The 67,729-nt window shown below is 39.0% G+C and overlaps 3 protein-coding genes and 2 long non-coding RNA genes across 6 annotated transcripts; 2 read left to right on the top strand and 3 right to left on the bottom strand.

Annotated features, from left to right (window-relative positions):
• The first annotated feature begins 2,566 nt into the window (after positions 1–2,566).
• LOC131014278 (uncharacterized) lies at positions 2,567–3,631 on the top strand. The gene is made up of 2 exons (XM_057942232.1): positions 2,567–2,944; positions 3,035–3,631. Exons 1-2 carry the CDS (start codon positions 2,567–2,569, stop codon positions 3,629–3,631), a joined length of 975 nt encoding a protein of 324 aa, XP_057798215.1.
• An 8,857-nt stretch (positions 3,632–12,488) lies between these two features.
• Positions 12,489–15,347, bottom strand: LOC131006498 (uncharacterized). Its single transcript, XR_009095554.1, has 3 exons — positions 15,117–15,347; positions 13,304–13,379; positions 12,489–12,791 (listed from the first exon to the last, which is right to left on the bottom strand). It is a non-coding gene; the product is annotated as an uncharacterized LOC131006498 (long non-coding RNA).
• A 32,522-nt stretch (positions 15,348–47,869) lies between these two features.
• LOC131006497 (adenine DNA glycosylase-like) lies at positions 47,870–51,201 on the bottom strand. Of its 2 annotated transcripts, XR_009095553.1 has the most exons (8): positions 50,730–51,201; positions 50,567–50,626; positions 49,825–49,944; positions 49,652–49,749; positions 48,906–49,432; positions 48,720–48,829; positions 48,165–48,423; positions 47,870–48,096 (listed from the first exon to the last, which is right to left on the bottom strand). XR_009095553.1 is itself a non-coding variant. In XM_057933645.1 (7 exons), exons 1-7 carry the CDS (start codon positions 51,180–51,182, stop codon positions 48,307–48,309), a joined length of 1,485 nt encoding a protein of 494 aa, XP_057789628.1. In that variant the 5' UTR covers positions 51,183–51,201; the 3' UTR covers positions 47,870–48,306. The 2 variants fall into 2 exon arrangements, 1 of the variants encoding a protein (XP_057789628.1); XM_057933645.1 differs by having other exon boundaries at positions 47,870–48,423.
• Positions 51,202–51,641: 440 nt separating this feature from the next.
• Positions 51,642–53,948, top strand: LOC131006496 (uncharacterized). Its single transcript, XM_057933644.1, has 3 exons — positions 51,642–51,912; positions 51,992–52,271; positions 52,343–53,948. The coding sequence occupies exons 1-3, from the start codon at positions 51,763–51,765 to the stop codon at positions 52,510–52,512; spliced, it is 600 nt and encodes a 199-aa protein (XP_057789627.1). The 5' UTR covers positions 51,642–51,762; the 3' UTR covers positions 52,513–53,948.
• A 4,041-nt stretch (positions 53,949–57,989) lies between these two features.
• On the bottom strand, positions 57,990–61,337 carry LOC131006495 (uncharacterized). Its single transcript, XR_009095552.1, has 3 exons — positions 59,722–61,337; positions 58,724–58,807; positions 57,990–58,210 (listed from the first exon to the last, which is right to left on the bottom strand). It is a non-coding gene; the product is annotated as an uncharacterized LOC131006495 (long non-coding RNA).
• Between the last annotated feature and the right edge of the window lie 6,392 nt (positions 61,338–67,729).

The following is a 67,729-nucleotide window of genomic DNA, read 5'->3' as shown; positions in this document are numbered from 1 at the left end:
TTTGCAATATGCGCTATAATGACTCAAGCATGGACCTTTCGGACGCCAGTATTTACCATGTCCCCAATTCATGAGCCCAGGTTTGTGCTCTGTTTTTGTGTTTGTTTTAAGTCTAGATCGAGTCTTTTTCCTTGTGTTTGTGTCGTTTGGTCGCCTGGGAGGGCGTAATTCAATGGCAGGACCAGCTTATGGGGAAGAGGCCAAAATGCCAGAGAAGCGGAGTGCCAGAGGATTCAAAAGGGCCAGAGGAATCAAAGCCGCCACCGGATTCAAAAGGGCCAGAGGAATCAAAGCCGCCAGCGGATTCAAAATGCCAGAGGAATCAAAGCCGCCAGCGGATTCAAAGGGCCAGAGAAATCAAGCTGCCAGCGGAATCAAAGTGCCAGAGCAGCGAAGTCGGATTTGCCAGAGGAATCATCCGAGCAGCGGATTCAAAGTGCCAGAGCAGCGAAGTCGACTTTGCCAGAGAAATCCTCCGAGCAGCGGAATCAGCCGAGCAGAAGAATCCTCCGAGCACTCCAGGGGTCGAAAGTGCTGTCACCTCTCGTGAAAGAGGTATGTGCCAGAAGCAAAGGGATTTTGGAGCAAAACCACCCCTTATGCCCATAAGTACCGCACGAGAGCTGGCAGGCAAGAGAAGGAAGGAAGGCAAGAGAAGACGGAGGCACAACAGACGGGCGAGAAAGGAATGCAAGTGGGAGTCCGAGAAAGGCGGAAGGCGACAGCTATCCAAAAGAGACCGATAAGGCCAAACCAACGCCTTATCCAAAAGGAAGCATATCTTCACGAAGATTAGGTCTGAAAAAGGATAAGCATCTCCATGCTTGCATGGATCCGGCCGCACCTAATGGGCTGGACCTTCGTACCCTAATGACTCCTATAAATACCCGACGAGCTTCACAAGCCAAGGGTGCTGAAATTCCGTTCTATTGTGCATTGTTTGAGAGTTGAAGCTAGCCCAGGTTGTGGGCGTAACCTCGTACTTTTCTGTTTATGTTTTGCACGGCACTTTCGGCCGTAGGTACTTTGATTTTTATTTAAGTAATTTCAATTCCATTTATGTTTTTCTTTACATCTTTTGCTTGTGTTATTTACGTTATGGTTGGCTAAGTTTATATTCTGATTTGAGAAAGATGATCTAAGCATGAATAAATAAACTTGAGAGGTCTAATTTGAGCATAACAACTATATGAGTATATTCCCGATACACTAGGTTTGATTCCAAAAAGGTTGTAACAACTTGGTTAATTAATTGATCACTAGTTAACTAGGAAGTTCTGACCACAAGTAATAATTTGGGCATAAGGCGAGTTGCCATCGACCTCCAAAATAGTACAACTGGTGTTGGAGCCGTGACTGCTGTGAAATATCGGCGTAAGAGTCAAGTGGGTCTATTTAATTCTTAAAGCATTCTGGGCAAAGCACAACTAGCGATAGGCCATCGCAGAGAGCGTGGATGTTGTCTGGGGTAGTTGATTTCCATTAGCTGACCCTTCTAAGGGATCATAAACTGAAAGGATAGATTGGACAAGAGGTTTGTTGTGTGCGTGACGAGTGACAATAGGGGCACAACAATTCTTATGCCTATAACCACTGGTATGCGAATATAGTGATTAATTTTTGCACCAATGATCGAGTGTCAATTCATGTTTAGTGATTCGAACCCAAGTCAGAATTATTTTGTTATTTGATTTATCTACTTTGTTATTTCAGTTTAGGTTGGATACCCGTTCTGCCCACAACCACGTTTTGGTTAGAACACTACAGAAAACAAAACATTTTTAGTGACACCCTTGCAGGAGAAGTTACTGCTCAGTTCCTTGTGGATTCGACTCTGGACTTACCACTAGCTAGTCTAGTTGTGGGCACAAGATTATTTATTTGCACGAAGCTCAAACGACAGCTCCGTCAAATTGGCGCCGTTGCCGGGGAACTGAGAGCGCTAGTAATTTCTTTTGTAATTTTTGTGTGAGTTTTGCCTTCACGTTTGTGTATGAGTCGTACTAGGAGTGCAGGGAACGAAGACCTTTTGTTCAACGAGGAGATTGAGCGACTTGTCCGACTGAACAACGCTAACAGACGCAGGGCAGAACAAGAGGCACAGGCAAGGGAGAGACAGTTAGAAGCAGAGAGAGAGATGGCAGAAAATCCGGAAGGACAGAATGACAACAACAACTGGACCCTTCGTGATATGATGTTCCCAAGCAATCTGAATCTCAGACCGTCAGCAATAGTGTTACCCGAGATCACTGGAAATTGGGAATTGAAGCATATACTAATCCAAATTTTGCCCAAGTACAGTGATATGCCCGGAGAAGACCCTCAAAGGCATTTACAAGACTTTGAGATGGCGTGTGGAATAGTGCGCACCGCAAGTCCAGCCCTTGGCTAGTACATCCGACTCCTCACTTTTCCGTTCTCTCTATTAGAAGGAGCGAGGGAGTGGTTGTACGATTTGCCCGAAGGAAGCATTCGGACCTGGCAAGAGCTGCAGAGCAAGTTTTTAGAGCGATACTTCCCAGCCGCCCAAATCCAGAATTTGAGGACTCGAATAAGTAACATCAAAATGGGGACGGGAGAAATCCTCTATGAATACTGGGGAAGGTTCAAACAGATGTTGGCCAAATGCCCACAACACCAAATACCGGATCATGATCTTATTCGGTATTTCGTGGGAGGACTCCGAAGACAAGATAGACAATGGTTACACGTTGCGTGTGGAGGATCGATCTTAAACAAATCTACAGTGGAAGCTTTCAAGCTCATAGCCGACATGGCAGAGGAATCGAGAGATGAGAAAGGGACTATAGTCAGAACTACTCCGGTGCTGGCTCCTTCTGCCCAAGACAAAAAGTTGGACAAGCTTTGCAACATGTTCAAGAAATTTATGACGAACCAAGGAACACCCAATCAAGGGATTCCCAACATTCGGAAGCCTGTGAAGGCATGCCAGCTTTGCATGGCAAATTCACATGCAACCGATGAATGTCCACAACTTTTCGAAGATGAAGAGCTTAATGCTATTGGGCAACAGCCAGGAGGAAACAACGGAGGGCAGAACCAGAAACCTTTTGAGCCCTACAGGCAGCAGTACAACAATCAAGGATGGAGGCAACATGAGAATCTTAGGTACGGCAACAACAACTTTTTGGGGCAAAACCAAGGGCAGACGAGTATTCCACCACAATACTCACAACAACCTCAACAGGGAAGAGGATCCTCCCTATCAGAGTTCGTGCATCAAATGGCCCAACAACAAATGAAATTCCAGCAAGAGACCGAAAAGTTCATAATGGAGACGAGAGGAGGAATGCAGAATGTGAACTCCCAACTATCACATCTTGCCCAAGCAGTCGCCAGACTTGAAAGAAAACAAGGGACACTCTCATCCCAAGTGGAGGTGAAGAAGGTGAATGCCATGACACTCAGAGGAGGAAAGGAGTTACCCGAGGTTGATAAGGAGAAAAATAAAGAAAAGCCGGAGATCAACGAGCAAGTCGGAATGGGATCAGCAGATGAGGAAGAATTTGCCCAAGAGAGAGAGGCAAAGCGAAAGGCGACAGGGAAGGGTAAAGAGAAATCAAGCCAGACTGAGCCCAGACTCCCCTTCCCAGACAAAATGGCCAAGTAACAAGAGAAGGGAGAATTAACCGAGCTGGTTAAAATCTTCAAGAAGGTAGAGGTCAATATACCCCTTTTGGTCGCGCTACGCTCTATGCCCAGATGTGCAAAATTTCTCAAAGAACTCTGCACTCGGAAGGTCAAATACACGGATGATGCGAAATTTCAAGTGGGCGAATCCGTGTCCGCAATCTTACAACGAGATATGCCCATAAAATGTGGAGATCCCGGCATGTTCTACATTCCATGTGTAATAGGAACCATGAAGGTGGAAAAGGCAATGCTCGACTTAAGGGCATCCATCAATGTTATGCCCTTATCCATGTACCAGGACCTGGAGATAGGACCGCTAAAGCCTACCCGAGTGGTGATCCAACTGGCAGATCGATCAAATGTCTACCCAGAGGGGATATTGGAAGACGTTTTGGTCAAAGTAGAGGAACTCATATTTCCAGCGGATTTTTACATTCTCGACATGGGGAAGTCAAAAGCACAAGATCCGGTAATACTTTTGGGCAGACCGTTTCTAAAGACTGCCAGGACTCGCATTGATTGTGATACGGGCAAGCTAACATGTCAGTTTGATGGAGAAACGGTGACCTTCGACATATACAATGCCATGAAACATCCAGCCGATACAGAGATGGTGAAAAGTGTCGACATGATCGAGAAGGTTGTTGAGGAGGTTTTGCCCAGAACAGCATTCAAGGAGCCATATGACATTATAATCCAGAATGGCATAACCGAGGAGGACTTGCAATAGGAACATTTGCAAGAGGCGGTGAAAGTACTTAATGCGTGGAGCGAAGAGGTCAACCACACGGAGGCACTGAAAATCCCCACCCTGAAGGAAGAAGACCGACTTGTTCCATCAATCCAAAAGGCACCCAAGCTCGAGCTGAAGTCTTTGCCCAAACACCTCAAGTATATCTTCTTGGGCGAGGACGACACTTTGCCCATAATCATCAATTCAGAGTTGACACTCGAAGACGAGAACAAAGTCAAGATGACTTTGGGGAAGTACAAGAAAGCAATTGGATGGACCCTAGCCGACATTAAGGGCATAAGCCCTACTGTATGCATGCACCGCATATTACTAGAGGAAGATGCAGTCCCAGTCCGGGACCCCCAGAGAAAACTCAATCCAGCCATGAAGGAGGTCGTGATGAAAGAGATACTCAAACTGTTGGATTTGGGCATAATATACCCAGTATCCGATAGTAGGTGGGTAAGCCCAGTACACGTTGTGCCCAAGAAGTCGGGCATACAAATGGTGGAGAATGAATTCCGAGAATTGATTGCTACAAGGTTGCAAACTGGTTGGAGGGTGTGTATTGATTACCGCAAGCTCAACCAGAAAACACGGAAGGATCACTTCCCTTTGCCTTTCATCGATGAGATGCTGGAAAGACTCGCTGGGAATCAATATGTTTGCTTTCTGGATGGATACTCAGGCTACATGCAGATTTGGGTCGCGGAGGAGGACCAGGGCCAAACGACATTCACTTGCCCTTTTGGGACGTTTGCCTACCGGAGGATGCCATTTGGGCTATGCAACGCCCCGGGCACATTCCAGAGATGCATGATGAGCATATTCTCGGATCTCCTTGAGAATTGCATCGAAGTCTTCATGGATGATTTCACGGTGTATGGGCAAACCTTCGATTCATGCCTAGCCAATCTGGAAAAGGTGCTGAAAAGGTGCGTTGACAAGAGTTTGGTGTTGAACTATGAGAAGTGCCACTTTATGGTCAAAGAAGGTATCGTGCTCGGACATGTGATATCAGGCAGAGGAATAGAGGTGGACAAAGCAAAAATTGAAATCATCGCCAAGCTACCATATCCAACGAACATCAAGCAATTACGAGGATTCCTTGGGCATGCTGGATTCTACAGGAGGTTCGTGAAGGATTTTGCAAAGATTGCCCAACCTATGACAAGGTTGCTACAAAACGAAGTGGAGTGGAATTTTGATGAGGATTGTAATGAGGCTTTCTAGATCTTGAAGAACAATCTGATCTCCGCACCCATAATACAACCCCCTGACTGGGGTATGCCCTTTGAGGTGATGTGCGACGCCAGTGGATATGCCATAGGGGCAGTTCTTGGGCAAAAGCGGGGGAAGGAGAGTCACGTCATCTATTATGCCTCGAAGACACTGAACGGAGCCCAAGTCAATTATTCAACGACTGAGAAGGAGATGTTGGCAGTGGTGTTCGCCTTTAAAAAATTCAGGTCTTACCTGCTTGGAGGAAAGACCACAGTCTACACCGATCATGCGGCCCTGAAGTACCTTCTGGCCAAAAAGGAGTCTAAGCCCAGGCTGATCTGATGGGTTCTACTTCTACAAGAAATCGACGTGGAAATAAAGGACAAGGCTGGAGCACAAAACCAAGTGGCCGATCATCTAAGCAGGATCGTGAGGAAGGAAGAAGGGGAACCAATCAAGGAGATGTTCCCGGATGAACAACTGTTCTATGCCCAAGGAAGGAGGGAAGATCCATGGTACGCAGATTTGAGCAATTACCTATGCTCTGGATATGTACCCCCTGGATACACTTATGCCCAGAAGAAGAAATTGGCCAAAGACAGCAGAGAATATATTTGGGACAAACCGTATATGTGGAAGCAATGCGGGGACCAAGTACTTCGGAGATGTATCCCACAAGATGAGCAAAGAAGCATTCTAGAATTTTGTCATTCAAAGGAGTGTGGGGGACACTCTGGGCATAAGAGGACTGCAGCCAAGGTTTTGGAGTGTGGTTTTTATTGGCCAACAATCTTTAAGGACAGCTACACCATCTGCAAGAGTTGCCCACAATGCCAGCGAGAAGGAAACATAACCAGGAGGAATGAAATGCCCATGATGCCCATTATGTCCGTAGAGATTTTTGACATTTGGGGAATGGACTTCATGGGACCCCTTCCCAGCTCAAGAGGGAACTTGTACATCCTACTTTTGGTGGATTATGTCTTCAAGTGGGTGGAGGCAAAAGCATCCCCGACGAATGACTCAAAGGTAGTGGTGAATTTCTTGAAGACTAATATTTTCTGTAGGTTTGGTGTGCCCAGAGCAATCATCAGCGACCAAGGATCCCACTTCTGCAATTTCTCGGTTGAAAACTTGTTCAAAAAGTATGGAGTCCAACATCGGGTCTCGACAGCCTATCACCCACAAGCCAATGGACAGGCCGAACTCTCAAATTGCATAATCAAAACGATTTTGCGAAAGACCGTTGGCCCCACAGGGAAGGACTGGAGTCTTAAGCTGGAAGATGCCTTATGGGCATATCGAACTGCGTACAAAACTCCATTCGGGATGTCACCATATCGAATGGTGTATGGCAAGAGGTGTCATCTACCGGTGGAATTGGAGCACAAGGCTTTCTGGGCAGTGAATAAAGTGAACTATGATTGGGACAAGGCAGGGCAAGCAAGAAAGCTAGAGATCCAAGAGCTCGAAGAAATCAGGAGAGAGGCATACGACAATGCTGTTCTCTACAAGGAAAGAATGAAAAAGAGCCACGATGCCTTGATCACAAACAAAAAATTCAGCTTTGGGCAAGAGGTTCTCCTGTACCAAACACGGTTCAAATTTGCACAAGGCAAGCTGAGTACCAAGTGGACCGGCCCATTTGTGGTGAAGACCCAATTCCCAAATGGAGCTGTTGAGATCGGAAATCCAAAATCTGGGAAAGTGTTCAAGGTGAATGGACAAAGGCTGAAAGCCTATTATGGGCATAAGCCCGACGCTGGGGAGGAACTGGATCTCGACCCAGCCACAAGCACATCGTATTAATTGGAAGGTATCACGTCATGCCCATGACGATAAATAGGGCACTGGCCAGGAGGTAATCTGGTATTTTCGTTTAGTTTATTTTCTTTTAGTTTTGTTTCGCTTTCGTTTTTGTTTGCCTAGGAACCCGGTTATGCCCACAGCTGTGGGCGAGTTTGAGTTTCCCGCATTCACGGAAGTTTGAATGTGTTTTGTAGAAACAGGGGGAGCAGTTATGGGCAAAGAGCAGTCGATTGGAGAAGCATTGATTCCAGGGCAAAAGGGGGCTCTCGGGCAAAACGCGGCTGAAACCGCCTGACGCACGTCACATCAAGTGACAGTTGTCAGCCCCTACACCCCCAAAACCCTAAAACCCCTACCACGACGTCACCACCCTAACTATCCAACTTTCCATAATCACCACCCCCTTTCTCGGTCTTTCGAATACAAAACCACCACCAGCCACCATGGTCTCCACCAGACCCAAAAACAAATTCCGAGGAATACCCCAAGGAACAGAAATCGATCTCACCGGAGAAAGCCCCCCACCCTCAAAACCAAAAGCTTCGAAAAAGAACCCACGCCAAAAACCAATTCCGATGGACACTACACCTACCCTCTCATCCAGAACCCTACCGCAAATCGAGAGCCCCTCGCCGGTGGACGAACATGCCATTGAGCAACTCACGGCGGAGATAGACGTCCCTACTCTCGGCGCCAGAGACCAGCATGCAGCTGAAGAAGAAGGCAAGGCAACACCAGAAAAGACGAAGGAAGGCGGGGAAGAGCCATCCAAAAAGAAGCGCACCCCCACTGCTCCGAAGAGGAAAAAACCGGCGGCCGAGAAATCGGCCACGCCGGCCGAAGGATCATCCAACGAAAGAAACGAACCCTCTGGTTCGGAGATCCAGAGCGAGCAAGGGGAGTCCGGCGAAGAGCAAGAGGAAACTCCGGCGAAGAAGAGATAGAAAGTGATCAACCCGACCCCGATCCGAATGATAAAGGGAGAGCCGGCATCAACACCGAGGAGCAAGAAGAAGACAGCGAAGAGAGGGATCGCTGTACCCAAGGTCCCAGACATGGACGCATTGGAACCCTTGGGCATAATAGACAAGGTGAAAGAGTACTTCAAGAACATTGGCTGGAAGGCGTTTCTGGAGTGGCCAGGGCACGCATACGAGGAGGTGGTTAGGGAGGTGTTTGAATCGGTACAGGTGGACATCAACCAAGCCTGCGGACCTTTGGGCATGAGCTTTTCCATGAAGGGAGAAGTCAGAGATATGTCCGTAAATGAACTCAACCTCAACTTGGGAATGGCGGAACTGAAGGACCTGTAGAAGAAGGGCTACAAGGAAGCGAAGAGAGGAATCCCCACCTTCACTACACAAGAGTGGGATGTCATGTGGGCAGAGATCGGCGATGGAGGCCAGTTCAGAACCCAGAAGGTAAAAGGGCATAGGATTCGCGACTCAGCCCTGAGGGTTTGCCATCGCATTCTCTCGTACTCCTTCTTCGGCAAAATTGACAGCGGAAATGCTATGTCCAAAAAGGATCTCTACATCCTTTGGGCAATGCACAGCGGGGTGAGGCTCAACTTTGGAGCCTTTCTAATTGAGCACATCGATTCCATCATCAGCAAGCCTAATCAGAGGCTTTCCTGCATTCAGTTCACCACCGCTTTTGCCAAGGCGAACGAGATTGAGATCGAGGAGGATAACACCAAGATTGAGGCAGAGAAGCTGAACATCGAAGCCCTGATCCGAATGAAGGATGTCAGAATGGATCGGGGTGTGCCCAAATTTATCAATCCAGACGAGAGGGAATTTTCAGCAGCTGAAGGCCAAAGCCCCGCTGTGGGAAAAGGAAAGGAAAAGGTGGAGGAGTCAGAGTCAGAGGAGGAAGAGGAGATTCAGCTGGACAGAATCGAGTCCCTGATTGTGGAGACCCAGAAAGCACTGGCAGCGACCCAGAAGGCCCTTCTGGCCTTCTTCAAGCATCAAGGGTTCAGGTACCCACATGCACCTGCCCCTTGAATTCTACCCTCCCTAGGATGTTAGTTTTTAGTTTGTTTTGTTGCGTCTTTTTGTTTTTGTTCTGTTCGTTTTGTTGCGTCTTTGTGTTTTTGTTCTGTTTGTTTTGTTTGCATTTTCTTGACCCCCTCTACACACCCACTTTGCCCAAACCAAAGTGTGTGTGTGTGGGAGGCCAGGGCGTCTGTTGTTGCTTTACAGGGTAATCCTTGTTCTCGCACCCTTTGCTTTAAGGCAAAGTGTGTGAGTGGGAGGGAAGACCCGGTATCTTTTTATGTTTTTAATAGTTTTTGTGTCAAGCATGCTGTACAATCGATGTTACTCAGTTGTGATGATTTGAAAGTGCAATTTTATGAGTGAGATTATGCAAACTTTGTGCCATATGTAGTTGAGGACGATGGATAGGGAATTGGGCATACCTTGTGAGGATTTGAGCTTTTAAAATTGCTTTATGCCCAAAACAATTCTTTCTTTCATTGTGTGAATTTTGACATCTTGATTTAGGGTGATGCTAGAACTTGCCTTGATTCTTAGTCGAACCCTGTGTACATAGTCTAGGTGTGTTGAATGATTTAGGCAAATTCTTTCTTTAGCCCACTGAGCCAAACTGAGCAACCCTACATCTATCACTTGCAACCCCTTTTGAGCTTAATAATTCTTTTGAATTCACTTATAAATTTGCCTAGATTTGAGCCGTCCCGGTCAAAACTGAACTTAAGGGCAAAAGAAAGGGAGATAGTGTAGTGGATCCTATGGGGCAGAACTAGTGCAAATAAATTGTAAAATGGGAAATCTAATCCCAAAATAGAAAAAGTCCATAAAAATAAAAAAAAGAGAGGAAGAAACAGAAAAAAAAAAAGAGGAAGAATGAAGGGAAAATGTGCTTAAGCCCGAAAGAATAGGCAAGGATCAAAAGAATCTGGGAAGTATGTTGCCCAGAGTGAAGTTCAGAATGACCTTAGCCTCGTACCAAAAATTCTCACCTTATGCCTTAAGCCACATTACAACCCATGAAAGACCTAATGAGATGCACCTAGGGCTTTGACTAAAGGGGAAGACAATAGAAGATAGGCAAGCTTATGGTCAGAACCCAATCAAGATGTCCGGAGTGTAAATACGAGCCTAAACATTTGAGAGAAAGAGTGAAAGGGGAGGAACATCCTTATACCCAGAACCCGATCTTGACTCAACTGATGGCAATTTTGATTGTTTGATCAAGCTACTTGTTGTTTCTTTTTATTTTCATTTTACTGTTGGACTGAGAGAGTATAGCATGCTGTGTGTTTTCGTTTTACGTGTCTGTTTCGTCCGCGTCTGTACTTGGGCAAAAATCATGCATGCACGCTTGAGGACAATCGTGTATAAAGTGTGTGCGTGTGATGAGCCCAGGTTTATGCTCTGTTTTTGTGTTTGTTTTAAGTCTAGATCGAGTCTTTTTCCTTGTGTTTATGTCGTTTGGTCGCCTGGGAGGGCGTAATTCAATGGCAGGACCAGCTTATGGGGAAGAGGCCAAAATTCCAGAGAAGCGGAGTGCCAGAGGATTCAAAAGGGCCAGAGGAATCAAAGCCGCCAGCGGATTCAAAAGGGCCAGATGAATCAAAACCGCCAGCGGATTCAAAATGCCAGAGGAATCAAAGTCGCCAGCGGATTCAAAGGGCCAGAGAAATCAAGCTGCCAGCGGAATCAAAGTGCCAGAGCAGCGAAGTCGGCTTTGCCAGAGGAATCATCCGAGCAGTGGATTCAAAGTGCCAGAGCAGCGAAGTCGACTTTGCCAGAGGAATCCTCCGAGCAGCGGAATCAGCCGAGCAGAAGAATCCTCCGAGCACTCCAGGGGTCGAAAGTGCTGTCACCTCTCGTGAAAGAGGTATGTGCCAGAAGCAAAGGGATTTTGGAGCAAAACCACCCCTTTTGCCCATAAGTACCGCACGAGAGCTGGCAGGCAAGAGAAGGAAGGAAGGCAAGAGAAGACGGAGGCACAACAGACGGGCGAGGAAGGAATGCAAGTGGGAGTCCGAGAAAGGCGGAAGGCGGCAGCTATCCAAAAGAGACCGATAAGGCCAAACCAACGCCTTATCCAAAAGGAAACATATCTTCACGAAGATTAGGTCTGAAAAAGGATAAGCATCTCTATGCTTGCATGGATCCGGCCGCACCTAATGGGCTGGGCCTTCGTACCCTAATGACTCCTATAAATACCCGACGAGCTTCACAAGCCAAGGGTGCTGAAATTCCGTTCTGTTGTGCATTGTTTGAGAGTTGAAGCTAGCCCAGGCTGTGGGCGTAACCTCGTACTTTTCTGTTTATGTTTTGCACGGCACTTTCGGCCGTAGGTACTTCGATTTTCATTTAAGTAATTTCAATTCCATTTATGTTTTCCTTTACATCTTTTGCTTGTGTTATTTACGTTATGGTTGGCTAAGTTTATATTCTGATTTGGGAAAGATGATCTAAGCATGAATAAATAAACTTGAGAGTTCTAATTTGAGCATAACAACTATATGAGTATATTCCCGATACACTAGGTTTGATTCCAAAAAGGTTGTAACAACTTGGTTAATTAATTGATCACTAGTTAACTAGGAAGTTAAGTAATAATTTGGGCATAAGGCGAGTTGCCATCGACCTCCAAAATAGTACAACTGGTGTTGGAGCCGTGACTACTGTGAAATATCGGCGTAAGTGTCAAGTAGGTCTATTTAATTCTTAAAGCATTTTGGGCAAAGCACAACTAGCGATAGGCCATCGCAGAGAGCGTGGATGTTGTCCGGGGTAGTTGATTTCCATTAGCTGACCCTTCTAAGGGATCATAAACTGAAAGGATAGATTGGGCAAGGGGTTTGTTGTGTGCGTGAAGAGTGACAATAGGGGCACAACAATTCTTATGCCTATAACCACTGGTATGCGAATATAGTGATTAATTTTTGCACCAATGATCGAGTGTCAATTCATGTTTAGTGATTCAAACTCAAGTCAGAATTATTTTGTTATTTGATTTATCTACTTTGTTATTTCAGTTTAGGTGTCACGACCGGCCCTAATTAAGGATAATTAAGCCGGGGAAACCGTGACTAATGGAGGGAGATTAGAAGCGGGGTAGAAAGGGTATAATCAAACAAGGAAGGATCACATTTCATCATTTAACAAAAGAAATATTTATAATATAACAGAGGTTTAGTCGTATAAACTCAAATAACTAGTAAGTTCAGATATCTCTGACTCAGCCAAAACAACATAAAACTTCTGAGTACGCAGCGGAATAAGGTTCTGATTACATGTATGAAGACACGTAACCCTAGAGTTCATTAATACATAATAAAGCAAAAGAATCTCGCTCGTCACTTCATCACCATCGGTAGCTACTCAACCTGCACATTTAGAAATATATGCAGGGCTTGAGTACAAAAGTACTCAGTGGGCACGTATGCCTAAGTATAAAAATACATGCTTCAAAACTGTAAATTGTCATGCCATAATAAACAGTACAGCAAGGGAGTTTTTCGCTAAAAGGCCCAAGCTTACTAAATTCATTTGTGATTCTTAAAGTTCGACTGCAGTCTAAGTTCTCTTGTAATCTATCATATCTGGAACTTTGTGCCGGAGAGGTGGCCACCTCTCACGGTCACTTGACCGGCCAACCCGCTAGATGACTCACGGTCACTGGTGTACACTAGCCTTGGCAGGATAGCTATCAACTGCTCAGGACCCGAGTTCGATTGCATCATTGGCAAAGCCAAAGCAGATAGATATCATACTAAAATTTAAACATTTTATGGCAAGACAATACTTGAAATAACTTTAACTCAAAGATTTTATCATGAAATAACTTGCTTGAACGTAACATTTAAACTCATTTGATATATATGAAAGTAATGCCCACCTGAATAGGCAAAGCCTGTCGTTTAACCTTATCTCTGAATCGGAATAGCAGTGCTAATCTTTCTGATGCTCAAAGCCTACAAGAAATCTATTCTCAATAGGTCTCCTTGAATCTAATCTTAAGTCACGGTGAGTTGCTTAATATTCTATGATTCACTTAGCCGGGTTTTCAAAATTTAATGAATAAATAATTGAAAACATTTCTCTTGAGTTAAGAACACCAACAATATTCTTACTCATATTTCTTTAATAATTGGAATTATAATTAAAACCAATTAAATACTTTTATTGCAAGTAAAAATGCAATTTCATGTCATGCTTAGCATATAATAAGTAATTTACTTAAAATATGCACATAATAATAATTTAATATTATTATGAAAACTAGTCTTTGAAATAAATTAATTAAACTAATTAATAGTTCAATTAATTAAAATAGGAAACCATTTAAATAGATGAAATAGGGCCCATGCTTAAATAAATAATAGCCCATATAAATTTAAAAGATGAGGCCCAACTCAATAAAATAGGAATGGCCCAAACTGAATAAAATAAATCGAGCCCAGCTAAATAAAATTAAAATCGGCCCAGGCTTTTAAAAATCGTAGCCCAAATCTATTTAAAAATCGGCCCATCACTCATAAAAATCGGCCCAAATACTCGGCCCAAATCATTGAAATAAATCGGCCCAAATGAGAGCCCATCACCCAAACCCAACTTTCAAGCCCAACAACCCAAACCTACATCTCTTCTTCCTCAAACTCACGCCGCTCCATCACTACGCACACACTCACACAAAAGCTGAACCTCTCTCTCTCTCTCTCTCTCTCACGGTTCACGCCAACCCGCCGCTGCAGCCTTCCTCCGGCGAAGAGCCGGCGACTGGACCTCTCCCTCTCCCCCATCTTCTTCTCCCTCGTTTTCCCTCTACCTGCACAACCCGACAGCCGCAGCATCTGGAACCAACCACCGTCTCTGTCTCCCTCTCGGATTCAGGCTCGCCGAGCCCTTGCTCAACTCTGGCCGACGGCAGCAGCTTCATGCCGCCACCATCGCCGCCGAAGCTTGCCGAAGCAACAGCGGCAGCCGCTGACGACGCTCGGCTCTCCCCTCTCTCATCTCCCTCATCGCACCAACACCCACAGACGCCATCCCTCATACTCTCTCTATTCTCCGGCGACGCAACAACAAAAGCTGCCGCCGACCGGTGACTCCGACTCTCTCTGAATCGACGAGCAGCAGGAGCATCAAGCCACCGCCGCCGTCGCCAATCCTCCCTCTTCCGTCCTCCCTCGATTCTCAACCCCAGCTCTCTCAACTCCCCATGTTCTAGGTTCGGCAGCCGCGGTCATTGGCTCCACGCCACCACCGTCAGCACACCTCTCTTCCATCGCCCTCTCTGCCTTTCTCTCTTCGGCTGGTAACAGCCGCCCTCCGTGGTGCTCGCCGGAGGAGCAGCAGCGACAAGCCGCGCCACCCTCGGCGTCGCAGCCACCACGCCACCGTCGACAGTAGCAGCAGATGAGGCGGGCTGCCATCGGCACCCTTCCCATTCGCTCAAGACCGAAGATTTAAAACAGGGCTTCAAGACTAAATCCTTTCTTTTCATTTTATTAAAGAAAAACATGTTTCATATGTAGTATGTAAACACAGATGGTATGCACATGTATATGAATGCTTTGTTCAAAAGTCTTCATTCAATTTATAAGTGAGAGTAAGTGACGTGCATACACAAAAACATGAATTGTTGTCTGCTGTACATTAGAGTTTTGAGTACTGGAGGAAATCACTGAAACTGAATTTGGGATGCTAACCGTGAATGGAGGTAAAATGGGCAGAGTGATTTGTAGATGAAGTCTTTAGAGCTTTCAGCTGAGTTTGTGGAGTCCGTGTGGTATAGCTGAACTTCTGTGGGTGTAGCTCCGCACTTAGTTCCTTGGTATGTAGGAGAAATGGTGAGTGGAAGGGAATGGGGGGCAAGGTATCGTGTGAGTGGGGAGAGTGGAAAGGGTGAGTGGAAGTGAAAAGTGTGAGTGGGTGGGAGTGAAAAGTGTGAGTGGGGAGAGTGGAAAGTGTGAGTGAAAGTGAAATAAAAATATAATAAAAAGTCTTTCGGTTGTACTATGAAAACTGTAATAATCGTTCAGTGTTCGCTTAAACAAATAGCTCGTGTAGATGCTAAATGTTAAATTAAATAAATATGCAATGCATATTAATTCAATAACTAAATTTACAAATGTTTTTGTAAATTATTTTTGTTGGAATTAAAAAAATAAATTCATTTTCTTTATATCCGGCGTGAATCATCTTACTTCTAAATTCGAAAATAAATTCTAAATTTAGCTCGAGGAAACGGGGTATTACATTAGGTTGGATACCCGTTCTGCCCACAACCATGTTTTGGTCAGAACACTACATAAAACAAAACCTTTTTAGTGACACCCTTGCAGGAGAAGTTACTGCTCAGTTCCCTGTGGATTCGACTCTGGACTTACCACTAGCTAGTCTAGTTGTGGGCACATGATTATTTATTTGCACGAAGCTCAAACGACAGCTCCGTCACCAATGCAAGTGTGCGCAGGACCAAACTTGCGAATAAACCAAAAAGATCCATGTTGAGTGGCTCGTAACTGAAATGGACACTGATTTCGATATTTACATTTGAACGTAATCCTATCCATGTCAGAACGAGGAATTTTGAATTATGTTCGACGTTCCAAATGCCACAACCCAACAGCTATCTTAAGCAGTTCTTTGCTTTCGAAGATCGAACCTTCGCTTAGTTCATCGGGATTTGGTATTTCATCAAGTCTACCTGCAAAGAGATTCACTGTAAAATCTTCTTGAATGACAGGAACTAACCAATTCCTCATCTTCTGCGATGCTTCTGGGCCTAAATCTTCAGATAAACCTCATGGATTTGTTTGCATAATCATAGCCATAAGCTCGCCAATCCCACCCTCTCGTCGTATCCACGCAATATGCTCTGCAAATGTTCCATAATCCACTTGAACTGACTCCTGCTCATCTGCTTCTGCCTCCTTCTCATCATCCCCATCAGACTCTGTTGATAGGACATACTCCTCATCAACAATGTCATCGTCCCCAATAGATCCTGTAGTGTGATAATTCATGGTGGAATTAGGATTTGTATCCAAAAACCAATTAAATCCTCTCATCTGGTCTGAGATTGAATCACCGAATGAAGTGGGCAATGGAATATGCTCATATGTGGACGAAGAAGGTATATCCACTGAAGGTCGATACACTTCTTGTTGCGGTGGACAACTACTCCCTTTCTGAGTCACATAAACATGTGGCTCGACCTCAGTAGTGCATAATCGGACAAGTTGTTCATTAGTACTTAACAAAGAGCGGATCAGCCTACCACTTCGAGTTCTTGATAAATAATATAGATCATAGCTTGGATTGAAAGAGTTTGCAACCAAATAATAATCAATATTTTGTCTTAACTCCAAAATACTTATATTATCGGCTCGAACATAACAAAATGTTGCACTCCCACCATTGCAAAGAATATCATTCCAACATCCTCCATAATTCACAATAATATTCTTCCACTCCGTCATCTAAAACAACAAAATGAACACAAGAATCGTATTACAATTTTGTAATTATTAAATTGAAGTGAAATTCTCAATGATGTAAATTCAATATAGCAATTGCTACAAAATTGAAACTACCTAATTTAACAAACATTTATGCCCATTAACATGATAAAATAAAAAAAAATCAAATTATAAGAAATTGTCATAAGTGGCGCTTGCAAAATCATAAATTAGAGTTGAGCAGTCCCACGAAACATAATTAAATCATAAATCATAAATCATAAAGTTTAAGAGACAATAAAACCAACATGCTGAATACAAATAGCATAAAATAAAAATTAATTAAATATACCTGGTTCCGGACAAACTTTCCTTCGTAGAACAAACAAACTTCAAATTTCTAGTGTTTCTTAAGCCCCAACAATTTTTTTGTAAGCTCGTAAGTTTGAGATAAAATTTGTTCTGTTCTTTGCTCATCACAATTTTTTTGTGAGCTCGTATATGGACAAATTAACTTAGTTTACCCGTGAACTAGTTGTACCTTTTTTTTAACATATCAATCACAACAATTTTAGTATAGATGTTGTGGCTATAAATCTTCACGTGAAAGTGAATGAATTGTGTAACCATAGTACATCAAATATAACTTTTTTGCGCATGAGATTCTTCACGTGAAACTGCATTGTTTAATGCGCATTGTATTTTTAGAGAAATTAGATAATAACAAAAAATAATACAAAATTAATTTTATGATTAGAATTGCACAAGAAAGGAATACAATTGCGCAAAGATCAATTTAGAAATACAATATAAATTGAGCAAGAATAGAATACAATTAAGTTAGGAATTCAACATTAGAAATACAATTGCGCATTGTTATTAATTTAGGAATACAATATTATTAAGAATAAAATATTAATATAGGAATAAAAAGCGTAATATTAGGAATACAATTGCGCAATATCATTAATTTAGGAAGACAATTGCGCAATATGATTAATTTTGGAAGACAATTGCGCAATATTATTAATTTAGGAATACAATTAATTTAGGAATATAAGATTAATTTAGGAATACAATTTCACAATTTCGCAATAAATAAAATCACAACTTCTCAAGATTAATGTGGAAAAAGAAATACAATATTAAATTAGATTAATTTATTTCTGGACCCAAAAACAAAAATACAAAATTAATGAAAAACAAATATACACATTAACTACATCAAATAGTACTATGCGCAAAATTAGTAATATACACATTTGCCTACAAAATTAATGGGAAACAAATATACACATTAACCTATTCTGCGCAAAAATTATTAAATTTCAACATATTTTTTGCGCATAAAATACAACAAATGCGCAAATCTAACCACTCATCAATTATGCGCACAAATGCTAATTTTGCGCATACTTATTGCGCAAATTTTACATCTATGCGGCAAAAATTGGTTCCGTCAGTTAAGGGAACATTGAGAAGTACACAAAATTCTAAATTATATTTCAACAGTCAATCATTGGTGTCCCTGAATGACACGAACCACAGCTTTTCCTGCCAACAAAATATTAAAAAAATTGGATGGATATGGGGTGTAGCTACTAAAAAAAGTGGGTATTTCAAAAATATACTTTTCGGAATGTGGGTAGTATAGAATTCCCCCCTATTATTATTCTCTAAAGGAATTACCTGTGAATTTTATATTCTTTTTTTTTCTTGTTTTAAAAAGTCAGCCTTTCTGGATTTCCTTAACACCTTTTCATTAAGTTACCAAACCTATTCATTTCAAATGTAGGGTTAAACTGAAGCTGGTGATGGAATCTGAATATCATGCTTACGCTAGCTATATGAATAGTTTGGATCAACCTGTTCCCCTTCCTATTCTATTGCTCACAGTTAAAAGAGTGATTTGTGTTGCTGCGATTTCTAGGAACATGCATCTGATTGTGAAAACCACTTTTCTGGTTCATGTGTCCTTGCCTATGCCATTTTGGGTCCTCTTCCCGCGGTTATGATTGTGTTCCTAACTCTAATACTATTTATTGATCTGAGCATCACCTCATAATTAGCACATAGTATCAGTGACGCAGCTTCACTGTGGATTGTAAATAATGGATGAGAATATCTTTATGCATAAGAAGCTTTGCCAATAATTTAACGCCACTGTTGTCCTATACAAGAGATCTAAGATGAGTCAAATCTCTTCGATGGTATTTTTTCCTTAGATGCTAACATCCGAAATCAAAAGGAACTACTATCTTTTCTTGCATGGGTAATCTTTTTGGTTATATAAGGTCATGTGGTAGATAGAAATAACAAGGTAGATCAGACATGGTATGCATTTCAGGCTAGAGGCCCCTGCTGGATGTGTGGGTTGGGGTGGGGGTTGATCTTCATATTTTCAGAACAACAAGTGATAAAAGCCAAATTGTATATATGTGTATATATACAATTCGGAATTTACTACTATTAATTTTCATGCAGTTCTACTTGATCCTATGGATTTTGACTGCTGGCTGCGTCATGGGGAGAGATATATCTTGCTTGCTAATTCAGATAGTGGGGTTTGTAGCCGCCACTGGGGTAATCATAGCTCAGTGGGGAATGCAGTATAAAGGTTAGTATATATGCCCTGTTTGATATAAATTTTATTTATAAAGTGAAAAGTTACACCACAACAAAATATGGTTTTCTGGACACCAAAAAGAGCCCCAATATGTTGTCTATATTATGCCCGAGATTAATTTCTAGAGACACATAAAAGTGCCCTTTAAAGTATTTCGAAATATATTGATAAATTTATAGAGATATTTATTTGTGCCTTCAAATGAAATATCGAGACACTTATGTGTGTCCTTTGCTTAAGTATTGGGACAAAAAATGTGTATCCTTAAAATTTGTTTTATGCCCAAATTAATGTTATTGGGCACTTATTTGTGTCTTTTGCTTAAGTATTGAAACACAAAATATGTCCCCTCAAAATTCATTTTATGTCTCGAGATTAATATTACGGGACACTTATGTGTGTCTTAAGATGAACATAGAAGGTACTTATTTTAACATTCATTTATCCCTCCGCAACGCGGCTGATTTGTCACTTAAGGCTAATTTATCCATAAAAACTTATGAAATTATTAACTATATGTCTCTATATTTAATTAGTATTTAATAATTGTCCCAAAATTATGTTTAGAGGCACTTGATAAAAAGTGTTTCCGCCTAAGTGTCTCAATACATACTTTTTGTTGTAGTGAATTAAGACCAATTCTCTTACTCCCTCCGTCTCACCACTACCAAAAAAACGCTCATACATAACGCATCACATGACCGTTCAAGAGTACCGCCCCCACTTTCTCTAGCGGGACGAGTTCAGCCTCCACCTCGGTTCCCACTTTCTCCAGTGGGACAAGCTCAGCCCCAGGCCCACCCACAGTTCCCGTTTCTACCGGTTGGACCTTTGCAGCCTCATCCACGTCCGCTCCACCCTCTCGTGGGACCACCTCCTGTGCAGGGTGGACCACCTCCACTAGTTCAGGGTATATTTTACAATATATATATATATATATATATATATATATTTAAACATAATTACTCATAAGTTTTGATTTAGTGCATGGCTGGGACATGATATTGTGTCTACAATGGAACAAGAAGAGACAACTTTATACCATACATGACTTATGGCCTCAGATTCATCCGTCAATCCAACGTCAGATGCAGCTGAATGGATTGCCTACATATCAAACGGTAATAATTCCAACTTTTAATTTTATGATATAAATTATAATTAAATTTTTCTAATGGATTTTATTTAATTTATTAGAGTCAACTCACTGGCCAACTACGTCAACAAATGTCACACCCCAATTCTTGAATGAATTCATAGAAATAAACAAGGAACAACCTTGTTAAAACCAAAATAATAAGATAACGAGTCGGGCTAGGCCCCTTTGGATCACAAGTTTTGTTTCATGTTTCTGACAACCGGCGTTCATTAACATAAAACTAGAAATTTCAAATTGAAACTCGACATGAAGTCATCTTAAGTTGAGAAAATAAAAGGTGTATAAGAGTTATTACTACAGCGGAAGTCTATATAGAAATTGAACCCTAGCATCAGCTCAGTCCCGTCAGCACCGGCCAGCCAACCTGAAAACATTTGAAAGTATTTTTGGGCTAAGTACTAATGTACTCAGTGAGCATGCATTTTCATAAACATTTCATATTTTTGTAAAGACAGTTTATCCAATCATACTTGACATAACTTAGAAGGTTTTAAAGTGAAATAACTTCTAAGCATGTTAAAATAATTTCTTTCATTTGTGCGCACATGTCACACGCCCTTTCCGTTACTCGCTGTGATCCCGGACCTTTTAGCCACCGACGGATCCATTACTCCCGCTTGCTTGAACTAAGGGCGTAACCCAGCCAAGTTCCCATTTGGGACCCAATGCTCCGGAACACATCCCGTCGAGCACCCTTATAACGCCTCATACATGATTAGTGCCCGATGGAGATCAACCCACCAGGTCAGCTAATAGGTGTACACAATTCTCAAATAACGTGTTAGGTCAAGAGAGAACCTCGATCAATTCATTGTTGCGAGCCTTAAACGGAGCAGAGTGCACAAAATAATTTATTGGATAAACAGTTTGCATTTTATTGAATAAACAATTTGCATTTCATTGAAACATTTTGAGCTTAATAACTCAATCATACTTTATACATTTGGAAAGTAAGCCCACCTGGTTAGGCAAAGCCTGAAGATCATAATCACATAAACTCATCTTGGGAAAGCAGTGCTAATCCCCTTGGTCCACAAAGCCTACAAGAAATTCTATCCTTAATAGGTCTCATGAAACTAATCTTAATTCTTAGTGAGTGTGCTAATCTTTCTATGATTCACTTAGCCGGGTTTTCAAAATTAAATAAATAAATAATTGAAAACAAAAGTTCTTGAGTCAAAGACACCAACAATATCTTTACTCGATTTTTCTTTAATAATTGGATTTAATGAAAACCAATTTAAACCATAGGTACTTTTATTTGCAAAAATGCATATGCAAATTCATGTCATGCTTAGCATATAATAAGTAATCTCTTAAAATATGCACATAATAATAATATAATATTATTATGCAAATCATCTTTAAAATAATTAATCAAACTAATTATAGTCAAATTAATTAATTTATGGACTACCCAAAATAATTAAATGTAAGGCTAGTTCTTAAAATTTCGCAGCCCAAGCAATTAAAATAAAGGCCCAAACTATTAAAATAAAGTCAGCCCACGTAAAATTAACAATAAAATGGGGCCCAGCCTAAAATTAAAAATCGACCCAAGATGACATAGCCCAACTCCCTCAAGCCCAAACCTATTTCTCCCTTCCTTCTTCACATAATGCGCCTCCCTCCCCTCAATTATCGTCTCTCTCTCTCTGCCTCACAATGCACACACACACATAGCAGCACCGATCTCTCTCTCTCTCTCTCTCTTCCGGCCGCCGCGACTCATCTCCGGCGAAGAGCCATCGACTGTCATTGTTCTCCCTCATCTCTCTCTCAATCGTGGCCCTTGCCTCGATTCCCAGCGAGCGCACGGCTGGAGGGCCGCCGCCGTCGATTTCGACCCTAAGCCCCTCTCTAAACTCCAGCGCCGCAGCTCCTCCTCCGACGAAGGGCCACCGTCGGCCATCTCCCTCATTTTTTCGGCGACAGCAGCTAAGCCACCATCACCGGCACCTTCCCCCAGGTCCAAGCCCCAGGAGCCCTAACCCTTTTTCTTTCCCTCTCTCCGTCCGTGGCCGAGCGACAGCGGTAGGGCCGCTGCAACCCTGGCCTCCCTCTGCAAAATCCATCCTAGTCCAGCCACCGCCCCAACCCGATTCACCTCTCCTTGCTCCGATTCCCGACGATAGCAGCTGAAAACCAGCCACCACCGCCTGAACTTCCTCGTTTTCACTCAAACAGGCCGACAATAGCAGCAAATGAAGCAGACTGCCGCCGGCGCCCTCTATCTCCCTCGGCTCTCTCTCAAGGTTGAAGATTAAAAACAGAGCTTCAAAATTAAATCTTTTCTCTTTTCTTCTTTTCTATACATTCACCGAATATGTAAAATCATTTGACACTTTGATATAAACACATGCGTGTATGCACAGAATATGTATGCATATATATACTATGAATGTCATTTTTTTTAAAAGTTTGAAATGTGTTGCTGTGTATATATCGAATTTGTACATGATTTGGACAAGTTTGAAGCTTGAAGCCCGATGTATGAACAGAGGTAAGCAGAGAAGAGTAGGTGATTACCTTCTGAGGAATTTCAGTGAGTATTTGATCCTACTTGCTTGCTGGAAATGAAAGGTTCATAGATACAAAAATTATTGAATTGAAGGCTCTTAGTCATAAGAGAAGAAGGTAAATGAACTGATTTGAATTTCTTACTTGTATGCTTGGATTCTGGCAAAATAAGCTTGTGGAGTAGATGACAGTTGAAGAATTTCAAAATAGTTGAATTACTCTTCTATGGATAGAAGAGTGCAGATTGAAGACTATAATTGTGGAGGTTGCAGGGAGAGGTGGTAGGAGTAGGCTGTAGAAGTAGGTGATGGGGAGTAGGCTGTAGAAGTAGGTGATGGGGAGAGCATGGCAATAGGGGTGGCTGATGGGATGCATGAGTGAGGTGGTAGGAGTAGGCTGTAGAAGTAGGTGATGGGGAGAGCATGGCAATAGGGTGGCTGATGGGATGCATGAGTGGAGTGAGTTGAGGGAGAGTTGCTGGCTAAAAGTTGATGAAGCTAAAGGGAAGAGTATGGGCTAGGCCTATTGTTGAGTGCAAGTTAGGTGAGGTGAGATTTGATAAATAAAATGGATAGAATTACTGGAACTTTAAAAATTTCTCAGGGTTCGCTAAATAAATAGCTCGTGTAAATACTTAATTGCTCAATTTAAATAAATATGCAATGTATAAGAATTTAAATAACTAATTTTCTTACAAAAAAATTTATAAATCATTTTTGTTGGAATTAAAGTAAATTCATTTTTATTCTCCAGCGTGAATCGTCTCATACTTCTAAGTTCAAAATTTACTCTAAATTTAGCTAGAGAAAAGCGGGGCGTTACAACAAATGCACACTTTTTGGCCGAATTTGAACCGCCATAAGAACAATGTGAGCCGCGCTAGACACGACGAGTCTTTTTGGCAGATAGACGACGCCTTATCTGTAGGCCCGCCCTCATGAGGGCGGGCGGGCATGGGAGATGGCCCAGGGCCCCAAAAAATTAAGGGCCCAGTTTTTTAATAGTATATCCCATTAATTATAGGGTTTATGTATACTAAAAAATTTAGATAACCTAATTTATTGTCAAAAATTCAAAGTTCAATTTCAAATTAATTTGATGATAATTTTGTAACATAATTTTGAGGGCCCAAAATTTTAAATATATCTCATTAATTATAGACTTTATATATACTAAAAAATATTGGGCAATATAACTTATTGTCAAATTTATATTATATTAAAACTTCAAAGTTCAAATCGAAATATAAAATTATGCTGACAATGCCAGTTATTGACATACTGTTATACTAAAAGGAGCTTCTCAATTTTAAAATCATTGAAAACGCATTTGAGATCGTCAATGTCCCTAGAGAGATTGAATGATTTGACAATATTTATATATATAAGCTCAACCACTTTCAAAAATAGTAAGTTTTGTTTTCCTGTCAAAAATCACCTTACTATTTTTGGAAATAATTTTTTGTTTCTATTTTTTTTATCAATTTCGTCTACACTAGATAATAATAATAATAATAATAATAATAATAATAATAATAATAATAATAATAATAATAATAATAATAATAATAATAATAATAATAATAATAATAATAATAATAATAATAAATTCATACAAAAACGTACTAAAAATTTAATAAATGTAAACCATATTAGAAATTCTATTTTTAAGATATATATATATATATATAATTATTTATCTACAAATTTATTTTTTAATTAAATGACGATTTTATATAATAAAAGAAAAGAAAAAACCTAAAAAAACCCTTGAGAGCACAGAAAGAGCAGACTAAGGGCCGAGCCTCATTAAAACCTTTTCACGGAAAACCCAGTGGGAAAAACCGTGAAAAGGAAAAAGATTACTCGTCTAAACACAAGACGAAAGTAGGGAAGAGCGGAAGGAGATACAACTCCGAGATTCAGAAAATCAAAATCAACTGAATCCCCTAAAGAAAACGTCCCCAATAAACAGAGACAAAAACCAACGGAGTCCGACCAGTAGCGTCCTCTAGCCGAGCGTACACAAACCCGGAAGCACTCTACCGACACTCCATCCCTCACCAAACCAGGGCAGCACAAGCTCAACTTCATCCATCGCCTCAAAACCCACGCCTCCATCAGCGCAAGAACCAACGTTTCTGACGCAGATGGCTATGCGAAGCCATGTCAAGTCGAACCGTAGCCCTAATCTCATCAATCTCGTGCGGCCACCACCCTTCCGAACGTTGTTGGTTAGCCATTATATCTGCCGCCTTGTTTCCTTCTCTAAAGATGTGAGAAACCTGCAGCGAGAAAGCATCTAACATCTTTAAAATCCTATTCCATGCCGCCTTAAAACGCCAAGGCACATTCAAAGAACGAGAATTAAGAATGGATATCACGTAGGTGGAATCGGCTTCAATCCAAAGCTTGTGCCAACCACGATTGTGAGCAATTTGAATCGCCGAGATAACAGCCAGGAGTTCCGCTTCAAAGGCAAAACCCGAGCCACCTTTGAAGTGAAAACAACCACGCACCACATTCCAGTTATCTCTAAACACCCCACCTGCAGCAATAATGCCCGGAGCTCCCGTCGCCGAGCCATCAGTATTCACTTTGATCCACGGCGCCACCGGTGGCCACCAATGCACCTCCACAAACTCCGGAGGAGGAGCACTCCTGGTAGTAACACCCACTGCCCGGAGAATCAGATAATCCGACCAAGAATTCCACATGTATCCTAATTTAGCAAAGTTATCATCAATCTCTTTGAAAGCAACTTTCACAGTGTGGATGACACGACTTGCTTCGAACTTTTGATTATCAAAGATACAATTGTTTCTCTGCATCCAGATGGCCCAGATGACCGTGATGATACCCGCTTTCCAGAAATTACCGGTGAGGGGACTAAGTTTATACTGCCAAGCTGCCACCAAAAAACTATGAATATCATTCTCTTGCAACCCTTGCGTGAAATTAAACCACCCAAGAAACGTAGCCCAAATATTCTTCACGCATTCACAATTCCAGAAAAAGTGATTCTGAGACTCACTTCCTTTTAAGCAAAGCAAACAGACGTTAGGCGTGATCATACCGTAGCGGATAAGGCGATCATAAGTCGGCACTCTATTATGAAGAAGACGCCAACAGATCAAAGAACGTCGAATCGGAATAAAAGATTCCCAAAGCCAAGAACCCCAAGACACCTTCGGAAAATGATGACAATGCTTGTTGAAGGCCAGCGCAGTAGTGACATTTCCGTGCAACGATGGTTTCCAGAAACGCACATCTCCCTCAGTACCAAGAGGAGTGAGTAAAATATCACACACTATCTCAGGAAAAGCATTAATAAAGGCTTGCGTGAAATGCCAGACCCCATTGTAGAAATAATCAGCCACCGATTGAGTAAGAAACGGAAGCATGAAATGCGGAATACCGCATTTATTCATAAGATTATACCCAAGCCAGTCGTCATACCAGAACGAAGTAGAAGCCCCGTCACCAATATACGAGTATGAATCCGCCACCAAACCATCAATTTCCTCGCGTAAGCTCATCCAGATAGAAGAAGCAGCCACCATAGATTTACTACGCCCAAAACGATCGAGATATCTATCTCTAATCAAATCATATCCGAACTCACGCCCACCAATCACCTTCCACGCCATTTTCATGAGATAGCTCTTATTCATGAGCTCGAACGACCTTACCCCGAGACCGCCCTCCTCCTTAATCGAGCAGACCCTCTTCCAACTCACAGAACAAGATGGCGTCTGCTTGATGTTGCCAGTCCAAAGGAAATTACGGCAGCACGCATCGAGCTCCTTAATAAGAGCAGTCGGCCATCTATAAACCATCATGGAGTGCGTCAGGGAGCTTTGGATAACCGACCTGATCAGGCAAATCCTCCCAGCCATCGACAAGTGTAATCCCTTCCATCTCGCGAACTTGTTGATCACACGATCATGTATCGGTCGAAGATATGAGGCATGCACACGACCCTTAAAGATAGGAACCCCAAGGTAAGTAATCGGAAAGTTGCCCTGAGAAAATCTCAATATGCTCCGAATAGCCCTGCAGGTTTGAGAAGGAACTTTGCTAGTAAAAAAAATTTGCGACTTATCCGGGCTCACAATTTGATCAGAAATTTGACCATAATATTCCATAATTTTCTGAATGGTATGAGCATTCATGACCGTGGCGTGACAGAAAACCAGAATATCATCCGCATATAACAGATGAGTGGGAAAATTAATTCCCTGTCTCATTTGCATCGGGGTAAGGGTGCCCGCGCTAACAGAATTTGCAAAGAGCCTACCAAGAACATCCTCGGCGATTCCAAAAAGAATCGGAGAAAGAGGATCGCCCTGACGAACACCCCTTGAACACGCAAAATAACCTTTAAGCTGACCATTGTACAGAATAGAAATCCTAGCCGAGTGAAGCAGAATCTCAATCCAACTAATGAACTTTGAATCATAGCCAGCAACACGAAGAACGTTAAGCAGGAAATCCCAGCTAAGAGTATCAAAAGCTTTTTTGATGTCAATCTTGCAAGCCATGTTTTGACCACGGCTCGTACGATGCATACAGTTCACGCCTTCCGACCCAATCAGAATAGAATCGTGAATGGAACGGCCGCTAATAAAACCAAACTGATGACGGGAAACATAAACAGCAGCAACCTGGCTCAGTCTAGACGCCAACACCTTAGTAATAATCTTGTAAAGAAAGTTGGACAAAACAATCGGTCTCAGATCCGAGACCGAATTGACAACATCTTTCTTAGGTATCAACACCAAGGTATTAGAATTGCAGCCTTGAGGAAGATAAGAATTCCTGAAAAAGGCTTGAACAGCACACCAAATATCCACTTTAATAATCGACCAACAATGATGAAAGAACTTACCCGAGAAACCATCAGGCCCAGGCGAGCTGTTCGGCTCCATCTGAAAAACCGCAGCAGAAATTTCCTCTTCATCCGGCAAACGAATGAGCAAATTATTATAACGATCTTCGACCATCTCCTCAATAACCGCCTCTACCGCCGTAATATCAGTATTAGTATGACTGCTAGTCGAAAACAAAGAAGAGAAGAAATCCACGATATGATCCCCAATAACCTTCTGATCGTAATTCATATCTCCATTGATCTCCATGTGAGAAACGATGTGAGGTTTACGACGAAACCTAAGCATCGCATGAAAGAACTTCGTGTTCCTGTCTCCATCTTGAAGCCAAGACACCCTGCTTTTTTGTTGTAAAAGCGAGCTCTGCCTGGAAAGCACAACGTTGATCTTAGCTTGGGCTTCCACTTCTTTATCAAAGAGATCCTCCGTGTAACCATCCCGGGCAATCTGATCTTGAATCTCCAAAAGCTCTTGTTGAGTATTCATGATACAAGAATCAACATTTCCAAAAACATTCCGATTCCACGCGCGAAGAACCTGCCGAAGACGCTTTAATTTATGCATAACTTTAAAAATCGGGCAGCTAATCTCGGTATCCATCTGCCAGGACCCTTCCACCGTATGGAGAAAATCCGGATGTAAGGTCCACATGTTAAGGAACTTAAAGAAACGATGGCGAGGAGGAGCATCCACCATGCAATGAAGAACAAGCGGAGAATGATCCGAGGTAATACGTGGAAGAGCTTTAACAAAAACCGAACTCCAGAGATTTGCAAAAGAGTCAGCATAAATCGCTCTATCCAGACGAGACTCCACATGGGTAGGCATAAATCTACGACCAGACCACGTGTAATGCAGACCAACCGTAGGCGCCTCAATGAAACCGGTGGCTTCAATGAAATCACAGAACTCCGCACAAGCAGTAGAGTTAGGCATACAGTCACTACTTCTTTCATGGGCGCCTTTCACCGCATTAAAATCGCCAATAAAGACAACATTACCATCAATATGATCCAGAAGATCCAACCACAAACGCCGTCTGCCAGCATACGTGTTAACGCCATGCACCACCGCGATTTTAAAATTCCACGTCAACCATCTGCAGTTCATGATAACCACCTGCTCCGAGGAGAAAATCACATCATGAGTAACAGAAGGATGAGAAAAAACCCAAATATTCGAACTCATGTTGTCTCTTGAATTTTGAAAACAAGGAATAAGATTCAGAGAACGCCAAAATCTAGAATAAGTCTTCTTGAGATTCGTCTTAGGCTCAATAATCCCAACAATAACAGGGGAGAAGGAGTCGCAATGCTCCTTTAAAACTCGTTTGGACTCGTCCGTAAGGCCCCGGACATTCCATACGAGGACATTCATCATAAAGACTGAGAATTCGTGTTCGGGTTTTCACCCGATTCCACTTCGGCTGCCCAACTCTTGGTCGCCACATTATTCAGGGCTCTATCATTCTTCGAGCTCCCAGACGTAATAATGAAATCTCTAGGTTTATCTCCTGCTTCCCAAGCTTTGTAAAGTTTATTTTTGATGAAATCTTCAGCCTGTTGATTAGGTTGCTGGTTAGGTTGCTGCTCCACCGACTTCCGGAGACGACTCTTGATACTATCTTCCCCACGAATCATCGGTTTTTTTTGTCGCCAAATCTTTCGGCGGTCTCCCCCTTTTTTTCACCTGCGCCTCCGCCTCACAATTGCTGAAAGTTTCCACTATCCGCTGAGCTTTGATAGCGCTTTCCATCATCCTTTCCTGTTTCTCACAATTTTTATCCCGATTTACCGAACTTTCAAAAATGACGATCTGTAGTGAATCTTCTTCAGCCCGTGTCTTGCCACCATCCGACTGCCCATCAGACTCCTCTCCCAAATCTATCTCTTCCGAAACCGGCACTGTGATCGCCTGTAAGATATCCGGACCCGACGTCAATCTGTCTCCATTGACATCCTCAAAATCAACATTTCTATCAGTTAAAGCCAACGACTGATTGTGGTTATTAGTTCCCCGCGGTGTCTGAATCTGCTCTTCTTCAACAGCAACCTGTTCCCAAACCCCCAACTGATTTAGAGTCTGCTCTTCTTCGACAGCCACCTGTTCCAAAACCCCAAACTGATTTTCAGTGATAATCTGCGGTCTGTGAGCTTGGGCAGTCCTATTCTGGTCCCAAGATTTTGGTTTCCAGTTAGGTGCCCTAACCTCCTTGGCAGCTCCCTTATTAATTATTTCCTTGTCTTTACCCAGCGACATATCTTTGGCCTTCCCATTCCTGCTGTCCTCCTTGTATTTGTTCTTCATTCTATTGCAGTTATCAATAGAATGTCCAGTGATCTTACACTTAGAGCAGAAGGCCGGTAGTTGTTCGAATTCAAATTCGACGTGAAAGGAACGTTCTTCCCCGTCAACCAGTAAAGCCTCCGGAAGAGGACGCGAGAGATCAATTTCCAACAAAATTCGAGCATAATGTCCAGCAGCACCACGTGCAGAAGCCCCATCAACTTTAATAGGCGATCCCATCGCCCTTCCAATACCCGTAATGACATCCAGAGTCCAAAATTCTAAGGGCAAATAATAAATGCGCAGCCAAACTTCACAAAGTGAGGAAATTTCTTTATAGGGGTCGAAGAATCTCACCCATTCGCGTAACCGCATGGTTCCGAAAGGTAACTCCCAAGAAGTGCTTTTCTGAACTAACGCCTTGTCTTCAGCGGTATTAAATTTAATAGTGTAGAAGCTCTTTCCCATGGGGATGATTTGCCAATCATTGTCAATATTCCAAGCCACCTGAAGATCACGTTTAAGATCCGTGAGAAGACGCGGCTTCTCTCCTTTCCTAAGAAGAAGACGACCAATTAAAGCATGCTCAAATTGGTTTATTTTGGGCAGCAGATGCTCTTTTGGCACCCTAAGCATGGGTATTTCACCCGAGAAATCCGGTTGCAGCGAAGTGAATCGATGAACAAGCACATCCGGCGTACGTTCAATTTGTCTGGGTCTCCTCAGAAGCGAAGCAAAAGAAGTGGTGCTCGGCCGGTGAAGCTCCGTCGCCGAGGCCTTCTTAGTATTGTCTTCCTTGATCAAATCCGGAACCTTAGTATTGGATGTAGTGAATTTTTGATCCTGTGAATTTCCAGAAGCTGTACCAGCAAAAGACGTTGGCGTAGATTCCTCAGCCACACCCTTTAAAGATTCAGCATCAATTTTCTCTTTGTCGTGACATTGTCCATGGCTATGACGTTGAGTAGAGAAATTATTGGAAACTTGCGGCAGATTCAGCCCTGCCTTATCAACCATAATCGGCAACTGTTGTTGGTTGATTTGCATCGTTGGCGTCGGAGGCTTGCTCGGCGACGGTGGCGGCATCGGTTGGTTGACGTTCGACGGCGTGCCGGCGATCTCAGCAAAGAACTGCATTTTCCTGAAGCATTGGGAGATCCCTTAAAGATGAAAGCAGAACCTGAATATGCGAAGTGGTTGTTGGCCAGTCTGCAGCAGCTGCGGAGTCGGCAGATCGCCTTAGGTACAGCAAAGATCTCTTCTTCAGCGGCAGTCGGCAGCAGCTGCGGAGCTTCTTCAGCGGCAGCGGCGGGAGCGGACCAAGCGACGGCGACGGTAGAAGATGATCCCCTTCCTCTCTCAGATCACCAGATCGCCTTAGGTACAGCGGGAGCGGATCTGTATAGGCGACGGGAGACTGGAGCGGCGACGGGCTGGGTGTTTGCCGGAGGGGAATCGCGTTCAGCCGGAGCGAGATTCGTGACTGCGCTTGCTGCGGAAAGGCGCGAGCGGCGGAGGTGCGGGCCTGCTAGGTGCGCCTTGTGGGGTGGCGGGCCGCCTAGCGGCGTTCGTCTCCGCTGACCGGAGCCGGGGTCCAGCGGGCTGCCGGCAGCAGCGAGCGGACTGATGCGGCGCAAGATTTGGGAGAGAAGTCAAACACGCGTGCTTCTGGACGCTAGAGTCTTGAATATGATTTATCTATCTATCTACAAATTTATATTTTAAGCTAAAGAGTTCTAAAATGAACAAATATAAGTTTAATCTTTGTAATTGCATTAAATTGTTATAATAAAAAATATAAATATAAAAATATTAATATATAGTAAAAATATGATAAAACAAAATAAAATAAATAAATTTTAAAATGTTATGATCCTTGATCATGACAAATTTTAAATTTCATCTTTGCTAGGTTGTATTTGTTAATTTTATCAAAATACAAATTTTAAAATTAAGCTATATATTCATTAAATATATATATATATATATATAATAGATATAGATATAATATATTAACACTCACACACACACACACACACACAGATATATATATATATATATATATATATATATATATATATATATATATATATTAGTACTGTGTATATTTCAGTAGAGAGAGAAAGTTGTTAAAGTAGGTGTAAGTGGTGAGAGAAATAAATTTATAGGGGTAGTGTTAATATGACTTTTAAAGTCCCTAATTCTCAATTACTTTTGATGACAATTCATAATTTAAAACCAACATTCCAGAACCAAATTCAACGAAAATTACAGAACCACAATTCAACAAAAATCAACAAATTTCATAACAAAATTCAAGAACAAATTCATTAAAATCAACAAATTCAAGAACCAAATTCAGATATCCAAGAACAAAATTCAAGACCAAAATCAACAAATTCAAGAACTAAATTCACTAAATAAGATTCCACAACCAAATTCCAAGCAAGATCGAAATTCAAAATTTCTAAAATCAAATTAACAAAACAAAAATTAAAATTTCTCACAAACCCAAAATTAATCAGATCCCAAACCCAGAGAGAATCCGGAACTCGAGGGGGTGGTCGATGGCGCTATGGTGGAGGTGGAGGGGACGACGACGCTGAACTCAGAGGCAGTGGAGGCAGGGAATCGCGTCGGGGGAGAGAGAGAGATGAAGCCAGGGGAGCGGCGCTCAGGCGCGGCTTCACCGGAGAGGGAACCGCGGCGGCCGCAGCCCTCGTTGCTGTCACCTTCGTCGGCATGTGGCTCCTCACCTTGAAGAAGGAGGCGCCGATTTAAGGCAAGCGGCGATTTTGGGTTTCAGGCTCAGAGGGAAGCAACGATTTGGGGTTTCGGGCTCAGAGGGATGCGGGAGGCTGTGATTTGAGGGAGGTTTGCTTTGAGGGAGGCGACGCTTTAGGGTGAAGAAGAAGGGGCGAGACGACGCTTTCAGACGAAGAATCACCGGATTTACAGAGATTCATCGGAGATGGCAACAGATCCGGTGATTCTTCGGTAGAAGCACCGGATTTACAGAGAGAACTGAGAAATGGCACATCATCCATCGTGTAGGAGTGAGCGACGGTGAGTAATCGAAGGCAGGAGTGGTAATCGCCGGAGAAAAGTGGGCCGAGATAGGAGACGCAAAGAGCGGCGCAACCTTAGGAAATTTCTAGGGTTTTGATGAAATGGAAGATAAAGTTCAACAAATATAATTAGGTAGGTGGCAGGATTAATTAATCTGAAAAATGGTTTAATTAAGGAATAATTGTCTCCATAATTGAGGTGTTTAAAAATATTAATGGTGGGGCCATCTATGGCAACTAAAGTAAATAGTGAAGTAAAATAAGGGTAATTTTGTCAAAAAAGTGAAACATGACTCTTTTTTGTGGACAAAAAAAAGAGGGGAAACAGGACTCTTTTTCGTGGACGGAGGGAGTATAAGTTATTTTAATATAATGTGTATATATTATATCATCTTTAATTTTGTCATGTATGAACGAAATTAAAATTCAGGGAAAATTCCGGAATGAGCTAAAGTTTATGTATTTATATTGCAACTTTATATAGTTGAAAAAATAGTAAAATTCACTAATAGTTTGTGGATTTACAGTCAATTAGCGTCTCAAAAAAATATATTATGAAATGCAAATCAGTAAAAAGTAATTAAAAGTTCCAAAAATCCTTTCAAAACTACTAGAAAATTTGAAAGAAAAATATCTAGATATTTTGGTGGAAATTTTTTAAATAGATAATAATAATCGTTAGTTAAAAAGGTTTTGTCAAGATCTTGGTCATTCATTTTATATGCCTCCAATTATAAGATGATTTTATCTTCATTTTAATGCTATTATCTTTATTAGAGTTATTTTAGATAATAATATAAGTAACTTATAGAATTTTATTTTCTAAATATAATATTCTAAAAAATATAATTTTGTTTGCCGTGCATTGCACGCGAGTAATACTAGTTATGTATAGAAAAAGAGATTAAGAGATTTTAGATAACATGTCGATGATTTTGCAAGTAAAATTTTTTACTAGATAAAGTCATTTTTTATAAGTAATGGAAAATTTTATTTTTTAATATATTGATGCGCTAATATATTGAGGGCTCATTTTTATAATTTCGCCTAGGGCCTCATTATTCTCAGGACCGGCCCTGCAGTTATCTGGATACACCCCCGAGGATTACTTCCGTTTAGCTATCAGGCACTATACCGCATTGGGGTTACATGCCTGTGGTTTTACATCTGGTTCACATGATGATGTAGGTATCGTAGCGACGAGCCTGCAGCAGACCGTCGGCATGCAGGTTGGCATTAGGACCAGGCCTGGTGGCATTATGACCAGCAAGTCGGATGATATATCCTTTCTGCATGCATGAGCTCTGGATCGTGATTGACCGTTTTGATAGAGTGATGCATCATCACCCTATGTATGGAGGCTCACTTCAAGCATATCATCATGGCACCTGGAATTTCACGCCTCGCATTTATTTTTTGTGATGTATTTGATATACATTTATTTTTGACGTATAGATTTTTACAATCACCTCCCACATTTATTTCACAGCAAAACTTAAATTTACTATTACCGAGAAATAATTAGTTTGCAATGATGTCCCATCTTTTAAATTTACTATTCAAAAGTGACTATTTTCAAAATACACTCTTTTTTAAATTTCAATTTTTTAAATTTCAATTTTTTAATTTAAATTGTTCATAATTAATACATTAATATTTTTAATTAACCTTTATTGATGAGGAGCAAAATACTCAGCAGCGCTGGACATCATTTTATTTATACTTATCCATTATGGTTATTATCCAATTAAGGCTTATAAATGCACGAATATTAGCTTGGACCCACCGTGGACGTAGATCTTATGATCGAACCACGTAAAATCCGAGTGTGATTTGCTAAATCACATTTTTCCTACACATTTTACTACACAAATTTTACCATTTACTAATTATTACCTTTTAACCTTTGGTAATTAGTGCAAGTGGGCAAGTTGATTATCTATTTAGCTCTAATACAATATTTAATTATTTTACTTGGAGATATTTTATCCACTTGCAATTGAGCATGTGAGGGATCAAGTTGCAGCACTTAAACAAAACAACTTTCTCTCTCTTTCTACCCCCCCCCCCCTCCCCATTTTCGCCCAACACCTTCTCTCTCTCTCTCCATCCCTTCTTTCTCTTTCTACCACCATCAATAATCAATCTCTAAGCTTCCAATATCCATTATATACTTAGATTTCCATTAAAATCAAGTTTCAAGCCTTATATCATTGAATCAAGGGCACCTTTGAAGGATTTTGAAGCTTGAGTCAAGAAGAGGAGATTTTCTTTTCTACTCAAAAATCCTTGAGTAAGTGTTAGATCTACCTAGATCTAATCATATTTGAGTTAGATATGTGTATATATGGATGAAAATAGCATGAAAAACCCCACCTTTTATTTCTTTCAATTTTTTGAAAATTAGGGTTAAATCCCCTTCAAATAAAATTCATCTTCTATTCTTAAATTGATATCATATTTATGCTATTGGGATCCTATTTAGTCCTTTTCTAAATGCAAAGAATGGATTTACATTGGATTATGGATTTTGAGTTAGTGTAGTTTACCTATTTTTGGGTATTCTTGAATTTGAGGATTTATTGATGAAGTGATGATTGATATGTGTTATTGATGAGGCTAATATGATGTTTGATGGATTAAATTGACGATTGAGGTGGATTGGTGAAAGTCGATATGAGTTAGTTTGATGAGATTTAAGTAAAATTATTTTCATGCTATAAATTGTTAATTGATGAGTTAGTTATGCAATTGAGTGAGTTAATTTGATAGTTTTAAAGTTTGATTAATGATTCATGCATGTTTGTAGATTTTCAAAAAGTTTAGTTTACCAAAATTATGACTTTTTGATCTATGTGTTAATTGTCTAATTTGGCTATGCATAATTGATATTGAGCATGTTAAAAATGATTATTTATGATCAATTTGATTAATCATTAAGAATGCCTAAAATTGATTAAATTTAGCTTACTAATATTTAGGGATTTTTTTATTAATGGTATCAATACTTGAATTGATCATATTTATATGCTAATTGGACTTAATAATGGATAATAGAATGATTGAATTGATTATTGATGATGAGATATGAAAATTTCCCGAGTTTAGTTTGCGTGCTTATGAGAGATCTGTTGGATTTGTATACTGAAAGTAAGAACGTTTTATGCTTGTATACAATGATTCCTATGTTCACAGCAAAAATTGGAAGAGAAAAATGAATATTATATATATATATATATAGTAGTATATCTCATACTTCCACCGTCCACAATTTAAAGCCTCACTTTGGTGTGGGCACGGAGACTAAGAAAACTGAAAAAGGTGATGTGGATGAAATATAAAGGTAGTTGACTAAAGTGATAAAGGTGTTGTGAGTGGGTCCACTAGTGATAAAGTGTAGTAAATATAGAATATTAAAATGATAAAGGTATTTTAAGGTGGGTCCATTAGTGGCAAAGGGTAGTAAATATATCAAAAGAAGAAGAGTAAAAAAAGTACAAAAAACAAAGTAGAGCTTTAAATTGTGGACAAAAATTTAAGAGCAAATAGGGCTTTAAATTGTAGACGGGGAGAGTATAATTTAGTAATAATTCGTAATTGTTGATCAACCAAAATTAATATCATTGATATACAACTTATGAAATTTCTTTGGAAAAACATAATTTATTTAATACTGGGTGTGTATCAATAATATTGATAAGTTTAAAAATCAACGACACAATAATTTACGTGGTTCGATCATTAAGACCTACACCCACGGATTTACGCGGTTCGATCATTAAGACCTACACCCACAAGCATTAACGAGTATTTTCACTATGATTTGAGAATGTTTACATATTACAAGTGAACTAAGAATCCATCCCCTAACTCTAATGATAAACCTTCTATTTATAGGTATGAGAGTAAGCCCTAAGGCCCTTAGGCCCATTCTTTAGATAATTGGGCCTAAGCCCCTTATTAAATTAACTTTGGTTTTGAGTCGCCTGTGTTGGCTTGACTGCGCCGGAAGCTCCGTTATTTCTCGACTGCGCAGGTGCTTCGAGTTTTCTTTACTGTGCAGGTGCTCCGGGTTCCTTTTATGATCTCAAGTCTTCAATTAAACCTGGGCTGGTTAGCTTTATTTAATAATAATAATAATAATAATAATAATAATTGAGAGAGATATTTCGATATTGTTAAGTACAACGCTGATGGAGGATTTAGTCCTCATCAGCTACTTTCCCCATAGTCTGGTTGAACTGTGTCTTTGTTCGTGTTCAACCAGTGGTGCATTATGGTGTAGAGTCAGCGCTGTGCTGCTTCCCCGAGCCAACTAAACATAGATGATTCCCTGCAACTTATTAGATAAGAACTGTCAATTTTTGCAAAATAATAGTGACAAAGTATTTTAGCAATGCAAATGAACTAAGATAAAGAAGATAGTAATTTTTTCTTTTGGTCCTTTGAGCATCATCAAAGATGACAGGAGCTTGGACAACATGTACTGAGAATAATTTAGATAACCTGCGTCAGGGATAACTCAGATGACATGTGCTGAAAATAACTTAGATGACCTATGCTGAGGATGACCCAAACAATCTGCGCCGACTAAGATAACTGCCCGGACTGCGCTGAGATAATTGAGATAGCTGCGCTAAGATAGCTGCCATAACTGCGCTAAGATAACTGAGATAGCTGCCCTGACTGCGCTGAGATAACTGCACTGATAATACCTCAAATAATCTGTGTTGAGAAGACCCAGATGACCTGCACTGAGAAGACCCAGATTCCACATAATTTACTTGTAGAACTTGTCAAATGCTTTACAGCCTCTGTGCCGATGTTATGGCCCCTTAAAATGCTTTACAGCCCCTGTGCCTATGTTATGGCCCTTTAAAATGCTTTACAGCCCCTGTGCCGATGTTATGGCCCCTTAAAATGCTTTACAGCCCATGTGCCGATGTTATGGCCCCTTAAAATGCTTTACAGCCCCTATGCCTATGTTATGGCCCCTTAAAATGCTTTACAGCCCCTATGCCGATGTTATGACCCCTTTCAATGCTTTACAGCCCCTGTGTCGATGTTATGGCCCCTTTCAATGCTTTACAGCCCCTGTGCCGATGTTATGGCCTCTTAAAATTCTTTACAACCCCTGTGCCGATGTTATGGCCCCTTTCATTGGTACATCCGCATCTGCGGCTGAGTTGCCACTTAAAGCTCAATCTCTGCCGAAGCAGGTTTTCCAGCGCTGTCAACTATTATTCCTACGCCGTAAATTTTTCAAGAAGAATACAAATAGTGACATATACCCTACTCCCTCCCCCCCCTTAATAGCATGTGCATGATTCAAATAAACATGTTATGTGTATGCTTGTGATGGGTGTTCCTACTTATGACGCTAGTGACAGCGCTGACATGACTATAATCATGAAGTAAGATATTCAAATTATGTTTCAAGCTGTAGCACATATGCAAAAGATGTGCAGCTTCGTATGCTAGTTAATTCATATTTCACATATCTAGGCACATATGCAGAAGGAGTGCAACTTCTAAGATAATATCAAATTCTCAAATCCCATCAGAAGATAATATAAGTCATGATTTTTCTCAAGTGATAAAATATAACATTTCCTAAATCCCTATCATGCTTACATGCTTCGATGAGATAATCATAAGATAATGTAGTGAGAAATTATAGTTCTGCGAAGTACCTGAGTCACCACTTGTTAGTGGATTGCCTTTTCGCATTATAACATGTATCATACTTGTTCAAGTGTTTTTCCCAAAATATGTTTATCCTATGCTGTAAGAACTTTTAAGCAAAAATATTAGTAAAATATGAGAGCCCCTTTTAAGAGAGTTGTAAACCAATTATTGAGAAAATCCAAAACCTTTATCATATAAAATATTGCTACACATTGATTTCACTATGCTTATCATAACAAAATATTCCCTATTCTTAGAATTAATCAAGTCATAGTGTAATTACACTTCTGAAAATAGATCCGTAGATCAAGATAAAAGCAAACCCCAAATCATCAAATAATGAGATATTTTGCTATCATATTTATTTATTAAAGATTATGCTAATGTATTTAAACCACCACCACCCTTAAAATCATTTATCCCACACGCTGAGTGATAGACCGTGACATCTGTTTTTTTTTCTTTCTAATTGAGTCAGTTATTTATTCTTAGTTCTTCTTGTCAAATAGTTTGGGCTAAAGGCCTATAACGTGTGCATGGGCTTTTAGGGTTAGGGTTTCCTTTTTACCTATTTAATAGGCTTATCATAGTTAGAGTTGTTTATGTGGAATTATAGTATTGTTTAGGACAGTTATTGCTGTAGGCCTCGGTGAGGAGTTTCTTTTAATTTATATCATTTATAATATTATCGTTCAGTTCTCGTTCTCCACCTTTACTCTATCAATTGGTCCGACCTGCCATGGTTGCTACGACACGCAGCACCGAGTCTCGACTGGATTATTTAGAGAAGGTGGTGTTAGAGTTGCAGACATCGCTGGCCTCCCTCACCAAAGCAGTCGACGCTAACCGTTCTGCCATGGAAACTCAACTTGCAGCCATCTTGGCCGCCGTCTCTTCCACTGGAAAACAACCCTTCGTTCCAGATGATCCCAACGACTCTTCCACTGGGAAACAGCCGTTCGTTCCCGACAACACCAACCCCACCACTATTCCGATTCAAAAATCTGACTTACCCGGGTTCAATGGATCTGATCCCGTGGGCTGGATTGCTCGAGCCAACCAATATTTTCTCGTCCATCGCATTCCCCCGGCCATGAAGCTGCAGCTTGCTATTATCGGCATATCTGGCGCAGCTATTTCCTGGTTACAACTACTCCTGCGTCGTAACCCCAACCCGGCATGGCCATAATTTACCCAAGCCTTATTGGCGCGTTTCGGCGATGCCTCCACGCTCAACACCTACGAGGCCTTGTTTCTATTACATCAAACAGGATCTCTGGAGGATTACATTGTTGCTTTCGAAAGCCGCGTGGCCCAGCTGCCTCCCTTTTCCTCGGTGGTCTCAAGCGTTCGGTGCAAGAGCAGATACAGGACAACGCTCTCACTGACTACACCTCTACGGTCAGCGCAGCGCGCCGTGCTGCCCGTCCTAGTACCCCTACCGTGTTTTCCCACCGTGTTACCCCTCTCACAGCCGACCAACCAACAGCCATAGCTACCTACTCTTCCGACTCCACGGTTTCTGCCGCCTCACTACCTTTAAGCAAGGCCAAAAACTTTCGCCAACTGCCGCAATCAGAGATTCAAAAACATCTGGCCGCTGGTACCTGCTTCCGTTGCGGTCTGACTTTCGGACCCCTTTACCGCTGCCCGCCTAAGACGTTGAACGTCCTTGTGTGTGATGAATTGGGGGAGCCCGAGTTCGACGCACTACACCAGCATGCGCCTGTTAACCAAGATGAAGCCCCATGAAAATTCTATTTTCCATTGGTTCATACTTGAAATCATGGCATAATATCCCAACTATTAAATAATTCACCATCATGAACACAACCAAAGTGGAAATTAAGCATCAACATCGAGATAAAATGAGGATGACCATTTATTAACCTTTTGGAATTGTGAGATACTAATATTTACTATTGTGTCAGCAAAATAATAATCCACCTCATAAATTTAGTATCAAAATCAAGCTAAGTGTTTGCGTTTCCCCAAAATCTTATTCGAAGTGTTAGCTAAATTGATTTCACAAAATCACGATAACAAATTTGCAAATCTCAATTTAATAAACGAGTATAATCTCAACACGAACACCCAGTGTATACCTTCCCTTCCATGTTTGGCATGCACAGACAAAATATTTTCTCTTCCCACTAGAGTCGTTTGAGCAAAGCAGGCGGCTATAAAGAGCAGTAAACCCAGCCCTTGTCTTATCAATGGCACCAGTATGTTTCATTTTGAGAAGGACTTCCAAGAAAATGGCTCTTTCATTGCAAGCCTCGAACGTCGCCGAGGCGAGCGATGATCAAGTAAAAATGAATATGGGACATGGAGAGCTATCTGTTAGTTACGATGTCTCAAGTTGCAAGAAAATAAGAAATACAGAAAAAATTGTTGAGAGAAAGTTGAAGGCTCGGCCGTGAATTTGGGAGATCCAGTGAGTCACGCCCCTAATCCACGAAGGTTGCACAGCGCGAGGCAGTGTGTCGGTGAAATCGCCGTAACTTCGACGTGGCGCTAGTGCAGCACTCTTATTCGAAATTTAGTTGAACTTCTTCTCCTTTCACCGATCAAAAACCCTAAACAGACTTATTTTCACATGAGATCTCTCGAAATTTGGGATGATGGAGATTGTGGATCTGATTTTGGTCGATTATTGGGGATTTGATTTTCTTGCTCTTTGATATTCGATTGGAGGTTAGAACTGGGGACCCTTAGGGCACGACGGTGGATGGTGATTCTCCGCGGCACCGATTTTCGCCGGATAAGGCGGCGGCGTGGTTCGAATCTGTGTGGGAGCTTGTTCTGTGGTGTATGAGAGAGAGAGAGAGATAGAAGTGGTGAGTCATGCGAAGGCATCGCCGACCGGACGAGGCGCTGGCCTCGCCGGAGTTCAGATAAGGAGGTGGCGGCGGGTGTTGCCGAATTTTTGGACAGAACAGAGTGTTTTGCTGGGAATTGAGTTTCAATTTTTCACCAGAGATTGTCGGCGAGAATTTTAGATTTGTGAGAATAATGATAGATCGATGGATGTAGGAGAGAGAGATGGCCATTTTGGGAAAGAAAACTGAAATTGAGATGCATCGGCCATTGTCGCCGGAAACTGGGAAAGTAACAGCCGAAAAAAGGATTTCTGATTTTTTTTTATGAACAGTAACCGGGAAATAATAAAATACTCAGGCCTTAGCTCAATTTCCCATAGACGGCGCCAGTTGATAAGTTTAAAAATCAACACCTAACTATAAAACGATAAACGACACAATAATTTACGTGGTTCGGTCATTAAGACCTACATCCATGGTTGATAAGTTTAAAAATCAACACCTAACTATAAAACGATAAACGACACAATAATTTACGTGGTTCGGTCATTAAGACCTACATCCACGGGAGATCTACGAGTATTTTCACTATGATTTGAGAGTGTTTACATATTAAAAGTGAACTAAGAATGCATCCTCTAACTCTGATGATAAACCTTCTATTTATAGGTATAAGAGTAAGCCCTAAGGCCCTTAGGCCCATTCTTTAGATAATTGGGCCTAAGCCCCTTATTACATTAACTTTGGTTTTGAGTTGCCTGTGCTGGCTTGACTGCGCCGGAAGCTTCGTTATTTCTCGACTGCGCAAGTGCTTCGGGTTCTCTTTACTGTGCAGGTGCTTCGAGTTCCTTTTATGATCCCATGTCTTCAATTAAATCTGCGCTGTTTAGCTTTATTTAATAATAATAATAATAATAATAATAATAATAATAATAATAATAATAATAATAATAATAATAATAATAATAATAATAATAATAATAATAATAATAATAATAATAATAATAATAATAATAATAATAATAATAATAATAATAATAATAATAATAATAATAATAATAATAATAATAATAATAATAATAATAATAATAATAATAATAATAATAATAATAATTGAGAGAGATATTTCGATATTGTTAAGTACAACGCTGATGGAGGATTTAGTCCTCATCAAATATACTAATTAAAGGTCTTCTATTTCTCTTATGGAAATATTGGGATATCATAGGTAGTGCTATCGGTGTTTCCCATTCTTCCCCAAAGGTAAAACGACAATGTCTCGTTGGATGTAGCACCACAATCCGATGAGCTCCGACGAACTGAGCAATGATCGAGAATTTGAGCTAGTATGTAATGTATGAAAGTGCAGATTTTCTGTGTGTCCAACAATGCCATGCTCTAGACCTATTTATAGGCTGGTCTCATCATGGGGAAATAACACACAATTAAGTGTAATAATCATCCATATGGTTGTTACAACGGTTATAGCATGAATAGCCATAAACCACATATTCAAAATTGGGAGTTACACCTTGAATACCATCAAGGTTCGTAGGCAAAAAACCTCTTGTGTGCTGGACCAAATCGCCTGCGGTTTGGGCTACGTTTTGAAACATAAATGTATACCTCCTTGGACCTTCTTAGGTTCTGAATCAAACTGTCTACGGTTTAGACTACGGTTTGAAATAGAATCAGAGAAGTCCATCAACACACGATTTTATCATTTCTCACTCATATTGAGAAAATGAACATACTACAATCTACTCAACGAGACGAGTAAAACAAATTAATAAATACTTAATCAAATAAATAATATTTAATTAAACATTTACACTCCCATTTTTCCAACAAATTTAATGTTCCTTTTATGCTCTGGCAACATTGTTGAAATCACTTTTTGGATCAATTTGTGTTGTTTGTTCTATTTTTCTAAGATTTTTGAGGCTGCTTGTGAGATTGAATTTTGATGTGGTCATTTGCTTCTTACTCTAAGTAGTTACAAACTACAGCTAAGAGCTTTTAAAAAAAATAAAAAATAAGAAAAATAGATTTCTCTTTATTAAAAAGTGGCAAAATTAAATATGAAACGACTCCATTAATGTTACTCCATTACATTGCAAGATAACTCTGCTAAATCACAAATGTATTTGAAGCAAAATCCTATTTCCTGCTGCCGATTAAATTACACACCGGGAAGTCATTGTCACAATTAGTTTAACTAAATTAATTTCCGATCGTCACAACCAGTTTAACTAAATTAATTTCCGATCGTTTACTGAAATTTTTGAGAGTTTCTTTTCATTTCCTATTGGAACAATGAATTGTTTCCAACTTCCAGCACTGGAGTGGTGCACTTTGGAGAGAAATCTGCATCATAGTGTGCAAAGTTTATGAGCATATATTGATCTAACACATTGTTTTTCCAGGTATGCTTATAGTTGAATCATTTGTTTCAATCTCTTTGTATTTTGATAGGAATTTATGGCAAAATTTGCAAATAATCACAAATGATTCAATTTTTTTTATTTTTTTTTTCTAAATTATTTTTTTTTCTTACACATGACAAATTAATTGTGAAAGTTGGCCACTAATACCCATTCTCCGGACATCAAGATAAGAAAGTTGGTGCTTATTACTGTTGGAATATAAGCTTGCGGGCGTAGTACAATGAAACCAGAAATGTAGGAGATGAGATTACAAAGGAGAAACTGAATTGAAATTACAATATAAACGAAACCAGGAAAACAGCCGAGTCGAGGAGGATCCTCTTTCCGCAAGACGAGATACGCCCCGGTAGTGCTCTCGGTTTGGCGTGTCGTCCCCAAAGATGAAACGGCTTCGTCTCGTAGGTAGCAGCACCGCACACCAACGAGCTCCGGCGAACTGGAACGAGGCGAGAACAGAACTTTACGATGCAGAGTGCAGCAGAGTAAGAGTGTAATGCTTGTTTTTCAGGTGTTGTATGATGCATGGAGGCTGTCCTATTTATAGGGCACAGTCCACATCAATAGGGGGAGTTAATACCATTGATGGTATTCAAGTGTGTCGGGAGTTACAGACAGAAACGGACGTAACAGCCCTGCTGTTTGAATTTGCCATGAATTCTCCGACAGCGGTTACAGAAGTAACGGCTCTACAGTTACGTGGGAAGCTTCCTGGGAGACCAAGGGTCCTCCCGGGCCAAGCCCTAACGGGCTTCGTGTGCGTGCGCGTAGGCCCAACCGGGTTGGGCCTCGTTTCCTTCGAACCAAGTTTTCGTTGGTCCAAAAAGATAAGGGTCGATGTGGGCCTAGGGTAGGCCCAAAGACCAGCCCAAAGACCACCCAAAGACCAATTGCCAAGATCCAAGTCCACGGCCGCGCGTCGGGTGACGGGGACGGGGACGTGACGGGGACGGACCGGGACCGGGACCGGGCGCCGGGGGCCGGGGCCGGGCGTCGGGCGACGGGGCCGGGGCCGGCGCCGGGCGCCGGGCGTCGGGCGACGGAAATCGGTTTTGAGTAAATAAATATACTACGATCATCTACTCGGAACGTAGATCGATCATGTCCCATTTAATTCTGCTAAATTAAATGTTTTCGGTACTCGAAAAATTATTAAACATTGGTTACTCACAACCAATTTCCAACAATTACAAACTTATAAAGCACTTAGTTTTACAATTTTCAGGCACATTATCTAAGTCTTATGTGTCAATTTGTGTCTATCACTACTTGTGATAATTTATTTTTTTGTTATGCTTTCAACATCAATTTGTTCCTCCATAGATAATGTATGGTGCTTTTAATATATTTTTGGCTTTTTACATTTGAGATCTTTTCATTTAATATATGCAGCTATGACATTGTTCTAACTTCCCAAATCTACGCCATGAATATGTGATTTATTGGGCTTTTTTGTAAAGTTCAATTAACATTGATAGTCATAATCATACTACTGAAAAATAGAAATTTGTAAGTTTTATGCTGGACGAGAAAGACATATACAATGTAAAACTTTTGTTTCAAGCTACTTGAACATCCTTTGGTGAAAGTGGTAGTTTAGGACGTTGTCAAAAAAAGACTGATATTGAAAATATTTTTTTATTAAATCTAAATTTTTTTAGAGTAGCTTAATAGTGGTGGCATGTATCTAGATTAGATTGTTTTATTTTCGTATTCATGTTTGTAATTTGAGAAAATCTTCATGATATCATTTTCGTAAGAACAAATAGATGTTATGATTTTTACATTTTCATATAGATTATAGTAATCTAATTGATTTGAGAAATGAAAGTTTTCTTGCTTGATTAATATCTGCATGAAAATATTTAATGTGAAAATTGACTTAATAAATGATAGATACGTGAAAATGTATGAAATAACTAATACTCCCTTCGTCCGCCAAAAGTGGACCACTTTGGCTAGGCACGGGATTTAATAAAATTGGTGATAATTTTGATGTAGTGGAGAAATGGTCCCACCACTTTATGAGATGTGTGGTTGAGATTGAATTTGAGATGATTTTTTTGTAAATAAAGAGTGTTTGTAAGGATAAAAGTTTAAAGTGGATGGTGGGACCATTTCTATAAAAGGAAAGTGGTATACTCTTTGCGGACGCCCGATCTAGTAAAATTGGTCCACTTTTGGTGGACGGAGGGAATTTTTTTTTAAAAAAGTAAACATTATTTGTGTAAATAATGATGTTATGACAGTTTTACATTAGAAACAATATACTCGCATGACTATTTTAAAAAGGGAAATACAATATTTGGTCACTAATTGAAAAAAACACAAAATCTGGCCATTTTTTTACGTTTTAGGACTGTTTTACCCTTAATTAGGACGGACCAGATTCGGGTCGGATTCAAGCTTGCGCACGGGTTAGGCACACATGGAACTATTAGTGCCATATACTCAGTGCTGCACAAATGGTACTTATATATGGCCATATTAGTGCCATTAGTGCATATACGTGTGCGTTGATATTATTTAGATGAGTACAGTTATATGACCATTTTGAACACTTTCCCGTAGGATTTAGATTATCTATTTAGGTTTAGATTATCCATTTAGGGTTTAGATTCTCCATTTAGTGTGCTTCACGAATGTTACTTATGGTCATATTAGTGTCATTAGTGCCATATACTCTCTTATGTAGCGTTGCACGAATGGTACTTATGGCACTAACAGTGCCATATGTGCCTTACCCGCGCGCAAACTCAAATTCGACCCGAATTCGGTCCGTCCTAATTAAGGGCAAAACAGTCTTTACACGTAATAAATGGTCAGATTTTGTGCTTTTTTAATTAGTAGCCAAAAATTGTGTTTCCTTCTTCAAAATGGCTATTTCAAAAGCGCTCTCTTTACCTAATCTGAGAATAAAAAAATTATAAAACATATCATGGGGTGCACGGGAGGGAGTATTGGTGACATGTGAAGGCACAGAAATGATGAGCAATTAGGTTGGTCATGCAAAACTTGAGCAACAAAGGCTAGCTTATCTCTCCCTATAAAATATGCATATATTTGAAGGTAATACAAGTGCATTGCATATATAAGATGAGGTAGCAATGAAGACTTTTTTTGGTGCAATTTTGATGATTGTGGTGATTGTGGCGGTGGCTGGGATGGGTGGAAGCTCGCCGCAACTGCTTTTTATTTAACTATTATTACTTGGAATTTATTTCTCATGTCGTTTTGTTATTAAGTGTGTGACAGTGAGTATCTGCTCTATGTAGTGTTAGCTCAACTAAGAGCAAACTCTCATCAAATAACCAACAAAGAGGGTTTCCATTTCATTGGAATGAAACTATATTTAACGTCTGAAATTTTTGTTATTTTCAATAATTGTCGCATGAGATTTTTTAGTTGAAGTTGGTTGTTTATCTAGAATAAATTCGTTGCATTCTCAGGGAAGAACAAACTGGAAAATCGTTGCTAACAAGCAATGGAATCAGTTGATGAAATAAAATAATAATTTGAACTAAATATTGTTCCGAGTACATTTGATAACAATGTTTACAGATCCAATATACATGAAACAATGATAAACAGTGATATGAGTGACCTAAACAATTCATCACAATGCTAGCATACAACTCATGAATTGATAGCAAAAACTTCAAAATCTGATGAATTTCTTCAGGCTGGATACGAACTAGCTATGAGGCACACAATGCTAACTCTGTCAAGAAACTAAACTCAATTAGTTCAGAATGAACATTTGTATTTGACCTCTGCGACTGATGTTACCTTGCAAAAATGTGGTGGAAGCAACGAAAGGAACCACGAAGCAGAGAAACAACACATCCTTCAATTCTACATCTTTCTGTGGTAGGTTTCTCCAAAAGCGATGGTAACTGCTTTGGGACAAAAGGTTGAACTGATAGGAGTTTCATTTGTAATTTAGATGGGTACCACTTGATGATTTTTTGTCTCTTATCTTTCTTGCAGTTGCAGGGACAGATTTGGACTTATTATCCTGTTTGAATTTCTGGATCATGGTGTAAGCCTGCATCACAAAAGATAAGCAGATGGGTAGCGACTGTATAAATTTCAACCAAAATTTATGAAATCTATCTCATGATTTAGGGACCATTGGCTGGAAAGAAATTTTTGCCTTCAAACAGATAATAAACTACAAAGCAGGTTTGACTACAAATAGAAAACATATTTTCATCTTTTCATCTATGTTCTAAGGTAGCTACTAGCAGTATGAGTTTTCAAGAACCTATATCAATAAAAAATTGATTGAACACAAGATCCATAATGTAGACTCAAAAAATTTGAGAAGTACTATAAGATTACCTTTCTTACACCAGATGTCAACCCTAAAGTTGAAAGTGCCTTTTCATCAACGTATTTCCATTTAATAGTTGTATTTTCTTCTTGCTTTTCCTGTATAGAATCTGTCCCACCTTCGAACCAAATAAAGTATTGTGCATCAGTTGCTGGGGGGGGGGGGGAGGGGGAAGCAGAGAGCAGAGGATAGACCTGTCATGCGCAAAGTTAGCAACTCTATGTACATCTTGAGACGAATGTGTGAGAATACATGCACATATACACCGACTTCTTCCCTTAAAACTACTTTGCAGGACTTTCTCATGTCTAAACCAAATGATTGTTTCAAAAAACTATTGATCGCTTTTCTTCGTGAGGTTAAATCAGCTTCTCCCTCTAATAGAACTGATGGGAATTCCCACAGTCCAGCCAGCAACCCCTCCTCTGGTCTCTTAACTAGAAGATATTTATTGTCAGATTGAGATCCCTCCTCAACTATCTCCACAACACTGACAGCAGAGAAATCATGTCTTTGTTTGGCCTTTGCAACCTTCATTGGATAGTCTGTCACTTTAACTGATTCTTGCTTCATGGCGAGAGATAGTGCTTGGCACTGAGGGGATATAGGACATCGGGAGCAGCCTGGAGCTGTTGGACTGCATATTGTTGCACCAAGTTCCATGACAGCCTGGTTGAAATCCCCAGGCCTCAAAGGATCAACTAACTTCCTTGCCAGTTCCCTGAGCAGTTTAAAATACAGAAGAAGAAAATTATTGAAAACAATGTATATAGTCTATAGATACAAACACACATGAGACATGTAAAGCTACTAATTTCATCAAGTTAGTCATTCGGTATTTTTCTCCAACAATCATTCTCGTTGGCAATGTGTTTTGTGTGTCTGTGTAGAGAGAGGGAGGGAGGAGAACAATTCTAATGATTACAATCTTTAATCTTACCATATATCCTTGACTGTTTTTGAGTCTTTTGGATTGGCCGATATGGACTTCAACCTGGTAACTACTCTGACTACATTTCCATCGACCACTGGTACTGCCTGAATAGAACTATCACGTCATTTAACTACCAAACTAGGTCATCATAGGATAAAAGGAGAATGTATATCGCTAACCTCATCAAAGGCAATAGATGCAATTGCTCCTGCAGTGTAGTTTCCGATCCCTTTGACCATCTGAAGAGAAGATGCTGTATTTGGGAACTCACCTCCACTTTCAACAATCATTTGAGCTCCCTACAACATATTCTGAACAGTAAGGCCATTGCAAATAAGAATCCTACTACATCAGCATGATAATAGACAAGCAAAACATATATGTCTAAATAAAGTGAAACTTCAATTCAGTCTACAAAGTAAGGTGAAAACATGATTGATTTAAATTTGAGAAAGAAACTAATCTCCATTTCTTGCTCATTTAATCATGAGTACTCCATATTGATGGGAGAATATATAGATCTATAAACCCCCACCTTCCCCCTTCAAGTATATAGATCCTATCTCAACAGCAGTGAAGAAAGACCTAGGCTAGGAATCTCCTTGATGGAATTAACAAAAGCAGCTAAGAAACTACTTATCACCAAAAATTATACCGTATTATTTCTTAATGCAAAATCTTCCAGTTAAATAAAAAAATAAAGACTTATTAACTTCCATTTTTTCTTTTTCCTACTTTTCTAGACTGCAACCAAGAGACAAAAATTTTGCATGACAAAACAAATTAGTTATTGCTATAAGGAGCATTCTACTCGTGAAACCTGCAAATCAAGACTTCACAGAGCAATTGAGCATTAGCTTATGGAACTTCGATGACAGACTTTGTACGTAAATTAAGGTGAAAACCCATACAAACACTGACCTCAAGCAAAAACCTGGCCCGTCTGTAGTAGCCCAAACCCGCCCACATCTCATTCACCTCCTGCTCACACATAGCACAGCAGAAACATCACACCTTTTTTTATTGGAAAAACAAATAAAAAATCATAACTGTTCAAACAAAAATGCAGGTGGGGAAACCACACCTCAATAGTTGCCTGAGCAAGATGATGGATTGTAGGCCATTTCTCCATCCATCGATTGAAGTAGTCAATGACAGTCTGAACCCTAGTTTGCTGAAGCATCACCTCAGACACCCACACAGCGTACGCCTTCCGTTCTCTCTGTTCAACACCACCTTTACTTTCTTTGCTGCTTATTCTTCTCCATGGTAAATCCCTTCGATTCTCGTCGTACCATTGTAGCAGAGAAGCCCTGATTTCTTCAATATCGTTTCTGCTGAAGCCGATATCTTCTAAGTCAACAACATCGAATGCCTCTTTTGCTACGGATTTTGATTGCCGGCATCTCTTCATCGTGAGTGCGGCGGCGGCGGCTACCGGCGAGTGGTGAGGAAGGCGAATGGGGAGAGTGGGAGGCAAGAGTAGAGAATGTAATTTTCCCGCTAAATAGTTGATTTTCAAGTCTGAGGTAATCATTGCTACAATCAAATTTCTACTACGAGTTAAGGTAGGGATATTAAAATCTTTATCTTTATCTTTATATCTTTATTTTTATATATATAAAAAGCAAAGTAAATGTAATTTCATTAAGGACATAACTTAAATTGAAGTGAAAATTTATAAATTAAACTTGCCTAAAAAACGGATAGCCCATTTAATGAATCAGAGAACCGGGCCCACATCTTCTAACCCACGAAATCATGCCCAATTAATTGGTTTCCCTTTTAAAATTCACATGATATTTAAATATTACAAAATATTAGAGAAACCACGTTCACACTTTTTATTTAAATAATGTAAAATATTAGAGAAACCCTACACGTTTACACTATTTTTTCTGTATAAATAACTTCCCACCTCCTTAAACAAACGTACAAAAAATTAAATTAAATAAAATTTAAATCCAACACAACACGATTTAGAGATACCCACTAATCCACTCACACCATTACAATAAAACAGTTAGAATAAACAATATATATCATCGGATATAACAATATCAAAGCATCATTCGTCTAATACTTTTGTAAGTGCCCAAAAGTTTTCATCTTCATTGATGGCTCCTGTGTTTGGCTTGATCAAAGACCTGGAAGTAGGAAAGAGTAAATTTACATTGCAGTTGCGATTGGTTCGAAGCTACGAAGTTCCTCAATTTCACAATATCAACGAAATTGGCACACTTGAATGTGTTTTTCATGATAAAGAGGTATGAAAACTTTTTTAATTTCCATGTTTGTATGCTTAGCTTATATTATTAGCCTATATTAACTAATCTTCAATTGCAGGGAAGTCGAATCCATGCAACCATTCAAAACTTGCAAATTGAGAATTTCAAGAATCTCCTCCACGAAGGGAATGTTTATGCAGTCATGAAATATATTGTAGGAAACAACAACATGAGGACGAAAACAACAACAAATCGCTTGAAGATTCTGATTTACAAGGACACGAGAATTGCAGAACTTGTAGATGATGGATTCCCTACTCATGTGTTGAACTTGAAAAGTTTTGAGGAGATAGAATCAATGAAAACAACACCTGATTTCCAAGATGCTCCGCTATTTGGTAAGTGCAACTTATGATTTAAATTATTTAAATACTACAAATATATTGATAGTAGTGCTATTTTTTTTTAGATGTAATGGGAATCATCATATCATGCTACAAGCCAGTGGAAAAAGTGATTAATGGGAAGCCGACGAAATTGATGGATATCATGATTGAAGATCTGGAGTACATAAATTATTATTATTTTTTAGTTGCATTATATTTCTTATCATTATTAACATCAATTTTTTTTATTTAGGCAAATGGTATTAACATGCACACTATGGGAAAAATATGCTGAAGTGGTGAATGATTTTATTCGCACTGAACCAAAGGAACCAGTAGGAATTGCAATTCAATTCTGCAAAGCAAATATTTTCAGAGGTAAAGGATTATTTTTTATTTATTATTTAATTAATTATTATATACTAATTACTAATTCTAACACAATTAAATTTTCAACAGGTGAAGTTAGAATTGCAAATTCCTACCATGCAACAAAAATTAGATTTGCTGACACAATTGCAGAAATCACAGAAATGCAGGAGAAGTAATTTATTTTCTACTTAAAATTTAGATATATTTATATAACAAAACACTAATATTTTTTTATAGGTATCTGCAGATCAACAAGGACCATATCACTGTATTCAAACTTATCCCTGTACCAACCATACAGAGCATTGATGATGAAATTAAAGATGGAGAATCTTCATTCAAAACAATTTAAAAATTGTCTCCAAATGAGGTACATATTATTGTTGATTATAAATATAATTAAATAAATACTATATATTATTATATATACTAAACTCTATTTCATTCCACTACAGGATGGAAAATTCTGGATTTATGGAACTATTTTCTCAGTCAAAACTCTCCATGCATGGACGTACTTGGCATGCAGAATTTGTTTGAAAAAATTGAAGAAAGATGATGATAAATTCTATTGTGAGTTTTGCAAAACTTATGAAACCAATGGCAGACCGAGGTAATTATATTTTAGTTCTATTTTATTATTTGATATTACATATTTCATATTTATAAAAAAAAATACATGTATAGGCTAAGGGTTGAGATAGCTGATGACTCTGGAGTTGCATCTTTTATTTTATGGGATAGAGAATGTATGCAACTAATCGGAAAGACAGCAGGAGAATTAAGTGTTGTAAGTATTATGATATTAGACATTACAAACATATACTTATTATTTAACTAACTTCTTTTATATTTAAAATGCCATAGGAATTTGGAAGCAGTGACATGCCATTCGATGCAAGTGCTATTAATGGTAAAACAGCTCTGTTCAAGATTAATGCAAGGGTTGATGAAATAGAGATGAACAATGGTGCCTACATGGTGATGAAAGTGAACATGGACCCTGAAATGATGGCCAAGTACAGCAAAGAATCCAATCATTCAATTACTGAAGAATCATGTGTCACAAACTCCAAATCAAGCGCAAATGCAAATACAATCGAAACGGTGGATTTGAGTGATGATGAGCAAATCAACAAAAGGAAATCAAAAGAAATCACACCAACAGTCATGAAAAAAAGCAAGAGGGTTGTGATCAAAAAAGAGAAAAATTAACTATTATGTTTGAAGAATTACAATTTCAGTAGTTAGTTTATAGGATTTCTCATTCCATCGTTTGTTTCTAGGATTTCCCATTTCAGCATTTGTTTCTAGGATTTTCCATTCCAGCAATCGTTTCCCATTCCAGCAATTGTTTTTAAGATTTCCTATGCAAGCAAGTGTTTCTAGGATTCCCCATTCAAGTTTTATTTCCTTACTTGTGTTTCATTTTGTTCCACGTATTTAACTATAGAATGTTACAAATGACACTATAACATTTCAAATGACACTACTCCGACAAACAAATGACACTACAAGATTTCAAATGACACTTTAACATTTCAAATGACACTACAAGATTTCAAATGACACTATTCCGACATACAAATGACACTACAAGATTTCGAATGACACTATAATGAAACCATAAAGTTGAAACCTAAACCCTAAACCTGAAACACTAAATCGTAAACCTTAAACCTTAAATTCTAAACTTGAAACCCTAAACCTGAAACCTAAACCCTAAACCTGAAACACTAAATCGTAAACCTTAAACCTGAAACCTAAACCCTAAACTTGAAACCCTAAATCCTAAACCCTAAACCCTAAACCTTAAACCCTAAACCCTAAACCTGAAACCCTAAATCCTAAACTCTTGAAGAATTCAAATAACAATTCAACACTTACAAGGACAGTATGACATTTCAAATGACACTTCAACACTACAAATGATACTCAAAGAATTCAAATGGCACTTGAAGAATTGAAATGATACTATGACATTTCAAATGACACTTCAACACTTCAAATAACACTTGAAGAATTGAAATAACACTTGAAGAATTCAAATGACACTTTAACACTTAAAATGACACTTTGAAATTTAGAATGACACTTGAAATGACACTTCAACACTTGAAATGACACTTGAAGTATTCAAATAACACTTCAACACTTACAATGACACAATGACATTTCATATGACACTTGAAGAATTCAAATGTCACTATGACATTTCGAATGACATGTCAACACTTCAAATAACACTTGAAGAATTTAAATGACACTTCAACACTTAAAATGACATTTTGAAATTTAGAATAACACTTCAACACTTGAAATGACACTTGAATAATTGAAATGACACTTGAAGAATTCAAATGACACTATGACATTTAAAATGACACATCAACACTTCAAATAATACTTGAAGAATTCAAATGACATTTCAACACTTAAAATGACACTTTGAAATTTACAATGACACTTCAACACTTCAAATGACACTTGAAGAATTAAAATGACACTTGAAGAATTAAAATGACACTAGAATAATACAAATAACACTTCAACACTTAAAATGACACTATGACATTTCGAATGACACTTCAACACTTCAAATGACACTCGAAGAATTCAAATAACACAATGACATTTCATATGACACTTGAAGAATTCAAATGTCACTATGACATTTCAAATGACACATCAACACTTCAAATAACACTAAAAGAATACAAATAACACTTCAACACTTAAAATGACACTATGACATTTCGAATGACACTTCAACACTTCAAATGACACTATGGCATTTCGAATGACACTTCAACATTTCAAATGACACTCGAAGAATTCAAATGACAAAATGACATTTTATATGACACTACAAGAATTCAAATTACACTATGACATTTCAAATGACACTATGAGATTTAAAATAATACTACGACATTTCGATATAAAACTATAAGATTTCAAAAGACACTCTATGACATTTCAAATGACACTATCAGATTTAAAATGACACTGCGACATTTCGAAATGAAACTACAAGATTTCAAAAGACAATATAAGATTTCGAATGACACTTTAAGAATTTGAATGAAACTATGACACTACAAGAAGTTAAATGACACTACAAGATTGAAAATAACACTTTAACATTTGAAAAGACACTACAAGAAGTTGAATGACACTATGACATTTCGAATGACACTATGTCATTACGAAATGACACTATGACATTTCGAAATGACACTTTAAGATTTCAAAAAACACTACAAGAATTCGAATGACACTACAAGATTTCGAAATGAAACTTTAAGATTTCAAAATGACACTACAAGAATTCAAATGACACTACAAGATTTAAAATGACACTTTAACATTTGAAAAGACACTACAAGAAGTTGAATGACACTATGACATTTTCAATGACACTATGTCATTTCGAAATAACACTATAAGATTTCAAATGAAACTATATCATTTCGAAATGACACTATGACATTTTGAAATAAAACTTTAAGATATTCAATAACACTACAAGATTTCAAAAGACACTATGATATTTCGAATGACGCTACAAAAATTCAAATGACACTACAAGATTTTAAAATGAAACTTTAAGATTTCAAATGACACTACAAGAAGTTGAATGACACTGCAAGATTTAAAATGACATTTTAACATTTGAAAAGACACTACAAGAAGTTGAATGACACTATATCATTTTGAAAATGACACCAACACTATTATATTATATAAATAATACTATCGTGTTCCACAAATAACATTATATAAAAATGACACTAACATTATTATAAGTAACACTTTTATATTCTACAAATGACACTAACATTATATAGTTCTACAAATGACACTGTATCAAAATAACACTAACATTATCATAAATGACACTATATACTTGTTATAAAAATTACACTATATAGTTCTACAAATGACACTATATAGAAATGACACTAACACTATTATAAATGACACTATTATCTTATATAAATAGCATCAACACTATTTTGTTTTATAAATAATACTCCCTCCGTCCACGAAAGAACTTCCTATCTTTCTTTTTTGGGACGTCCACAAAAGAACTTCCTATCTATTTTTGGACTATACCCCACCACTTATAATCCTCTTACTTTTCATTTTTCACAACTCTCAATATTAATTATACATCTTTTCACCACTCCCAATACACTCAACTATCTTTTATCCACTCTCAATACACTCAACAATATTTTTTCTTAAAACCCGTGCCACTCCCTCCTAGGAAGTTCTTTCATGGACGGAGGGAGTACTATATAAATGACATTATCTTGTTATAAAAATAACACTATATTGTTCTACAAATGACATTATATGGAAATGACACTAATACTATTATAAATTATAGTACTATATACTTGTTATAAAAATAGCACTATTTTCTTGATAAATAACACCATCTGCATTAATAAATGATATTAGTACAAATGACACTTTTAATATATTTAAATGGCACTATTTTAATAAACAACATTTTTAATATATTGAAATGACACTCCTAAATTAAAGTTGAAGCAAATTCTCCCATTAACGTCCAATTCAAGAATTACATAGACAACCTGATAGCTTGTTATTTGTTTGTTATTAACACAGTAACACTCTATAATTCTACAAATGACAATATATGAAAATGACATTAATACTATTATAAATAACATTATTATCAAATATATAATACGATTAAGGATTCATGCGCTCTCCTTAATTCGGGGTCCTACGTGGCATATCTAAGAATTCACCATTCAAAATCCCTGTAATTCTAGAGATTCTAGCTTTATAATATACATGACACAAGGCAATATAGATCCACATCAGCTATTTTATTATTTGTTTTATTCTCATTAATTAATTTTAATTAATCATTATAAAAGACGCACAGTCACACACACTAGAGATCTATGGGTGCTGCAAACAAGACTCAGCCGCAACTGCACTCGGATTCCAGACGCCACCGCCGCCTTCACCGCGCCGGCCACCTCCCTTCCCCCGCAAGCCCTCCGATCTGCATCGCCGCCTCTTTCTTTCTTCAATCGGAAGGCTCCACCCCCCACCGCTCTCTCCGCCATTCCCGCAGCCTCAGCCGCTTCTCCCGCCCCATTGCGCCAGAGCCGGAGGCCGAGATGAACTACATCAAAAATGTCACAGCCCGCCCTAACTAAGGATAGTTAAGCCGAGTGATCTACGACTAGGGATGGGGTTAAAGAAGAAGGGGAAGAAAAGGGGCGTCATTTATAGCCGTAAAACTTACTCATCTTAATAAAACTCGTCATTTTTATTCATGAATACTCAATTGAAAAATAGTCTATGAAAGACAGCATAAAACTTAATTAATATCATTAATCAAGTTATACATCATATGAAACCATTCTCTTAAGACTCAAAGTATGACATAACATACTATAACATCAACAACATCTTGCAGCGGAAAGTAGCTAGACATATGTATGAAGACATATTCTAGACAGGTTAACTATTTATTAACAACCCTGGAGACTCCGCTCATTGCAGCACCATCATCACATCAGCTCAACCTGCACATTTAGAAAACATATGCAGGGCTGAGTACAAAAGCACTCAGTGGGCACGTATGCCTAGGTATAAAAATACATGCTTCAAAACTGTAAATTGTCATGCCATCATAAACAGTACAGCAAGGGAGTTTTTCGCTAAAAAGGCCCAAGCTTACTAAGTTCATTTGTGATTCTTAAAGTACGTCTGCAGACTAAGTTCTCTTGTAATCTATCATATCTGGAACTGTGTGCCGGAGAGGTGGCCACCTCTCACGGTCACTTGACCGGCCAACCCGCTAGATGACTCACGGTCACTGGTGTACACTAGCCCTGGCAGGATAGCTATCAACTGCTCAGGACCCGAATTCGATTGCATCATTGGCAAAGCCAAAGCAGATAGATATCATACTAAAATTTAAACATTTTATGGCAAGACAATACTTGAAATAACTTTAACTCAAAGGTTTTATCATGAAATAACTTGCTTGAACGTAACATTTAAACTCATTTGATATATATGAAAGTAATGCCCACCTGATTGCAGTGTTTTGCTACTTAAGACAATGATTCTCTTTCCTTAGCGCGATAGGTTACTCAGACGCTTTTGTTTATTTGAACCTTTGATAACACGAAAACATGTGTTCGAGTGAATAATAGAAAAGATAACAACAAATGCAGTGAATCACTATTCACTCATTTCTCTAACTACCCATATTTCCTTAAACAACTATATCTAACTCATATACAATCGTTCTTCCTTTATCAAAATATTTCATGTACCTTTGAGGATGTAGGAAATTCCATTTTATATTATTCATTTATTTATCTATTATAAATAAAGAATAATTCTATAAACATAAAACGTTTTCCTTTTCCCCATTTAATAATGCCAATCACCAATATATATATATAAACATCAATAGCTCATTTATAATCTAAAAGTGATATTTTATCAACAATAAAACTTTAAAATCCTTAATAGGAATTATTTTGAATCATTTCCATCTCAACAAAACTGTATAGATTCAACTTCAACTAATAAACTGCTTTTACTCCGAACTCGTATGGAGTCGAATTTTATATCAATAGAAACCTCTTTGAGTCTAGTTTAATTGAAAAAAACGTATGTTGAAAAACTCCAAGTAGTTTAAGAGATATAGCGATTTTCCCATCGCCTACCAGATTCGGCAGTTTCTGCCAACTGAAAGTCCAGATTTTTGAAAAAATAGAAAACGTTACCTGAATGAGCTCAAATTTTATATGTAGATAGCTAACACATATATCTTCATACAATAAAAATTTTAGAGCTAAATATCAACATATGGTTACTGAAATAATTACCCTAATCATCTGCCTCACGACAGTTTCAGCAGATACTGGCAGTAGACTTCTCAAATTTTAAAAGGGTAGTAAACGAAGTTCAAATAACATGAAACTTTGAACAAATATTCACCACACTCCCATCTATACCCCAGAAAGTTCCCATAATATAATAGAAACGGGAATGCATCGAAATAAGGGCGTCAACTTACCCTTGTCCAAGTGAGCACTAATGGAAGTTGTCCGTCGGGGGTTTTCCGGTCGTCGTTCCGCGATGGTGTTTAGCCGCGAAGGTCTACTACTTAGTTTTCCTCGTGCGAGGTAGATCAGGCTACACAACGGTGGTTTCTCGATCCTTTTTCGTCGTAAGGATAGTGAGAAACGAAGGCCGTAAGTTGGCCGGTGGCTAAGTCGGGAATTCGACGTTGGCCGCCGAAGGATATTGCGGCCTTTGGTCAGGAAAATATAGAGAAGGCTTCGGCATTTCGATTGTTGGGTTTGGTAGCCTGAAGATGGAGGAACGAGTACACGTTCTCGGTTCAGAGCCTAGTGGCCGGTCGGCGAAGAAACAGCCCGGCGAAGGGAGCTCACTTGAGCTCTTGCAAGTAAGAAATTTAAAAAAAAATTCTTCTAAACTCTCTCTTGCCTCACACCTCTTGCTGCACTTCTATTTAACAAAGGGAGAAAAAAAAAAATACAGTGTTTACAACACTCACAACACTCAACTCACAACCCGTTATACCCCGAGAAAATTTCTATCTAATTTTCTCACACCAAAAGCTTCTAACTAAGCTTTTGTCTCAAACCCTCAAACTCTCGTATTTGAGATTTTACTTCAACTTACTCTTGCTCTCTCTAACAGAAAGAAGTATTTTCTGCTTTGGTGTGTTTTTAAACTGCTGCGAATCCTAGCAATTTATAGGCAAAACTGGAATAGTGTTACTGTAGCAAAGGTTGAAAAAAATCATGTAGCAAAACTGGAATACGTGAAAGTCCAAAGCAGCCAAAATTTTCTGCAAACCACCAACTTTTTTTTGACAAATTGTTAGCACCAACATTTTGACTAACAAGGGAATAGTGTAGGAATTGATGTGTTGGATGAAAAATCGAGACATACGTGTAGTGCCGTGATCTAGTTTCTCCTAGTTCCTGTAATAATTCTCCAATTCTCGTTTAATAAATACTCGTCGTATTTATATAAATTAAATCCTCAATCTTGAGATTTAATACGTGAAAGTCGAAATTAATTCGCGACTTAGTACTAAACATATAAAGCGTGAAATAATAAAATTATTATTAACATAAACTCGAGTTATAATTCTAGCAATTCGATTTAAATAACACGATTTATGAAATCGGTTATAAATCTAAAATTTCTAATACTATTGATTAAATCAATCAACTGGTAATGCAAGGTCTCAAACGTGTAGCTAAACCAATAATTTAATTATTGGTTTGATTCATGATTGAATATTAAATCGCAGCTCTGTATCTCTTATACAGACTTTTGCTGAAATAATATTATCTGAATAAAATAGTCACAATAAATAATTAAAAGAATTTTATAACTAATGCACATGTTTAATCTAATATATATTTAAAAGAGCGGGGCATTACATACTACCCCCCTTAAAATAAATTTCGTCCCGAAATTTGCATACCTGGTATTCTAGCTTGTGATACTAGTCATTCGTTTCATTCATCTCTTTTGTAGCCTTTTCCATCCTGTGATGGTTCCACTACATGACGAGAACAATATTATTGCCTCGTAACACTTGAACCTTGCAATCTAGTCACTAAACTGATTTCTCTTAAGCCCTGAGCTTGGACTATCTCATCTTTCTTAATCACATACTTTCTTAACTGCGAGACGTAATATTCAGTGTATACATCCACAATCCTCCACTAACCATTAGTGCACTATTCCTGACTTTCGTGAATCCTTTCGTTTTTATTATTCTTGAGGCGAGACACATTTTCTCACCAATATCCATTTTCATTTCGTGCTTTCATAATCCTTTCTTGCAATTCACACTTAACTATTGATGCAACTACACAGCTTGATATTGTCTCCGGATGGTGAACAATTACTAAACCGAATAAGGCAATCACCAATCAGTACTTCATATTTAGTGGTGAAACATCTTATCTTAATTTCCAATTGATGGTACCATCATAAATCTTCACTAATTCGAATCGTCTCTGTTGTCTTACATTGAAATTTCTTTGCTCGAAAAAGCACTTCAAATTCTTGTCAGCTATAAGGACCTCACACTTAACTCCGTAGAGATAGTATCTCCAAATTTCCAACACGTGCACAACCACAACGAGTTCTAAGTCATAAGTCAAGTAATTCAACTTTGGGGCTAATGAGACATAGTGCTCAAGTTCTCTGAAGTTTAAAACAAATACTTGCTTCCTATTGATGGAGCTTTTGACACTTTAGCCGAAGCAATCACCCTTCTAGTGTGAGGTTGTTGGCTTTGAGGTTGGGTTGGATCTTAAGTCTTATTCTAAAGTTCTTTTTCTATTCTCGAATTTTTCTTGTTGTTTTCTTCATTCCATTTTCTTTCCTTCACCACATCTTGAGGTGGTGTATATCCAGATTGTGTCGGAGTCTTCCCATTCTCCCTTGGTAGCAGTGATTCGATGGTGAGAGTCTTGCTCGTTGGTTGCTCCTACGTAATATTTCTTTGGCTTGGTAGGGGAATTGAATATCTCATGACGCCATTCGTTTGCGAACTCCTTCACGCGTTTCTCATAAGTGTCCACCACATTCGTCCTGAAATTTTGTTGAAAACTCTATCATACTAGTTATCTGTCCTGGTTCTCCACTTGGGATTCCAGAAGTTGCTTTGTTTCTACCGACTATCGGTCAAAAGATAGGTTGATACTTAGTGTATCTTTCTAACTGTGAGAATATCACCTTCTAGTACTTCGAGAACTGACAGCAAACTAAGTCATTCTAGTCATTACTGTGCTTATCGTGGTAAAATAAGATCTTATTGTGACAACTACATAGTGTGAGTCTATACATTGGGATGACGCCCTACTCAAGGTCAAAATCCTAATTGACGATCACCGAGATCTTAGTTATATGGGCTGACCAGACCCAGCACAATGAATCACTCAGTCAAGTGGGAGCTTCGCCCCCAATCATGTCAACTTCTTATCTCTTATAAAGCTCTAAGTCAACTTCTAACTTAAAGCACTTACTAATAAGTGTTTCATCATAAGTTATTGATACCATGAAAGTCCATTCTATGTTGTTCTAGCCAAGCTATCATGACTAACATCATAATCATAAGCAACATAAGTTCTTATGTGAAAAACTTAATCTCACCGCTATTGAAATAGCTCAAGTGAATCCTTAGTCTTAAAGCATTGCCTCTATGTTGTAACATCTCTATGTTAAACATTTCTATTTTACCAGTTTTTACTTAAATCGATCAAGCGGTGCTATCACGATTAACATTCTCAAAGCATTCTTGGGTGGTACTCAAACGGTTTGTAAGAGGACCCATTATTCTAATCGTATAGGCAGCTAGCCTAAAACGACAACATAAAGCTTTTTCATTCATTCATACATACATACTTCTGTTTCTTTTGAAACCTTAACATATATGGACATTTAATGTCCCTTTCATGAAAACTTTGCTTATGCCGGAAAGATTCAAGGAATCTAACTCGACCATACATACATACATACATTGATTCGTTAAGGGCTCGGGTTGTCCCAAACACGAAATACATTCATTGAGTCGTTATGGGTTCGGGTAGTCCCAAACACGACAAAAAGCATTCACATAGCATCGTAAACATAAGGCGCACATTTTCTTGAAAAACTTTCATAACATCTGAAATACATATATGTATATTTTTGAAACTATTATCGTACCTTTGTTGCGGTAGTGTGACGGCGAGCTGAGGGTTACTGACATTCTTAGAAGTCTAGAGATACTATTCTAGACTCGACATCAAAACTTATGATTATCAGAGACATGAAAGGAAACTTATGCTCTATCTCATATTCTATCTCCTTACTCAACTCTATATAAACTCTCCACTCATCTCAAATCCTTAAGTTCAAGGATAGGTTTCAAGAAAATCATGGTTCCAAGTCTCGATTTGTCTCTCATATAAGGCTCGTCTAATCTCATTCAAACACATAGACAACACAATCACCTAAGGCCCATAAGAAAAACACAATCAAACATTATCAAAACATGCTTTGTTTTTACATTGACTCAACTTCAAAATCTAACCTGTTCTGACTCCGACACCTCCTGGACTCGAGACTCATACCAAAAGAAAGATCTTCGAGTCTAGTTTCATATAAAAAGTAGAGTCAAAAACTCCAAGTATTGTAGGAGGTATGACTGTTTTACTACAGTCTACCATATTCGGTAGTTTTGAGCAATCGAAAACTTGGATTTTTGAAAAATAGTAAACGTTGTCAAACTGGGCTCAACTTTGGTGGATATCTAGCTAACACTATAAGGTTAATACCATAAAAATTTTGAAATCTAGATCACACAGGAAGCTACTGAAATGAATGACTCTTGCTTCTGTTCTCTGAAATTCTCGGTAGTAATGTGCAGTTTAGGTTTTGTATTTTATAAAAATAGTAAACGAAGTCCAAATGACTTGAAATTTTACCGGTGTGCTTAAGACTCATGTAGAGATTTGCTATAAAATTTTCAAAGCTATTAGACATCTAAAAAACCATCGATCACAGTAGGTCAGTAGGCCTACGAAATTCACCAAAATGTCATCTCAAACTCTTAAATGCTCAACCCAACATCCTTCAATGAAAACCAATCAAAGCTCATTTTAAACACATATAGCACTTGAAAACATTCAAGCACATTATAATACTCATCATACTCAATCTTGACTCTCTTCTTACATCATAACCTCAAATCTTAAGTAAAACATTTCAACGAACGCATCATTAAAATTCTCTTCTCATTTTCGTGCTCAAAATTACTCAAATACTCAAACATGATCTCATTCATCATATAAATCATTATACACATATAGATTCCCTTTTATCATGTAAACTAAACTCTAATGAAACTTCATGTATTATCATAAAACTCTTAATAAAACATGACAAACTTTCACATAATGGTCATAAAGCAATTAGACCTCATTTTATCAATCATCGACTTCTCAAAATATGAAAACTCAAAAACTCATACAAACTAAACTAAGTCAGAAATTTCTTAGCCAACAAAAGAATTACTCAAACATAATTATACACTAATATCATGCTCAAATACATATATCTTAAGCCAAAATCACTTACATAGGCAAAAAGTCCTGATTTTTATTAAAGTAAACTCTTTGAAATTTAATAAACACACATGATACCTTAATCCATTCATAGATCTATCAATCTTAGCCAATTAATCACACATATAACCCATCAATTTACAAATTAGAGCATAGATACACATATCCCTAATTTTATTAAACTAACTCATACCAAAATCATCAATTGACATCATATACTCAATTTACTCCCTCCTTAGAATAATGTCTACGTTCCACATAGGCATTAAGTGCAAGGTTCTTGTTTTCATCGTTAGTGGTCCTAACTCAAATTCTAATTTAGAAATCATGTGAGAAACTGTAGTAGCTCTTCCTACAGAAGTGATTACTCTCAACTTGGGACTAGCTCGTTTTGGTTCGAGTTTGAAGGTAACATGCTTCAAACACTTAAAGAATGCAAGGCTCCTGCATTAAACAGGATTCTAACTGGTGCATCCAATATCTTGCCCATACTACCTTAAAGTCCTGCCTTAAACCAGCACTTAAAACTCAAACATCTCTTCATCAGTATCCATCTTCTGATGAGCGAACGTGATAGCTCACAGAGTTCTCAATTATACTCTATAATCGATTTCTTTCCTTGAATCAAACTTCGATAATAAGTCTCTCGCTGCTTACTGTACTCCTCGGTACATATTTCTCAAGAGTAGCCTTGAATTGTTCTCAGGTGTAGTTTACCAGTTGCTCGGGTGTTAAAGTCCTCTGACGTGCCTCTCACTAGTCTTATACATCAAGAGAATCTACTAGGATAACTCAAAAGTTGTAAGAGTTCAACCCTAGAATGACATCAAAACAAATTGTTTCAAGAGACTCAAATGAATGACCAGAGGGTAGAATGAAGTAACTACCAGGTCGAACAAAAATGACCTAGAGTAAGAACCCATCTGGCTTTTCAACCGAAAGTTGAAACACATGGGTTTATAAACCCAAAACACGTCTACTGAGATTTGGATCATGCGGACTGGCCAGGTCCAACATAATCACTCCCCAGTCACACGGGATATACTATCCCGAACTTGGAAATTCTGTGTCTTCTAAACCCTCATAATACTATACATAACAAAACTTAAGTTGATACCAGCAAGCTAAAAGCTTAAACTCAGGGTCCTATGTTCTAGACTCTTGTTTCGAAAGTTCAATATTTTTCGACTCTCCTCTCATGTTGCGGTGGTGGTGGCGGAGTATTATCCCGCCTATCCTTCACATCACACTCTTGATGATATCTTTGAGGCATTTTTTTTTTGAAATCACAAAAGGAAAACTCAACTCGACCAACGCTCTAAGCATCCTCGAAACTCAAGTTCAATTTACTAACTCAACTTTAAGGAAACCTTCACGGTCACCTTAACATTCATCTGTAAGGCAATAAGCACTCACGAAATGCTAACAAAAAGACCACTCTGGTCAACCTAATATATATCCATCAGTAGAATGCCTCTTTTTAGAGGACTTACATAAAGGGGTTATATAAACCCTACAAAAACCATAGTATCTATCGTAATGTCCCTTCTAAACCGACACCATTAATGGTGCTATGTCTCGGTTTGGACTTCCTACGGTAATTGTTACCAGTTAACTCATCTAGTTGCTACTTTAGCACACTAGGAACATCCATCTATTTAACATCAGTAGGGTACTATATTCGCATGCTTATCTATCAGCATGTCAAAAGCTCAAGTATCAATATCTCCTAAGTAAGTTATATACATCGCAATATAATTGAAACTAATCAAAAACAAGGGTGTACTGCTCATACTCTCAAGATCATCCTTAGCTCTAGCCTACATCGGCTTCTCTTCTCATTCTCATCAACTCTAGCCCTCCTTGGCTACTTCTCATCCTTTCAACCCTAGCCTTCCTTGACTCTTTCTCATCCTTTCATAGTCTATGAACATGTGTTTGAAAATCTGCTAGGGTATCTCTGTACCACATATTGTACGCCTCGTCCTCGTATCCGATCTTCCCTGAGTTCGACCTCACAACAGTCCACTTTCGTGCAGTGCCAACAGTCCTGGCCAACCTATAAGGAGAACTTAAAGGTGACTCTAGGAACTAACTCTACTTGGCTCCAGCAACAGAAATAAACAAAACATAACTTAGCAAAACTCCTACTAAGTAGTACTGTTATCTTAAAACTCAAGCTCAAAACATCTAAATTCTCATCTCGTCCCATCTTTACTCAGTAGGGATCTCTCTAAACAATGATATTAGATCCCTTAATCTAAATCATCGTGACTCAGTAAGACAACTCAACAATTTTCTCTCAAAGCCATCTCCAAAGACTATGGCTCATGATACCTCCTCAAGTACCATTAAGGTTGCGTGAGCAAAACTCGCGTCACAAAACAACTCAACATATCGTACAATATCTCATTGCAGCATGCTAATAACTCATCATTAATCATGCCATTATACTCAAGCTCATAACTCAAACTCATAACTCAAACCAACAAGTACTTAAAGCAATTGCTAATTCTCTCAAGCTTTAGCTCTAAGTTCTCATTTCATCCTTCTACTTAGAAAAAAAATCTCTCTTAACAATGACATTAGATTCCTTCATCTAAATCATCGTGACTTATCACAATTGCTCAAACAATTCTCATCACAAAACATCTCAAATACATCACATCATAACTCATAATTATGCATCCTCAATCATATAACATCATATGATATAAACGCTCTCATGATTCATCATGTAACGTCAACATATGCTCTTACAACATAATAACTCATTATTAATCATGTTGTCATCCTCAAACTCAAACTATGCACCTTCAAAGTGTAACATCATAACTCATCATATAACCTCAACATCATGCTCTTCAAAATTTAATGTCAAATAAACTTTGAAATTTTACATACCTCGTTGAGTCTGGTGTG

The sequence above is a fragment of the Salvia miltiorrhiza genome, chromosome 1 (assembly GCF_028751815.1).
Source record: "Salvia miltiorrhiza cultivar Shanhuang (shh) chromosome 1, IMPLAD_Smil_shh, whole genome shotgun sequence".
NCBI lineage: Eukaryota > Viridiplantae > Streptophyta > Magnoliopsida > Lamiales > Lamiaceae > Salvia > Salvia miltiorrhiza.
This window is presented reverse-complemented; position numbering and strand designations above follow the sequence as displayed.

What these genes read in the sequence shown, in the direction of transcription:
- LOC131014278 (XM_057942232.1), top strand. Translation starts at nt 2,567, where the DNA reads ATGGGGACGGGAGAAATCCTCTATGAATACTGGGGAAGGTTCAAACAG. An exon ending in ACATTCGGAAGCCTGTGAAG is followed by an intron (nt 2,945 to 3,034) that starts GCATGCCAGCTT and finishes ATTGGGCAACAG; the next exon opens with CCAGGAGGAAACAACGGAGG.
- LOC131006497 (XM_057933645.1), bottom strand. Translation starts at nt 51,182, where the DNA reads ATGATTACCTCAGACTTGAAAATCAACTATTTAGCGGGAAAATTACAT. An exon ending in TTGCTCAGGCAACTATTGAG is followed by an intron (nt 50,627 to 50,729) that starts GTGTGGTTTCCC and finishes ATGTGTGAGCAG; the next exon opens with GAGGTGAATGAGATGTGGGC. An exon ending in TGACATCTGGTGTAAGAAAG is followed by an intron (nt 48,424 to 48,719) that starts GTAATCTTATAG and finishes TTTGTGATGCAG; the next exon opens with GCTTACACCATGATCCAGAA.
- LOC131006496 (XM_057933644.1), top strand. Translation starts at nt 51,763, where the DNA reads ATGGCTCCTGTGTTTGGCTTGATCAAAGACCTGGAAGTAGGAAAGAGT. An exon ending in GTGTTTTTCATGATAAAGAG is followed by an intron (nt 51,913 to 51,991) that starts GTATGAAAACTT and finishes CTTCAATTGCAG; the next exon opens with GGAAGTCGAATCCATGCAAC. An exon ending in CCAAGATGCTCCGCTATTTG is followed by an intron (nt 52,272 to 52,342) that starts GTAAGTGCAACT and finishes ATTTTTTTTTAG; the next exon opens with ATGTAATGGGAATCATCATA.